The following is a 72,089-nucleotide window of genomic DNA, read 5'->3' as shown; positions in this document are numbered from 1 at the left end:
AGTATATTTTCACACTTCATAAATTCAATTGTTACAGTTATCACATGTTCACATCTCTGTTTAATCTGTGCTCTGTGACATTATGTTCCATAAGCCATCTGTTCATTTTACACCCCTGTTGTGTTTAAAGGGAAATTGATTTACGTATTCCAAATTCAACCTTCTTTAAGAGCTCTTGATGAAGTGGAATACGAACTTTATAAATACCCGTTCGTACTGTTATGTTTCAATAATTCATGCATTTAGAATGATCTGATTGCACATTACATTTTATCAGGCCTCAAACCTCTACCAAATCTGCCCACCAATTCAGGATACCTCAAGTTTCTTTTATACACTGGTGACCATCTCTTTAAACTCTTCATCTCTACTAACTCCACCTTATCTTCAACTGCACATGAGGATCTCACAGCCATTCGGAAATCTATGTCACACCATGACTGCCTCAGATGCATATCTTTCAACCCCAGCTTCACCTGGTGACCTAACATTAGTCTGACATCTTTAAGTAATTTATCTTATCTTTCCTCATGCAGCCAGAGCATATCTAACAATGCCTTCTCTTGCTACTGCATAGCAACCCTATCCTTGGCAATATAAGGTCCTCTTATTCATCTTCATCAGGAAAATGGGGAGGGTCAGGTTGGAGCTTTAGTCTGGGATGTGGTGTCGAAGGGAAGTCATGATTGGCTGCTAAGTGTTTGGAATAGGGATTGGGATCAGGTGGTGTTGGGAGCTGGGCAGAGGGAGCTTATGTTATAATCAAGTCAGGATATAATGGTGAGCATCTTGACGGAAACCTATGATATGGAATATGTGGAGAACATAAATGGAACTGCCATCAGTTGGTTCAGATGCTGGCCCATGATCTGGGACCTGGTTAGATCAAGTTACAAAGTTAGGGCTCAAATATGTTGCACTGGTCTGTTTCTATTAGAGTGGCCCATCCTGGTGATAGATCATTGAATCGAAATGCTAAATATGCCTCTGCACAGATGCCGCTGATGCATTTTCAATAATTCCTTTATATCCTAATTTTTCAAATTTCTGGCATCTGCACTGTTTTGCTTTTGTTTAGAATAAAGATACATTGATGCAAAAGGAAGCCCCACAATGATCACTGCTGGGACAACATAAAAAAATTTAGACTTTGGAATCAAAAACATAATTTCTGAATTTGAAGATGAGATTATATTAGCAGGGTTAGTCAATGCTGAGAAGGGCTGAAACTTGTAGAATGGGCACATTGGTAAGTTATTTCAGTGTAGGTAAGTATGAGCAACTAAATTTTGGTTAGAAAAGTAAGGATTAGTTGAAAAATTGCCATCTAAAGTGGAACAAAGGGCAACATGCATATTAAAGGAAAGGTCATAAATGAAGAAACTGATACTGGTGGAGGAAATATTGCAGCAATGTTCCAGAGTTAAGCTAATTTCACTAGGGGTTCTTAATGCTACACCTAGACAATGTTTGGAACTGAATTGACCTATTGGAACCAGTCAAATGGCACCTACTCTTCAGGTTACTGCTGAGGAATTTTCTATTTTGTTGGGTAGATGCACGCAGTGTAGCTGTACTGGAGCAACTTGGGTAGAGGCTCAGCTATTTCTGGAGCACAAGTCTTGAGCATTACAACCAAAATGTTATAAAGGCCCGAGGTTTTTGTACACTTCCCTGTCTCTTGATAGCAGGTGGAATGAATGATATTGGCTGAACTGTGATAGTAATAGTCAGGGCCTTGAATAGATCATCTACTTGGAACTTTTAGCTGAAGGTGACAATGATAATTCGGACATTATTTTCATATATGTGCTTGTCTCCACAATCATTAATTGTGGAGATGTCCTCCTATTTGTGACTGGCATGGCAGTGCATATAGCCTAGACTGGCTTTATTATTGAAGAAATTCTTTAACTGTGCCAGTATTATTTTTTTTATTGTGATTCAGCATGCACGTAATCCTATGTTGTAACTTCATGAAGTTTTCATTTTTTCCCATTTCTTCTCCTGCTTTGTTCCTCTACGTCAGTCTATAACAGTCGAGTTTATTGTCATAGGTTAGTCATGTGAATTGATATTGATAAAAGGCAGAGGGATATAGCAGATCATGAGGTTATGGATTGTGTAAATACAGTTCTATTACAATTGGCCCACCTTACCTCATGCATGCGCAATTTTAAGTTGGTTAGCCTTTTAGTGTATTCCATTATGGCACACTTTGTTATCCAGTGTTATCTATGAAGACTGAGTTATCTTGATTTTCACAAAATGCTTTGGTATTGGGTAAGTTAGTAAAGACAAGTATGTTATTCCCAAGTGGCAGTTGTCTACCAATCTGTCAGAAGCCTAGTTTGGCAAATACATTCTTCATGACTTGATCAGTTATGGTACTACTAGTTAGTTTTGTCATGGAATTTGGAGTCGTCTAACCAAAATATGAAGGAGTGCCTTCCAAGAAGACCTTGCATTTTGAATCCTAAGAAATGTGCAATGAGATCGATATAGAACTTTTCAAGTACTAGTATTTTTTTCTTGCAAAGTAACAAAAGAGTCACTGTTTAAAAGATGAAATTTATCTTAGGGAAAATGTGCGATGTAAGATAAAATGTAGCTTTATCAAGCATGTTGCTAAATGCCAGTAGAAAGGTAACCATTTAGAGTTCTTTTTCCTTGTTTTTATTCCAAGAATGTTGGATGATAATATCTGGAAGTAAATTTCAAATGTCTGGAAAATGAGAATTCTGCCCTTTTAAAGCAAATAAATTGGGTCACAGCGTTCTCAGAATTTGCATTTCAATTAAAACCCAATAACAACACATTGTATTAATACTGCAATCATTCTTACACATGGGAAGATGATACCTTGTGTTACGCTGTAAATGAAAAGCTCCTTCTTTCAAATAGGCCACCCATCAAGGTCAGTAAATCTCCTCTACTATTCTTCTTCAAAATTAATGGTATTTAGTATCCTTAATCTGAACTGGTCTGGGTTATGTATGTAATCGGAGACAAGTGCATAGTTTATAATAAAATCTCTATAGTTTACTGCTTACCATGAAATAGTTCAGGCATAGGTATGCAAAACAAAATATAACTAATTAAGGACACTTTCCACTTTTACCTTTCATGCCAATTCAGCAAAAATTTCAGTCTTGGGGCTACACATTTAATTTTTGTGTTGATTAAATTACAGGAAAGAGAAGGTACACATTTTTTCAGCTTTTAGGTCTGTCTTGCCACCAACTGATTTTTTATTATCTTCCTCATCTGAAAAAGCAAAAGACCTTCTCTGAAATTAAGGGGTAAAGGAAGCCAACTTTTAAACCTCAGTCATTCTTGGCATTTCTTGAGTGAAAGGCATTTCTGATGAGTTCTAATGAAAATAATTTCCATTAATCCAATTTTAAATTTTGGCATTTGCTAATATTAATTATGAAAGACCTTGGGCCTAGAAATTCTCCTGAGGGTGCAACTTTTTTATGTGCTATGTGAAAGAATTTTATTAAAGCCAAAGCACTAAATGCAATCAGGGATATTGTGCACGTGAAGTACAATTTCACATCTTTGATCCAGATCTTTTGTACATTCAGATGCACAGTGGTATTTAGTCATGCGCATTGATGTTTACTACTTAGAAATACTAGATTGACATCATTTGCATAGAAATCTACCACGTACTTGAGGCCTGTGAATAGCACAGGCCTCAAACACTGGAATCAAATTTAACCATGCCTGCTTTGATATTAGAGCATGACCTGGGCAGCTATAGGGAGTCTAAAACATCAATGTCCTTCATGGTATCCTTCTTCAACTTTTCATCCTGAGTGATTACCCCCGCTCTCACCTGATGATGTTCCCATTGCACCTCAGTTAACTCCCCAAACTTCTAGGCTCTCTCCATCCCACTCCCCACACCAGCCTTGCTGATGTGGTTGTATGTGTAATGCTGTTCCACCATGCATGACACCCAACACCTCATGTACAGTCAAGTATCAGTGCCTCGTGGCCTCATCCACTTCACTAGTGTTTCCAGGGAAGACTGGCCATTTCATAAATTGGACCTACTAACGTGGTTGATTCTTAACTGCCTTCTGAAATGGCCTAGCAAGCCAGTCAACTCAAAGGCAATTACTGATGGACAATATACAAATGTCTAGATAGTGAAGGTCACATTCCATTAACAAATAAAAATGAAAAAACACTCTAGTCTTTGTGTGCTTGTATAATCTTTTCCCTGGACAATGTCTGCTTCCTGTACTGCTCAGGAGACTGCTCACAAACTTTCAAAAGTAGTCTAGTGATAACTGTCCTTTCAATTATTTGCATCTTCCTCTGAGGGGGCACCCAGTCTCCATTAGCAAGAACTATTGTTGGACTACCCTCTCCTTGGTTTCTATTTGTTGCTCTTGAAATTATTTTTAATAAGTGTCATATTTACTCCAGGGGCCCCCTGGATTGCGAATGACCTCATGTAAATCCAACTTTGCGCAAATTCTCCCTGACATTTTTAAACCATTTTTCAAGTTAGTAGTAATAATAATAAAATGTTTCATGTTTGACTGGATACAGTACATATTCCATTAGTATAATTATGGATAGTGTTAGGGTGATTATTCAATGAAATGAAAGAATTATCGCAAGTGTATGTAGAGCAATATGATGTGGATAGTTTTGAAAAACAGATTTTCCTGACTAATGGAGAAATCGGCTTATGGACAGTTCTCAGGAAATGAACCCTTTCGTAATACGGGGACTGCCTGTATTTTTAGAAAATTCTTCTGCTTTATTCAGATTTGTTAATACAAAGTAGGCGAGAACTCATTGAAGCAGTAATTAACTGATGAAGATCTAATCCTTTGCCATTCTTAAGGATATTGGTAGCAATGGAGAGCTATCTCCTACTGGTTTAACTTGGTTAAAGAGAAAGGATTGGTGAAGTTATAACAAGTAGTTAGTTTTGTTGATAAGAATTTTAATGATCATGAAAAAGGTTTTATTCATTTGAAAACAAAATATTCTAATTCCTCTGTCTTATTTCAGTCAAGATGTAATTTGAAACCTTGGAAATACACTTGCTTAACTGAGATGGTTCACCATGGCCTAGAAATCTAGATGCATAGTTCATTTTCTTTTCAATGTTACACATCTGTAAATAGATTTTTTTCACTGGAGTGCAATATGATTGGGACCTTTTCTGGGTCAAATCACACCATTTCAGAAACTTGATTCACCCTTGCGGACTTGTAGCAATTTCCTTGTCAGTTGTATACAGGATGACACCATTTCCTATGGAACGTTTCTTTAAGAGCATTACAGGGAAAATCAGTCCAAGTTATCCTGGGAGTAACTATCTTTGGCTTTTCCTGGGACTACAAGGTCTTCACAACACTGAATTGGTTTGGGATCCCTCTAAGACCCCATTGTTAATTTTGATTCCTTAGTGTGCCCCCACTCACACGGAATATTGACCCTATGATCTCGCGCCCAACCCCTAATCCTGCTCCTGCCCACTTCAACCTCACTCCTGACTCACCAGTTGGCTGTGGCCAATGACAGAGACATTCCTTCCCTCAGCAGTCACCGGGGGCCACCACCTGCATTCCTTTTGAACTCAGTCTTGTTTGTAGATATATAAATAAGTTTAGTGCATGTTAAAGCAGAAGCCTAGCAGCTAGTGATTAAGTTCCTTAAAAAGTGAATTAGCCATTTTTTTTCAATGTTCCGGAATGGCAAATCTATTTGTTGTAAATAAGTTTGAGAATGTAAAGAAGAAATCTTTCTTCCATGTCATTGTCCATTGTAGTTTTTGAAATAAAATTTAGCTGGTTAAATCTTAGCTAATTATAATACTGCTTTTTTTTTTACTTTGAAATACTTGCAGATACTACATTTTATGGCATGTATCTGGTATTTAGACTTGCAAGGTTTTACCTGTTTTTTTTAGCCAGCTAATAAATTTGTAGCATGTCTTTTAATATGTCCACTAAATTCAGTCTCAACAATTTGGTGTTTTAAGAATTCGGATCCTTTCACATTACATTTAAAAGTAAACCACACAGTATTTACTAAAGGAAATTTGGTGCACAATGGAATTGTAATCACCTGTGTTTAAAGGTAATGGGGTTAAAATAAGCTACAGGTTTCCTCTTTCATGAGAGTTAACTTAATGAAAAAGCCCTTTTGCTTCAAATTGCATGACAACATTTTCAGATTACATTCCTGAAACAGAGAATTCACTTATTCCAAGTAATTGGATGCTGACTTAGGTTAATATGTACAATGTCCTAAAATGAAAATGTTCTATTGTAAGTAGAACTGTATGATACCTGAGGCAGACTCAATAGATTTGGTTGAGCTCTGAGTTAATTATACTGCAGCCTATTTTTTGAATGAATTCAAGCATGAATTCTACACAGTTAAGATTGGGATAATTATATTCAATTCTATTTGGTACCCTGCTGAATGAATTGACCTTTCAGATAAAACTACTCACTTGAACAGAAAACCTGGAAAAAGAATAGACAAAACAAGTAGAAGTAGAATAAGTACTTTCAAATATAAGATAAGAATTCAGAAAGCTGGCACCATTGTGGATTATTAAGTTCTATGAAACAAGAGTTCAACTCTTTTAAAATAAATTGTATTTAGATTATTTCTTCTGAAAAAAATTATTAGTTGCCAATCTACAGATGATAAGTCAATGCCCTGCATTTTTTTGACATCTTGAGCACATAGCAATTTCCAACTAGACTCATAAATGATCTTGGGAAGGCTTGCTCATTTGACTAATCTTTCATCCTGGAATAGTTTTAGATTGCATTGATTGAGAAATGTTTTGACAACAGTTTAGTAATTTATGTATGCCTTTGGAAATTGAAGCAGTGCTATTAATGTCCTAATCAGGTTAAAAGCTTTACTTGCACTAACACCTTTACTGTTGTTCAGAATGTGGGTAATAAAAGTTGTTTTATTTAAGATCAGGTTGTGGGTTCAAATCTAATGCAAAAGCAACCAGTGTGATTTGTTATGAAAGTTTGGAAAGATTACTTGGGATCCCTACAAGCATATTATTCATTGGTCAAGCGGTGGATAACCCTATGAGCTGTGTACTGTCATTTTTCATTTACCTTAACCTCCCTCCTGAGGTGAAATGTTTATCTGGTTGGTTCAGTGCATGGTTTGATATTGCAAGTCTTAAGAGATTTTGTGCCCTTCCTATGAGAAGGTTGATTGCATAAGTTAATTTATATTTGTTAAAATAAATTGATTAAATTTGAATGCAAACAATTTAATTTTGGAGATATTGCACTTGTACATTTTTATTCATTTAAAATAGAAACGTAATTATGCATGAATAAATGTTCCCACTAAATGCTGAGACCTGTTGTTTAAAATTCTGCACGCACGAGTCTTACATATTGCTCAGTGACTTGAATGATTTTTCTTGTCTTAAAATGTCAAAAGCAAATATCATTTCAAGTTTCAGAGTAGTAGGTTAAAAAAAAGGGTTAACACAACACATTGAGCAAAATTATTTGATCTTGTATTAAAAACAGTAATAAGAACAAATATGGAAATAATGCAGTGAGAGTCAGAGTCACACCAATATATTTAAATACAGAGGAAAATTTATTAAATGAAACATGGTTTAAAGAAGAATCTTTACAGTAACTTGTATAGCTTGGTTCCCTATTTGTTCTTTTCACTGGAGCTTGTCAAGGGTACAATAAAATAAATAGGAAAAGAGAATGTCTCATTGCAGGTTTCAGTGAGGCTGACATTAAAGGAATAAAAGCAAGAAACTGAGAAAGTAAAAGTTTTCTACCGGTTTATAGTTGATTTAAATGGACAGTCAGCTCAGTATAACAGTTTGTGTTGCAAATCACTTTCTCCCCCCAATTATTTTCACAAATGCTTCTGTTTAATCATATGGGGGGTTGGGAAGGTGGGTGTGTGTAAACTTTACTGGCATTTATCAGCTATATACCCCCCACATACACAGCTCTCCCAAATCTAGTATTTTGTAATATAATTGGGATAGTTTGGGCTTATTCCTGATGATTTATTTATAAATGAAACTAATTCATATTTGGTTATAGATGCAGCATACGAAGATGTGGCTGAACTTTATTAAGCTCTACCGAAGATGTACAGATATCCAAATCAGGGTGCAATCAGGTGGTCTTTAATGAACAGTCAGAAGTGTTTGGAAGAGACACTTTTTAAGCTCAAGGCAGAATAAGGTAACCATCCATAAAACAGTACTAAAATATCTACCTTACAGTTAAATAAAAAAAACATATTTACTGTTGATTCTACTTTTGATTAGCATTGTTCTTTGTTTAAAAATTGATGAACACTTTGCAGAAAATATGTTTTGAATCTTGAAACACATGTTAATAACTGCAAAGGCAATCAGATAGGGTAAATGAATCCACTTAATATAAAACATGGCACTCGTGTTCAAATATTGGTGGATTTTTGAAGACTTAAAGATCATCAGGGTACTCCCCTAACAACTGAATATATTTGAAGCTTTGGTTATTTGTTCAGCTTTCTGAATCCAATAGAATAAAGTGCTGTGACTATGTCAGCAAGCTTTTACAATGTTCAGTAGAGAAAGTGTCACACCTCACTGCACAAACTCCCTGATAGTTTTATTTCTCTATTCAGATAGTGCAGCTGGCAAAGCATTTGTTCTTCACTGGACAGATTTTCCTTTTTGATCTGTGTACTGTGAAGGACTCATTCAAATTAGGTGATATGTGCAACATTACAACACATGGCCTGAATTCACAAGACTCCACTGGAGATGCACCGGACATTCATTTGAAGGTGCTGCAGGCAGATCTTTAATGAACAGCCAAAAGATGCATGAGAAGGCTGTTAAATTGTTTAATGAAGAATTTGGAAAAAAATATAACCAGCACTTATGTGTATATAGTATTTGTGAGAATCAGACTGAGCTCTTGATTCTTCTTTCAATTACATTTTTTCAGAATTTTCAACAAAATAGTTTTTAACTGGATATGTGATTTACATTTTGCCTTCTATACCTGGTGTTGAACTGAAGTTCTTTTAACTATGCAGTTACAGATGAAATAAATTGGTAGAGTGACCACATACAGAGATTAATGGCCTGTATCTGATATGAAGCTGCACTTGTTATCTAAGGAAACAAATGTCAATGCTCAAAGGTCAAAGCTACACAATTTTTCATTCCTATTGGAAGCAATCTAAAATACTACACAACTTGAAAGATCTGCTTTTTCATTTAGTCATAATAAAACTATTGGATTCATGAGCAATGTAAATGCTACAATAAATCTATGTGAAGCTTTATAATGCTTATGTCATAGATACTTTACAAGAAAGATGACATTTTAAAATTTATTGTACATCTTAGTATCTTGTCAGCTTTAGTCTTTTCAGCCTCAGCAGCTTTTTTGAGCTTGAAAACTAAGTGCCTTAATCAATACAAAGCATCAACAAAACACCGTGGGTGATTTTTGCTTTGAGCTATGCAATTACTTCCTGCTATTAGGTCAAACATAATACAGGGACTCAAAGGACAGACGTATTGTTCACCACCAGCTTAATCTTAAAGATCAAACCATGACATTCTTATTAAAGGTTTGACAAATGATAACATGTAATGAAGTTTCTTTGTTGTTTTTCTTTTCCACATTGAAAAAAACTTATTGATCTAATTTGGTTCTTTTTGAGATCTATGGATATTAATCATTGTGACCAATTAATGTTCTGTATCCTGAAAGATGAAACACAACAGGGACTTCAGATTTTTAGTTTTAATTATTTATGTTTGCTATGATCTTAAATTCTTCAAGGGACCAAGATATCTACTTTTCTTTGAATGTTTTAATTTTGAGAAAAATAAACAAATTTGTCACAAATTGCTTTCTACTTCCCTCTGGTTTGCTAAAGAAGACTTTATCAAAAGTACGATTACATGTATCCTTTTTTTAACCCCAGTGTCCAAGCTGAATTAAGCCCTTCACAGTAGCCCAATTGCTTCTATCAAGTAAATTGGCATGATCCAGGGATGAAAAGGTTTTAGAGTTTGATATTGCAAAATATTAATGTTGATGGGGACGAAGCAAAAAGAGGTGTGACAACGACCAACACTGAATTGTATTCAGTTGATAGATCCAGGGAAAGGGAGCCAGTGGAAGTAGATCAAAGGGAAAAGCTTGCACAGCCTAGAGGGAATGTTTTATTTTGAAATAAGGGGGGTGGTGGCAGGCAGGATAAACAGTAATAGAGAATGCATGGAGGGAAAGTCTGGTTGCAACATATAAAATTGGCAAAAGTACGTTAACAGGAATGTAATCTCTGGATCTCCTGCATGTCCTTTAAACTTTCTTTAAAACCCATTTCTTTTAAAAGCTTTTGTGACTCTTAATATCTCATTGGATTCAGCATCCGTTTTTTTCAAATTAATCTTCTGTGAAGATGTTTGTAGTATTTCTCTACATTAAAATTTATGAATGCAAGTTCTTATTGTTGAAATAATAGACAAAGTCTTTTGTCGCTGATTTAGGTCTCTTATTTACTGTGAAACGTGGGTGGTTTACACTATGGGTTTATGGTAGGGAGAAGGATATTGCATATGCCAGGTGACAATTTTAAAATAAAGCTGTGATACACATGTGAGTATGTATATGTCTATATACGTATAAGTGTATACATAGAGAAAGAAAGTGCTAGCATTTCAGAGAAGATGGTGGAAGGACTATTTGGGGGATAGAATTGAATTAGAGGTGTAGAGTTGGGGAAAGTTAAAACCAGGGGTAGATAGCAGATGGATTTGAAGAATTATATAAGGGAGAGGAGAATAATTCAAATAAAATAAGGTAGAATTTAGAGTGATAAAGTTTCAGCTGAATCAGGAGAGAACAGTTTTAAGTGGTAGTATGCATTTGCAGAGGAAGGAAAATGTTAAAAATTTTTCAAAATAAGAAAGTCGAGGAAGGTCAGGGGAAAAATAAATACACATTTTATGTTATAGTGTAAAGTACTTTGAGGTCTAACTTGCAATAAAATGGCTGGCAAACTCTTCCAGTATCAGTGGTGGCAAGACTGCCACAACAGCACCACGCAATTAGAAATTTCACATTATGTTAAAGTGTTGTCATGCCTGCAATGCTACTACAAATGTTTATGTAGGAAGTTTCCAAAAGAAATGTTGCTGTAAGTAGTATTCATCAAAAATCATGACAATAGGAAATAAGGGTTGTGGACAGGAAGTGTGCACCATATGTACCACTTTTAAATATATATGGGTATCATTGCAGGCAAAATGAGGCAAAGTTCAAAAGGTCCCAAGGCAATTAATCAGACCACCTGGGAACATTTTAAACTGTTTTTTAAATCTTTTTATTGGCAAGGGGCTGACTCTCCTGTCAGCTATTTGTTAACATTAAAGTGCAGCTAGCATCTGGATGCTGGTGACAAGAGCTCCACTTTTACTGGCCAGACAATGATGCAGGGTTGGTTGATAATGGGTCTGCTGGCCCCATGTGGCTCTGAGGAGAACTAGAGTAACTGCCATAAATAAGTCTCTTTGCCTTTTAAAGGCAAAAGTAGAAAATGTTGAGAAAGTTTACATCTTGTAGGTTGATTTGTCTCATCTTCACAGACACTGATCTGCCTGTTGTGTTTTCAAACTATTTTCTATATTGTTTCAAATGTCTGCATTTCCAGATAGTTGCTTTTCATTTTGTTTTTTTCATTTCATCTTTACTCCAGCTGATATATTTTATATTTAAAATCTAACTCCTAATAAGTGTTCTCTGGTATATGAGAAAGATTAATGTTCTGCTCCCATTCAGTATGAATGAATACTAAGTAATACTAAGCTGGGGAGTCCTAGAGGTCACTCTTGTTACTGATTAAACTCTCATTCAGATGGCTTTTGAGGCAAGTTTTTGTGCTCTAAGGGTTTTGTGAGATAGAATGGGAGGATGCCCATGCAGACAATAAAAAATCTCCTTAAGTCAGTTATCTGATTTCCTGCTGTAATTCCAGTGTAATTATTGTTATTGATGAGATTATATTTGGCAGTGCAACATGTTGATGGTAAATCATGTATACCAGTCGTGTGCTTTGCTGAATGGCTGTACTTGGGAATGATTCTGAGAAATTATTCCAGTACATACTGCTACCCTGTGGATATTCCAGGGCCTAGTACACTTTTGTTATGTCAGCCATGTTTTTATTTTGGTGCATGGTGTACGCTGTAAGTGTATGCTGTATGAGTTGTGTGCTTTGATTACTGACATAGTGGCCAACGTTAGTAATGGGCCAGGAGTAATCCATCAATTTCAGACAAGTGCTTCCTGGTTCAGTGTCCCTGGATTAAAATTTGCATAGACACATATAGTGCCTGAATCTACCTTTGTGGAAGTCTCATTCTACAGCCATCTCAATGTACCAAAAATGAAGGGGAAGGAGGAAGTGATGGTGAATGTTCTTGCACTGTGTGGGGCAGGGTGTGGATGGAGAATGCAGGAAGGGGATAAAGGATTGGGTATGTTTGGTGGAGAAGCAGTGGTCAAGAGATCAGCTGTGTGAAGGATTGCGGGGCCAGGGGAGGGATGCAACTCATATGAGTGGAGGCAGAGGGTGGTGGGTTGGCATGAGGTTGCAGAGGGGTCTCTTCGACATCTCAAGGATATTGGGGAATGGGGTGCTAGGATTTAGGCGCTGGTTCACTTACCTACAGGCATCTCATCTGGTGCTGTGCTGGTAAGACCTTGATGTCTGGGGAGTGCCAACAGCAGGCAAAGTGGCAAGTCTGTGTGGGTCTGATGTGAAAATTGCAGTTTCATCTCAAAGGTGACTTAAGAACTGTCTATTGAATATTATGAATGATACAAAATACCCTGGAAATAGCTGTTACCGTATTTCAGTGAGGGAAAAGAAATTATCATTTTTCATTGGCATCTTGCTGTAAAAAAGCAGCGTTTTACAATTTAATTTCCAGGGATTTGTGCAGAGTCTTAGTTATTGTGGTATATAGTGTTTCTTACATGTGGCATGGCATCCTTTTCTGGTAGGTTTACTTTGAGGTATCACTTCAAAGTACGAAAGAAAGTGCGTGACCATCACAGGTACTGCAGTTGGTCTGTTCTGACTGAGTGATTCACCTTAGATGTTTGGTGTGTTTGATTGTCATTTTTAATTTGTTCTTTTAACTTAAAGCCAGCTTGAGATTTGCTGCACTTTTCTGCAGTTGGAATCTGAATTATGGCTAGCTTGGGTAGGCTCTGGGTTATTTTTGTTGTATTTGTGCTATTACCACAGAGAAATAAAAGTTTTGCATAATAAAAATAGCAGGTCAGGAAGTATCTGTGAATGGAGAAGCAGAGTGAACTTGTGATCCTATGGTCTTCCGTTAGAAATTCAATGACAATTCTTATCCTCCCACTGATGCTGCTCGACCCACTGAGTTACTCCAGCAGATTGTTTGTTAGTCTAAATCCATACCTGAAAGAATTTATGTTTTGAGAGATTGAAAAGACTATGAAATGGTTTAGGATTATTTTTTTACCACCATGAATATAATTTTCATCTGTGCAATGATCTGTTACATAAAAACATAAGAAAATAGGAGCAGGATATAGCCTGCCCCCATATTCAATAGGATCATGGTTGATCTGACCCTGGTCTCATCTCCTCTTCTGTGCCAGTTCTTCATTGCCCTCAGTTCCTTGATTTTAGCCTCCCCAACCCTCCAGGGCATCTGTTACATACATATGATTTTGTCAGTTCTCCTAGAGTCTTGCCATCTAATAACAGATAGCATAGTTTCATTGGAGGAACAACTCTTCATTTGTCCTTCTCTTAGTGTGCTGCTGATAAAGATTTACGAAGAACAGACACACATGAAATTAGTTATCCTAAGCTATCCTTTATAATCTTTACAAATTTCTGGTTCCTCTGTGTTTATTGGTTAACTTTGGACAACCATATTGCTCTTTTTGATGAAATCAGGAGGCAGAATATCTGGGCTGTGAAGGCATATAGTTTATATATCCATGCAGTTATTTTTAATTAATGTCACTCCTATATTTCACTACTTGAGGCAAAATGAAAGCATTACATTAAATTAATGGATACACAAACAAAACTAAACTGGAAAAGAATGACAAGAAAATTCTTGTTTGAGTAGAGATTATAGATTTTTTAAGACATCCTTTGAAAATCAGTCAGAAATTAACATTGTTAAAATTAATTAGAAATAAATTCAGCAAAAATATTTGTGTAATGGAAACAGAACATTAGGGTGCATGACAACATGGCAATGTAAAAAAAAAACTCTTGTAATGTGAGAGAAAGCTCATTTGCTCAGATGCTCCTAATTTTTACTTTGTATCAGTCTTTAGCAGAGTCTTTTAAGGAACCTTATTGAGAAAAAGGAAATTTTACGTGAGGGTCATGAAGGAGGGAAGCAATTAGTTTGCAATCTGTGGGGAATTATGGTGAATTTTACTCCATAGACAAAAATGTGGGATTATGAGTAAGGATACAGATGCAGTCCAATTGGTTGAAAACTGTTGTAACCATCCCTTCATTTCCATTCAGTCTTAGACAACCTCATTGTTCTAGACTGTTCCACATTGATAATGCTGCTGCAAAGTTGACTGTCTTTAAAACACCAACTGGAAATAAATTTAGAAATCAAAAGTAAACTTTATAGTCTACCAAAGTGCATTTGCCACCGTTTTCTATTCTTGCAGAAAGATTCCCAACACGTTCAAAGCCATAATAAACAAATACTTTCTAGATGTTGCCTAAATACTGCACGCAGGAGCATTATTGCTAATTAATTTGCACAGTGGAGAATTCTGTGATTTTATAATCCTACAGAATTACCAAAATATTTTCTTTGGAAATTTACATATTTTTGAGCAAAATTTCCTTAACCTTCATTGTTACTGTATTTGTAATGTGCCAGTCCACTGGAACAGTAATAGATACTGTCATTGCTAGATATTGAATTGCACATTGCTGTCGTATTGACTCTGCACTGAGAATGTCTACAACAATAATTGCTGGCAATGGACATGCCACGAATTAAAGAGTTAACTTTGTGACACAGGATCTTCATGTATTTGTTTATCAAGAGCAGCAAAATAAATCTGTGGTCTTGATAAGTTACTTCCATTTTGGGTAGCCCATTTACTCACTGACTATAAACTGCAGCTCTGTCACACCAGTGGACTCTGTTGTTTGCACAGTGTCCTTTAAACTGAATTGGCCTTTACGTCAGTGTGAATCAATTGATATCCTGAAAATGAAGGAACAGAGCCAAGATGGATTAAAGGATAGCCCTCATTTTGGCATACATTTTTGAGAAACAAGCAGAAATCATGATTATATTGCTAAAAACAGCTTTCTTTAAATTCTGAACATAATATTAATCTCACTTATCCTATAGTACTTGATCTATTTAGGACAATAAACTGGGAAGAATATTCATCTCACCCAGGGTGCCCATTTATCCTCTTAGTATTATGATAGTTGGAATGTCAAAATGAGGAAACAATTTCTTTATAGTGATAGAAAGCATCGTAGTGGCAACAGGGTGTCACTATTTAATGAGGGTAAAATTGCATTAACACTACAGATACTGGTCTGGGACAGAATATATCAAAACTTGCATTATGCTGCTTAAATGTTCTCACTTAAAAAAAAGTGTCCTTAGTTACTTGATTATTCATGTGACACTAAATCTTTCACAAATAAATGACAAAAGCATTACCAATGTATTACAGAATAGTTATGATACCAAAAGTTGGCTCAGAGGCTTTGTATTGTTTTCATATTTATTTCATTGTGGAGTTGCACATTCTGCCTAAAGTGGATTGACAATGCTACAAAGTCAATTCCATCGAGGCACTTTCTAACTTGTACTGCCTGGCTCCAGCTAGAATGTTTCTACCTAAGTGTGCATCCATATATGATTCTCTTCACATTTAAAATTTAAATTTTTTCAAAGAATATGGAGTAGGAATATCTGTTGCATTCAAAAATTTAACCAATTCTTAAAACTTTAAAGTGCCTTAGCGGTCCCAGTAATGATATAGCAGTGGAATTATAGTTCAGCCAATGACAGACCTAAATGATGTGAAAGTGCCTCCTCCTGGATGCTTCCCTTAACTGAGTTTCAAGTTTTCCGGAACGTCTATGTCTTTGTGAACTAAAGGAACTCTAGAAGAGCTAAAGTTACAGTATAAAAACTCTCTAAATATTCAGTTCATAAGAGGTACCCATGTGACAGAATCATTAATTATTTTCTTTGGCGAGAAATAAACCCTGTTGTGCAATACAGCCAATATTCGTGATTATTCTACACTGCAGAACCGTTTCAGTAGTTTTGACAAACTCAGTAGTTTGAAGAATTGTGCTTAGATTTATTTTGTTTTGAAAGAGTCATTGGAATGATATTTCTACACATAACATCTTTATTTATGTTAATGGAAAAATCAAAATGGAGACACTAGCAATGATAGATGCATCCAAAATATTATTTATCTTCGATTAGTTCCAATGGTAGAAGTGTAATTTATTTGCATGATCATGCAGAAATGTATGTGTTCTATACATTAGAAACTATTACAATAAATACAAAAGTCAAGTGACTTCATTAACTTGAAATTTATTTTGATATTGTGCAAACATTTTGAAATGAACAAACCAAAGTATCTACTTATTGTTATTTATAATATTGGTACAAAAGTTACTGCAAACATCATTATTTAAAGCAGGTTTGGATTTAGTCTTGTCCTTTTTACATAATGACACTTGGAGTTTGAATAATAGTGTCCATTAATATGTTCATTGAGGGTCACTACATTCATTCATTGCCCATATCATGTGTCCTTTCAATGAGATCAGTTCCATCAGCTGTCACATTCGATTAAAAATATCCCATAGTCCCACTGACCACCTGACAGTAGAGAAACTTAAAACCGTACACCCACAATTAGCATTATAAAATGGGCAATCAACTGGAATGAATGACGGTGTAAGAGAACAGAAAATGGATGGAAATTTGAAAAGACCCTGATGAAGTCTCCTTGGAAATTGCAGCAATAGACCAGAAAACAAATGCATAGATATTATGGGAAAGCAAACTTGTCAATAGTACGTCGTTTCTGTGTAATTATAACCAGAATGTGATTTGATATAACTATACCAAATATCCTACTCAACTACACATCTGAAGGGAATTTTTCTTGCAATGGTTAAAAATGGAGCATTTTGATAATCTAGTTCAATAAAAATCTTTCACAATACCACATTGGATAAAGGGTAAGACATTTTCATTTCCCCATATGAAGGTATGGAGCTAAATTTTCTGCATAAAAGTATTATGTTTCCTTCCTTTGGTTAAAAGCTGCCTTACTTCTCTGCTATGGATTGGTTGAAATGATTTTCTTTTTTAACATCACTTTATACTTGAAATCTTATAAATAAGTAACAACTGAGTTGTCAAATGTTTAAATCATAGGCAAAGTAAATATTGTATTAAATGTATTTGAGGAGTATCTTCCCCTGATACAATAGGAATTAAAGAATCTCCAACGTAGCCAAGATAAGGTCTTGAGCTGCAAACCCTGGTTAGGCCACCTTAGCAAAAGGTGCCATATTATAAAAGAATGTAAGCATGCGATGGGATCAGTCATCCAGAAGATGATTAAGGCTATGATGAGCGGTTAGATTGGAACCTAACGCATGTTGGAGAAGCTGAATGATGTTTTGGTGGCTAATGATGCAACTATGCAATTCATGGCTCTGCGAACCATTAAGTTTAATAGAAGTAAATACGTCATTGGTGAGGATAGTGATCACTTGAAAGCATGCTCAGCTTTCGCTATTCACATTGAACAATTGACAAAATTGTATTTGTAGAGGACTTCTGATAGTCAGGAGATGTTCTGCAACACACTGTGAAGATGTCAGCAATACAATCAACATTTATTCCAGAAAACCCCCAAAGAAAGCACCCGAAGAGAGTGTGTACTGTTGTACCACATTATAGAAGTCACTGGGAGAGAGGTTCTGGTTGGTCAAGGGGATTCTGCTGGGCTCTCTCTTTCCTAAGGGAGATGAAAACAGGAAGAGCAGCACCATTTATTGAAGATGAAAGGGAGGAGTGCTGTAAATTTACAGTGAATTATTGCACGCTCCATAATCAGACAGTCATGATAGAACAAAAACAGAAATGCTGGAAGAACTCAGTCACATAAACAGTAGCTGTGGAAAGAGAAACCAGTCAATGTTTTGGGTCAGCGAACCTTCCTCAGGACCAACTCTAAAACTTGCAATTGTCTCAGAGGAATACAGTCAGATGCCACTTAAAGAGAAGGACAACCAAGAGACCAGAGGCTTCCAGAGTCGGTCCTCACCCTGGGACAGACACTCACCACCATCTGATTGAAGACCTATTGGCAAATAAAATTGGTAAATTGGTTTATTATTGTCACATGTACCGAGGTACAGTGAAAAAGTTTGTTTTGCATGCCATCCATTCAGATCATTTCATTACAGCAGTGCATTGAAGTAGTAAAAAGGGAAAACAATAACAGAATGCAGAATAAAGTGTTACAGTTACAGAGAAAGTGCAGTGCATGCCGACAATAAGGTGGAAGGCCAAAACAAGGTAGATTGTGAGGTTAAGAGACCATCTTATTGTACTGAGGGACCGTTCAGTAGTCTTACAACAGTGGGATAGTAGCTGTCCTTGAGCCTGGTGGTGCATGCTTTCAGGCTTTTGTATCTTCTGCCCGATTGGAGGGGGGGAGAAGAGAGAATGTTGGCACAGGTGGGTTTAAATTCCTCAGTCATCACATTTTGGAGCAAGATTGCCTTCCTTCCATGACTCGGAATCTGACTCAGAATTCAGTCCTTCAATCCTTCCCCAATGAGGATTAAACAGGGTTATTTCTTGCAGAACTTCCTTATTACTATTATTATATTACCTTAATTTAGAGTATTAAAAAAACACTTAAAATGGGGATCAGATGACTACAAAAATTTAACTGTTCACCTGTGTTCTTGACCTCTATGGCTATCCTTTCAGTGGCTTTGTCTACTCTGGTCCATCCTATGTGGTCAACAGGATATATGAAGGAATGCTTCTGATACTGTAAAGAGGGAGGTCCATATATCCTCCTATAATTCTGTTGAGTGGCTGTGGGTTGTCGTGGCCCCACTGCTCTTGCAGAAGTGGAGGAAGCAGGAATGCTGACATCTGGAGAGAGGCTGGTAAGTTCCTGCTCCCCATTTCTCACCCAGGTCCTTCAGGGAAGGGGAATTGATGTGGTAGATGTTGATCATGGGAACCTTCTGTATAAAGTTGCAAGGATTAGGGTGTAGCATACACGGCCACTGTTAAAAGATATGAATGATGGGAACATTTGGAGTTTGGGAATCAGGGATATTCGTGGACGGGTAACGATGTGGAGAGTGGGAGGGGTTGCTGCTGGGTGGTGCACAAATTCTAGCAATACACACCCTGCTTGTTCTCTGGCTACAGATCGCTGCTGAGATTGCTACTTCACTGTGAATGTTCCCTTGCAGTTATGCTACACCCCTCCCTTCTGCTGTTAACTGTTACATGCTGTCTTGTCCTGGAACAGCAAGCTTGGTGATTGTGTGTAAGATTATTGGCAGGTGTGTTTGTGCCCATGTGATAATTCATATGACTTGAGAGCTGTGGGTTATGGCAGTTGTGTGTGCAGTGCCTATGAAGGATGTAATAGTAAGGGGAATGTGAATATCAGTGAATAGTTAGAAGTGGGAAAATGTGTTGAGGTTGGGATGCTGGTTGTGGTGATGCAGTTATTAAGAAATGTGTTTGGAAGATGAGAGGTTGGGGTACAATCTGATGTCTAAGAGCCCAGGAGCCGTTTCCCTGAATGCTTGATCCATCCTGATTCATGCCATAGTCTGCTGGTGACGGGACTCCACACCTTCAGTAACTGTGTATGCAAGGAAGCTGAATATGCACCTCCACAAAAATTGCTCCCAGTTGGCACTTAAGTTCCAAAGTATAGATGCCCATTTTAGCAAATCCAGGGGCATCTCAATTTCACATATGTGGGCTAAAAGCACACTGATAAACAGAAATGTCTTATTAACACAGCAGCCATCTAGTGCCTGTTTTCACCCTTCCCTATAATTACCCCAAAAAGAATTTGTACTGTAGATATCACTACACATACCTACTCAATAAATTTAAGATCAAACTGATTAGTTCCTCATGATTAGCCTCAAAAGCTTGTGGTTGCATTTATCTTGTGAAAATCCATGACACATTGTAATAATTAATACCATATTACTAAGCATTCCTTTTTTCCCTTTGTGAAATGAACAGTGAGGTGAAGTGGATGCTTTTTAGCAGGTCATTAAATATGGAATTTATCTTTTAAGTATGAAAGGCTGGTATAAATGAAGCAATGCTAATAACAGAATATCATTTGGATCTCACATGATTGTGTAATTTTGCACCTTAACTTTCTATTAAGTATCCTGTTTATATCTTCAGTACTTAAAAACTAGAATTCAACCAGATACTTTTTATGTAGTTCTGCAAATGACTGGTCAGTGAATGGTACTTAGAATATAAGAAATATACTCTTAAATCTCTAGATTCAACAATGCAAATGTAATATTTAACTCTGGATTATTCTATTGCAATGAATTTAGGATAGCAGAATTCACACAATGGGCTGGATTTTATGGTAAGGCCAACATCAGCCATAAAATTGGATAGTACATGCAAAGTCATAAAGGGAATCAAGACATTGCTGCCTGAAGTGCCATGTTCCTTCATAATTTGTGGGAATATAGTGTATTGCTATCTGACTAACCATTCAAATACATAGAGCAGAGTGAAGTTTACTTACCTACCTCAAAACTACAGACTAAATTAACACAAAAAATATTTTGATGGAATGCTGTCTTAATTATTGCTGACAACCTCTCTGGTATTGAAAATTTACTTTTACAATTGTGAAGTCCTGTTACTTTGGAGTTTAATTACTTTTCAGAATTTAAAACCTTATACATTTTACTTTTTCTTTTTAAAATCACTGTCCTTCTCTATTTTGTATTTTGCTTTCTGTACATGATTTAGCATTGAATCACATGTTCTGGATAATGCTTCCTGGTTCGACACTGCATTTGCTCATTAAAGCTTCTTTAATTTGGTTGTTCAATGATATCTGCGGTTGCTCTCTCTGCTCACCAACGTTTCAATGCTTCTTAGAGGGAGTGGCACGATTTGAGTTGGTTGAATGGAAGTTGAACTGCAATAGGCCATAGAAAATCTGTGATAAACTGCAAGTACAACACAAGGCTGATGCTGTTTGTTTGTTGAATGTTGTAGAATCTGGCTCATTGTATTTGATTAAATGCTGCCAAGAAATGGTATACCTGGCCGGGGTACTGAAAACCTGTGCCAGCCAACTCATTGAGGTGTTCAAGGACATCTTCAACCTCTCACTGCTGCAGTCTGAGGTTCCCACCTGCTTCAAAAGGGCAGTAATCATATTGGTTCCCAAGAAGAGCAGAGTGAGCTGCCTCAATGATTATCTATCCAGATAAAGAGAAACTGCCAAGATGTAAAATAAATTGTACAAAACTACAGAAAATGTAAATTATATAAGTATGACCAATTTAAAAAGGACTGATATGAAGAGACTGCAATTTCAATGATTTCCATGACAATTTTGTGAATAATATATAGGAAGCCTATCTGAATAAACGGTAGTGATGCTTCACTCCCGGTGAGTTCAATGCCTTTTATTCACTCTTTAAAAGGGAGAATAACATTACACCTGTGCGAATCCCCACAGCATCCGGTGACCCTGTGATCTCTGTCTTGGAGGCCGATCCTTCAAGAGGGTGAACCCTCGCAAGGCATCAAGCACCAATGGTATAGCTGGCCGGGGTACTGAAAACCTGTGCCAACCAACTCATTGAGGTGTTCAAGGACATCTTCAACCTCTCACTGCTGCAGTCTGAGGTTCCCACCTGCTTCAAAAGGGCAGTAGTCATATCGGTTCCCAAGAAGAGCAGAGTGAGCTGCCTCAATGATTATCGTCCGGTGGCACTCACATCTACTGTGAGGAAGTGTTTTAAGAGGTTGGTTATGGCTAGAATTAACTCCTGCTTGAGCAATGACCTGGACCCGCTGCAATTTGCCTACTGCCACAACAAGTCCACGACGGATGCAATCTCACTGGCTCTACACTTGGCCTTGGAGCACTAGACAACAGCAAAATGTACATCAGACTGCTGTTTATTAATTACAGTTCGGCATTCAACACCACCATCGGTATTAATCACCAAGCTTCAAAACCTGGGTTTCTGTAACTGGATTATTGGCTTCCTTATAGGGAGACCACAGTCAGTGCAGATCGGAAACAACATCTCCTCCTCGCTGACAATCAACACAGGCACACTTCAAGGATGCGTGCTTAGCCCTCTGCTCCAATCTCTCTCTACACTCATGACTCTGTGGCTAAGCACAGCCCAAATGCCATCTATAAATTTGCCAATGACACTACTGTTGGCAGAATCTCAGATGGTGACAAAGAGGCATACAGGAGTGAGATAGATCGACTGATTGAGCGGTGTCACAACAACAACCTTGCACTCAACGTCAACAAGATCAAGAAATTGATTGTGGACTTCAGGAAGGGGAAGTTGGGAGAACACACACCAGTCCTCATTGATGGCTCAGTGGTGGAAAGGGTGAGCAACTTCAAGTTCTTGGTCGTCAACATCTCAGAGGATCTATTCTGGTCTCAACACATTGATGGTATCACGAAGAAAGCATGCCAGCGGCTCTACTTCGTTAGAAGTTCGAGGAGATTTGGTATGTTACCAAGGACTCTTGCAAATTTCTATAGATATTTGATGGAGAGCATTCTGACTGGTTGCATCACAGCCTGGTATGGAGGCTGCAATGAGCAGGATCGCAAGAGGCTGCAGATGGTTGTAGACTCAGCCAGCTCCATCACAGGCACAACTCTGCCCACCATCGAGGACATCTTCAAGAGGTGGTGCCTCAAGAATGCGGCACCCATCACTAAGGACCCTCACCGTCTGGGACATGCCTTCTTCTTGTTACTACCATTGGGGAGGAGGTACAGGAGCCTGAAGACCCACACTCAATGATTTAAGAACAGCTTCTTCCCCTCCACCATCAGATTTCTGAACCGTCCATGAACTTCATTATTCCTTTTTTTGCACTATTTATTTATAGTAATTTTATGTCTTTGTACTATACTGCTACCGCTGAGCAACAAATTTCATGACATGTAAGTCAGTGATAATAAACCTGATTCTGATTCTGAATGTACATATGGAAACCCTACTTTTTAAATGTTTTTATGCCAGTTAAATATATATATTGTAGAAGAATGGCAGATTAGGTATTTAACTCATCTGCATAATGCATGCATCAGAAACCTTCAGGTAATCAATACCACATTAACACACACTCACGCAATATTTAGTCATTGATTTTTTTTTTGTTGTTGTTGTTGCTTTGCTTCCTGACATTTGAAGCACGGGGTAAAATCACGGCATAAAAAATTAATGAAAACTGATGTGCCAGAAAAGCACTGTTTTAAAATATTTTGGAGATAGAATCATTTAGTCAATTGAAATGATTAGATGTTAGCTACTGCTGGTATTAGTTAGATGCACCTAGATTTTACAAGGTAAAAGGTTATAGGTCATTTTACTTGAGGTGAATTTTTTTTCTTATTCTGTTTAATTTGAATGGTTCTGTTGGTTAATTTTATGCCCTCCATTTATTTCTGGTTTCCTTATTTTAAAAAGTGGCATTAGGTGTTACCTTGTACATCATATAGTGAGCCATTGTTCATAGTTAAGCCAATACATTGGGTGTTGGCTTTTCAACCATAGATGGCAGCAGCTGTTTAATTTGGCTTTACCTTAGTTTTTTCAACATGAATCAGAGTAGCCTCAGAAGCTGGGTTTCTGACTAGTCTATCCTTTCCTAGCTTCTAAGCATTAAGGTAAATTACTCTGAATTTCCCTAGAGCATTAAATAGTAACTGGGATAATTCTACTTCTCAGGTAACATTCACAGTGTTGCTGAAGGTGAAAGATAAAGTGGACAAGATTAGATAAATTGCAGAGGAAGGTGAAATTTCAAATGTATCACATGAAATAGACTTAGACATTTGTTCTCCTCAAGCAAAGCTTTTGAGTTTTTGACAGCATCAAAATGCAAGAGTATATAATACTATTTTCTGTATAGGTAATCGTTTGGAATTAAAGTAGAAGCAAAATACTATAGGTGTTGAAAATATGAATTAAAATAGAAAATGCTAAAAATGATCAGTTGACTAGGCTGCATCTGTGGAGAGGGAAGAAGAATTGATGTCTAACGTCAATAGCTTTGCATCAGAACTTGTGATTATGATTGTGCAACCCTCTGTTGAAAACTCACTGAAATATTCCATCTTTCTCTCTGTCCAGAGATGCTGTTTCATCTGCTGATGTTTACTGTATTTTCTGTTTTAATTGAGAAAATGGTCAGAGATAGCATTAATTTCAGAATTCTGCAACAAAAATGTCATGGAAGTGACAAGGGAAACCATAAATAATAATAAACTAATATCTTATAAATTTAATATGAAGGATTTCACAGCCTCAAAGGAGATAACTTTAAAAAAGATAAAAGATCATCTCTATTTTACTGAGGGTCATAACTAGCACCTTAAGAATACCTTATCACCTTTTAAATATTTAGTAATTGTCTAATGTAATCAGAATTATTGAAATTCTATGGAATGATTTATTATGTTTGCAAACTAAACAAATGCAGGCTACTGTTGTTGGTTTTGAACCAGATTATTGGATTGTGGAAAGATGATTAAATATGGGTAATATATGCAACAATCAGCCTGTTATCCTAGTTCCTGCAATTCAATTGAGTAGGAGGTGTTTATCCGCTTGTCATTTACCAGCAGTGACTACTTTTCCATCCTTCAGTTAAAGCTGACACTTTACCTGCTCCACTGCTCAATTTGGAACTCTTTACCCCCTTCTCTTTTACACGAGTCGATTCAATTCCATTAGCAGCAGGACATTACGATTTTAGATTGTTGAAAGTTACAAGGTTTTCATTTACTTCTTGTCAAACCTACCACAATCAAATTCAAAACAGCCTGAGGCCTTTCCTCTGATATTATTCAAGGTCCCAGGTACTTGCAACACTACAACCCACTACCTAATCACACTGGAAGTTACCCTTTCCCTGCTAAATCCTAATTTCATTAGACTTTGCCTGAAATTCACCTCCTGACATCTCCTCTGTACTCGTACATTCAATTCATCATCTCTACCTGGGTTGGCCAATAGCAGAGCATCGCTTGGGTGGCAGCAGATACTGTTAGCTTTGGTCGTATTTTACAGTGAGCAAGAGTTTTTTTGTTTTTGTTTGTAAGACTTCCATGATTCTATTGTCAAATAATAAATTTCCCAGTTTACTCTTGTAGCATCACTCCTGCTCCAAGTCCCCACTTTAGTTTGTTTACTCCCACATTTTCTCTCCTCCATAAGATACTGTAAAGACTGTTAGTATTGTTTAGAATGTTCCAAATATAAATAGGGTGTAGCTGTTCAAAGTGTGGTTCTTGCATTGGGCTTCCTCTTCGTTTCTGAGATAATGAATCAAATTTTCTTTGCACTTCCTCAAAAATACTTTCTTCTTTTGAATTGCTGACCAGAGCTTCACTCACTGTCCAGATGAGTGCTATTTTCAATTCCTTGTGCACCAAAAATAGTTTTTAAATTGATATTGCTATCTCTCTGCTTTGGAAATCGAATATCTTATTGTGCTTTTAACTCAACTAGGCATCAAGCTGAAAGTTTCATTGCTTTATCTCTTGCAATCCTTGTCAACGTGCATCATCACTTCAAGTTATGCATTGCTCGTATTCTTTGTTCTACATTAATTATTTGAACTTGACCAAATTGGACTGAATATGCCATCTAACATAGCTGGCAGAATGGGATATAGTGAGTGAACCAATGAAGGATAAAGCTACCTGACCTTATCATCGTTATTTTACCTTTGCAAATGTATTTGTCCATGATGGTATTGGTGAGGATGATCACTGCACAGTTCTTTTGGAGGGAAATTTCCATCTTCATACTGAGGTCACCCTCCATTGTGTTTAACCTCATTACGATGGTGTTAAATAGAATAAACTTGGAACAGATCTAGAAGCTCAAAGCTGGGTATGCATGGGATCAGTGTGAATGAATGTGGCATCAAGGACTGCTAATAAGACCTTGAGTGTTTTCCGTTTGAAGCTTGTTAACCTTAGTGTGTGGCGTTATAAACTCAACCAAAGAAACGCAGTTATGGTTGTTGGAGAACAATTATCCCTGCTCCAGGACATAAGTGCATAAGTTCATCAAGGCAGTATCCTCAGCCCAACCATCTTCATTAATGACCTCCCTTCCATCATTATATCAGAAGTTTGCTGACGATTGCAGAAATTTTAGTTCCATTTGCAGCTCTTCAGGATATGAAGCTGTCCATGTCTGCATGTTGCTGGACCCAGACAATTTTCAGGCATAAGCTGAAAAATGGCAAATAACATTGTACCACCAAAATACCAGGCAATGACCATCTCTAAAAAGATGGTCTAACCATCTTTCCCTTGCACTCAAGTACGTTACTGACAGCATTTAAGGAGTGTCTAGATGAGCATTTGAATTGCCTAGGCATAGAGGAAGAAGGACCAAGTGCTAGAAAATAGGATTAGTACAGAAGGGTGCCACTGGTTGGCATGGTTGAGTTGGGCTGAATGGCCCGTTTCCATGCTGTACAGTTCTATGAGTTACCATCAACATTCTGTAAGTCATGATTGAGCAGAAACTCAACTGGACCAGCCACATAAAAAATTACCATAAAAGGTCAGAGACTGGGTATCCTATGGCGAGCCTTTCCACCACTGACGAGACAGAAGTCAAGACAGTGATGGAATTCTGTGCACTTACCTGAATGAGTGCAGCTCGAACAGCATTCAAAGATCTCGTCACCATCCAGTACAAAGCCGTCCACTTGTTTGGCATTCAATCTACCACCCTGAAGATTCATTCCCTCCACCATCAGTACATTATGGCTGCGATGCACACTGCAGTTGCTCATCCAGGCCACTCCAACAGCACCTCCTACAAGCCAAGTCAAACAATTTGATATTGCACCTGCACTCTTCATCCAAGCCAGACAAGACAGGTCACCTTACATAGTGCCTGGGTAGAGCAACCTCGGATTGGTGGTTCTTTTGGCAGCCTACCTCTTACCTACATGTCCTCCTTCATCCCATAGGGCTTCTATAAGTCTTTTTTGTTTAGGGGAGCCGGCTTTTTCTGATATTTTTCTTACATTGCAATGTGCATGTGCAGTGCTTGACCCAAGCAAAGGCTTCTAAATCAGTTCTGATGAAAGGTCATCAGACTGAAACATTAACTTCGTTTTTCTCTTTCTGCAAATTCTATCTGGTATGCTTTGTATTTTCCAGCTTTCTACTTTTATTTTAGCTCCAAATTTTCCTCTCCAATTTTGGAGAAAGCAAAATAAATGTCACCTCTTTAGCTAGGACTGACTGGGATATCGGCAGACACAAGAGACTGCAGATGCTGGAATCTGGAGCAACACACAAGATGCTGGAGGAACTCAGCAGGTCAGACAGCACCTGTGGAGGGAGATGGACAGTCAACGTTTCTGGTTGAGACCCGTCATCTGTCCAGATGAAGGTTCTCGACTGAAATGTTGACTCTCCATTTACCTCCATTGATGCTGCCTGACCCGCTGAGTTCCTTCAGCATCTTGTGTTTTGGGTTATTGGCAGTATTCCACTGAGGATGAATAATTTGGTTAAGAATCTTGGTAATTGTTGGATGAATGGGTGTGGTTCTATTAGAATTTCCAAGAAGTTGAATATGTGTTCCCAAAACATGGTAGAGACAGAGCTATTACTTACCTTGACTGGTGGAAATCCTGTTAATAACCTTTCCCCAAGCTCAGCAAGTGTCCAGATGCCCTGTTTTAACAAAACACCATTATTGCAAGGTCTCCTTTTTATCCTGGGGTGAGAGATTTATTCTACAAATATTGTGTCTACCAGAGCCCAGCTCGGACTGATGTTACCAAAATACAAGAGCAATCCCTGCTTCTTCCCATGGTCCTGCATTTTCTTTCCCTTTCAGATACATATTCAGCTCCCTTTTGAATGCCACAATTGAAGCTACCTCCATTGCAACCCTTGGTGGTGTTTTCTAGACTCTAACCACTTAGTTATAAAGCACAGAAACAGGCCCTTTGGCCCAACTAGCCCATACTGACCAAGGTGCTTTCCTGAGCTAGTCCCATTTGCCTGTCTTTGACCCATGTCTCTCTAAATATTTCCTGTCCATGTACCTGTCCAAGTGTATTTAAGTGTTGTAATTGTACCTCTCCTCGACCACTTCCTCTGGCAGCTCATTCCATATATCCTCCACCCTCTGTGTGGTTAAAAATTGCCATTCACGTCCCCTTTTAAATCTTTCCCTTCACACCATAAACCTATGTCCTCTAGTTTTAGACTCTCCTACCCTGGGAAAAAGACCATGACCATCCATTTTATCTATTCTTAATTGCTCCAGGGAAAACAATCCCAGTCTATTCAATCTCTCCACATAACTCAAGCCCTTTATTCCCAGCAACATCCTTGTGAATCTTTTCTGCACCCTCTCAAGATTAATCACATGCTTTCTGTAGTATGGCAACCAGAATTGCACATAATATTCCAGGTGTGGTCTCTTAAACATATGTACAGCTGTAATATGACCACCAGCCTCCCAACTCTTATCTTGATGCCCCATCTATTGAATGCAAACCAGCCATACATCCTCTTCACCACCTTGTCTACCTGTGTTGCCACTTCCAGAGAATGATGTACTTGTACCCCTCGGTCTGTCTGTTCTGCAACGCTCCCCAGAGTCCTGACATTCATTGTGTATGTCCTGGCCTGATTTAACTTCTCAAAATGCATCACTGCACTTGTGTGAGTTAAATTCCATCTGCCATTCCTTTGCTCACTTTCTCAGTTGATCTAGATCCTGTTGTACCCTTAGACAACCTTCTTCACTGCCCACCACACCACCAATTTTGGTGTCATCTGCAAACACTAATCATGCTACTTACGTTGTCATCCAAATCGTTAATATATATTTCAATAGGGGGACCCAGTACTAATCTCTGCAGTACACTACTGGTCTCAGGCCTCCAAACTGAGAAACAACTCTCCCTATCACCCTCTGCCTCCTTCCACCAAAGAAAAGAATCCTCATGTCACTTTTTTGGTTCTTTTGCTAATTGATTTGATTCTGTATCTCCTACTTGAGCTCTTTGCTGACAGGAACAGTTTCGCTCTGTCTATTCTGTCTATATGCTTCATAGTTTTAAATTACTTCCGTCATTTGCAACCTCCTCTGTTGCAGGGAGAATAATCCCAGTTTCTCCAATCTATCCCTGCAATCATTTTGATAAATCCCTTCTACACCCTCTCTGAAACCTTTGTATCTTTCCTAAAATGTGATGCCCTGAACTGACAATAATATTACTGATGAAAAACATGATGCTGGAGGAACTCAGCAGGCCAGGCAGCATCTGTGGAGAAAAGCAGGCAGTCAGCATTTCGGGTCCTGATGTTCTTCAGGACTAAAGATAGGAAAAGGGGAAGCCGTATATTTAGGAGAGAAAAGCAGAGCAGTGATAGGTGGACAAAAGAGGGGAGGTGGGGTGGGCACCGGGTGGTGACAGGTAGATGCAAGTAAGAGATAGTGATAGGCAGGTGCGGGGGAGGAGGGGAGAGCAGATCCACTGGGGGATGGGTCAAAGGTAAGGAGGAAGGGAAGGAAAAAAAGGAGGCTAGGAAAGGGAAAAAAAGAAGCATGGTGGGGGGGGGGGGGTGGGGGTGGGGATTACTTAAAGTGGGAGAATTCAATGTTCATGCCATTAGGCTGCAAGGTTCCAAGATGGAAAATGAGGTGCTGTTCCTCCAGTTTGTGCTTGGAATTCTTCTGGCAGTGGAGGAGGCCGAGGACTGTCATTTTAGTGATATGGAGTTGAAGTGACTGGCAACGGGGAGATGCAGGTCACGGTTACAGACAGAGCGCAGGTGTTCTGCGAAACAGTCACCTAGTCTGCGTTTGGTCTCACCAATGTAGAGGAGGCCACACTTGGAGCATCGAATGCAGTAGATGATATTAAGGGAGGTGCAGGTGAATCTCTGTCTCACCTGAAAGGACTGTTTGGGTCCCTGGATGGAAGTGGTGTAGGGGTAGGTGTTGCACCTATGGCGGGGGCAGTGGAAAGTTCCCAGGTTGGGAGCGGAATGAGTGGGGGTGGGGGCAGGAGTGAACGAGGGAGTTGCAGAGAGAGCAGTCCCTGTGAAAGGCAGAAAGGGGTGGGGAGGGGAAGATATGCTTGGCAGTGGGTCCCATTGGAGATGGCGGAAGGGGCGGAGAATGATGTGTTGGATACGTAGGCTGGTGGGATGAAATGTGAGGACGAGGGGGACTCAATCCCTGTTGGGTCTGGGAAGGGTGGGGGTGAGAGCAGAGGTGCGGAAAATGGCAGAGATACGGGTGCGAGGTCTCTCGACCACAGTTGGGGGTTGGGGGGAGGGTGAAGCCCCGGTTAGAAAAGAAGTTGGACATCTCAGATGTCCTGGAGTGGAAAGCCTCATCATGGGAGCAGATGCAGTGGAGGCAGAGAAATTGAGAAAAAGGAATAGCATCCTTGCAAGAGACGGTGGGAGGAGCTGTAATCGAGGTAGCTGTGGGCGTCAGTGGGTTTCTAGAAAATGTCAGTGGATAAGGAATCTCCTGAGATGGAGACAGAAAGATCGAGGAAGGAGAGAGAGGTGTCAGAGACGGGTGTGCACGGGTACAAGAGGTGGCACCAATGCAGTTGTCGATACAGCGGAGAAAGAGTTGAGGAATGGGGCCGGAGTAGGCTTGGAACAGAGACTGTTCAACGTAGCCAATGAAAAGGCAGGCATAGCTGGGGCCCATGCGAGTGCCCATAGCTATGCCCTTGGTCTGTAGAAAGTGAGAGGAATCGAAAGTATAGTTATTAAGGGTGAGGACAAGTTCAGCCAGGCAGAGGAGAGCGTTAGTGAAAGGGGACTGGGTCTGTCTCTGGTCAAGAAGGTAGCGGATGGCAGTGAGGCTGTCATGATGGGGAATGGAGGTACATAGGGAATGGACATCCATGGTGAAGATGAGGTTGTGTGTGCTTTTCTCCACGGATGCTGCCTGGCCTGCTGAGTTCCTCCACCATCATCGTGTTTTTCATCTAGATTCCAGCATCTGCAGTCCTTTGTTTCTCTAATAATATTACTGACATGACTGAACCATTTTTTTGTACAGATTCATCATGACCTACCACTGTACTCCCTGCTGCAGTCTGTAAAAATCATAACCACAAATACTTTATAACCACTTTTTTCAACCTGCTGAGTCATTTTCAATGAACTCTGACTGTATACTACAGATCTCTCTGTTCATGTACGCCTTTTAGAGTTGTGCCTTCTATTTTAGATTGCTTCTTCTCATTCTTCTACCAAAATTTAATGCTCCATATTTCTTAGCATTAAATTTCATCTTCCACCAATTTGCTCATTCTATCAGCCTGTCTATATCTCATTGAAGTCTTTGGCTTTCCCCCTTACAGTTTATTATGCATACAGATTTTATACCATCTACATATTTGAAAATTGATTGCTGTACAACCAAGTCCAAATCATTAATACATTATTAAGAAAAACAGTGGTCTTTGTGCAAATGCTTGGGGGACTCCATTGAGTACTTCCCTCCAGTCCAAGACATATCTTTCATTCCTGGTTTCTGTTAATTATCCAATTTTCTATCCATACTACTGCAACACCTCTTGTTCCACATCTTTCAATCTGTTATGTGGTAACTTATCAAATTCTTTTTGGAAGAATATCTATACTCTGATAATCCAATATCAGATTTCTTTTGAAATCCCAGTAGTTTGCCACCTGGTTCATCAGGTGCTGGTTCCCACATTAATTCACCGGGGACCTGCTTCCAAGTTCACTTGAAACTCACCAGAGCTCCATTTCCAGCACTCCCTTTAAACTTGTCAGCTTTGTTCGAAAATTTATTATAATACTGCGTAACATCTTTAAAAAGAGTAAATTAAAGGCATGTATTATGTATTAGGAAGTATTATATATTAGGAAATATTAATTGGAACAACATCCAATAATCCAGAAAATCTGCCAGTCCAGCACCACCAAAGTTCTGAGCATGGCAGATTAACTGAGTATAACACATCAAACTGCATTTTTCTCATCAACCCTTTCTGTTACTTCATCAGAAAACTCTACCAAGTTAATTAGACATGTTTTGCTTTCAACATATCTTGCTGGCTTCCTTAAATCAATCCACTCTTGTCCAAGCGACAGCCAGTTCTGTCCCTGATTATTGATTCTGGAACTTACCACACCACTGGGGGTAAAGTTACTGAGTGTATTCCTACATTCTTTTTTGAAAAGAAGTGTAACATTTGCATTTTTTCTGCCCTCAGGCACCACCCTGAATCTGTAGATGTTTGGTAGATTATGGACAGGGCCTCTGAAGTTTCCTCAGCTACCCAGGCTGTATTCATCTGGACGAGACAATTTATCCACCTTTAGCTATTTACCCTTTCTGGTCCCCGTCTTTGTCAATTTTTAGCCTGTCCAGCATTTCAGTTATGTACTCCAGCAGAATCACCTTCTCTGGTAAAGACTGATGTAAAGTACTCATTAAGTCCCCAATCGGCCCTCCCTTCTTACAACTTTTCTATGTTCACGTGCCTGTAGGAAGTATTTTTGGATTTCCTCTTGTGTTCGCTGCCAGTCTGTTATGATGCTCCCTCTTTGCCTTCCTTATTTCATTTCTTACTACCCTACTGAACTTTTTGTAACCACCCTGGTTCTCACTTGGAATAACATCTGTCATAGGTGTTTTTTTTTCTGTTTTGTTTTACTTTCTATCTTTTTTTTGGTCTTCTGTGGAGCTCTGGTTTTAGTTGCCCTATCTGACTCTGTCCTGGGAATGTACCAGGAATGCATACCTGTATAAGGCCTTCTATCTTTATTTACAGTTTTGCCTGCCAAGCCGTAAGGCAGGACCACATCATCACCCTAATGATTTTATCCAGTCTTTCTCATCACCCATCTCTAGCAAACACCCTGCTGGCGTTCAGACTGTGTCACCCCCACTCTAGAACCAAGGCCAGCCCATTCTCAGCAGATGAGCTGCAATGCGCACACGAACTCCAAGTCATCGTCAATTCATTCAGTGACACAAATGTGAGGATGTGTCTTACACTAAGCATATGCAAGGCAAAGGTCCACTACCAACATGCACCCATTGTAAAACACCACCATCTGACAATAAAGGTCCATAGGCAAGACTCTTGAAAATGGAGATCACTTCCCATATCTCAATGAAGGCAAACATAAGTGATGAAATTCATAGCCTTCATGCACCATCTGAGCAAAAGTGTTTTAAATATCAGTACCTTAAACTTGGTATGTAGCTTGCAGCCTGCTAGGTTACAGCCCTTCTATCTGCTTCTGAGACTTAGATTGCTAACAGGAGACAGCTCAAAGCATTGGAGAGATACCACCAATGATTTTTCTCAAAATTCTCCAAGTCCAGTGGCAGGATAAGCGAACCAACATCTGCATCCTCTTCCAGGTCAGTATCGCCAGTATTGTGGCCTTAATTACACTTGGTCAGCTCTGATAGACAAGAGTTCATCGTACACATGCCTGGCACCAGACTCCTGAAACAGATCCTCCATTCCACACTCCGTCATGGCAAGAAGTTGCTAAGTGCAGAAAGGAAAAGATTCAAGGATGTTCTCAAAGTTTTGTTGAGAAAATGTAACATTCTCACTGACTCCTGGGAATTTGTGATGCATGAGCTCTCAAAGTGAAGAAGAAGCATTCCACTTTGCACTGAGAACTACTCCATGGATCAGGAGCACATAAAAACCCTGAAGAAATGGCAGAAGGAGTACACCACCTCCTAAATTATGTACCCATCCAAACTCCACCTCATCACCCCCTGTCCTATCTGTGGCAAATTCTGTGGATTTGGCATTGGCCTCATCATCCACCTCAGAACCCACAGAACTGGAGACAAAGCAAGACATCCTCAATCCAAAGGAGATGCCTATGAAGAAGACTGATGAATATAAAATTTCAGAATTGGTTCAAGAGTGGAGTAAAATTTCTGCAGATTTTTAATCTTGAACACAATGTTCATATCAGTTCATTTTCATGAAGAATTTTAAGTTAAGATTTCTTTTCATTCAACTCTTCCCTTCCTTATGCTTCGGTTCAGAAATGTTGTGCAAAGTATTCAAAGTTCATTCTGCAGTGGAGGTTTGTAAAGCTGCTGTTGGAAGCATTGTTTTTTGCATGACTGCAAATTAGATTTGTGTCCAAATATATCATTTGTCATTGGATGATCAACAGCAAGGAACTCATAATTGTTTATGGCCGCATCTTCTGAATGAATGAAACATAATTGCTTTTAAATTAATTGAGTACAGTAAATTTATGTTCACAGACATAAAACCCATATTGGCTGAATCAGTGAGCATATCATAATGTGGAATTAGTATGGTTGCATCATGCTGCTAAATGGTGAATAAGGGGAAAAGTGCTGAGAGTTGTAGTGCTCTCTGAGAGGAAACTATTCCACAGGCCAGCAAATACCCACATTGATTTTAATTAGATCATCTGCTGGAACAATAGGTTGAACAGTGAAACTGATTTTATATCTTTGGGTCATATTTACAGTATGTAGCTATTCCCTTTTAAAAGGAAAATGAAGGCACAGCCATTTAGAAGCAAAGGAGAAGGTTTAAAGTAAGGACTGTTCTGGATGTTCAATTAATGAGATGCAAAGAGTGAATAAGTGAGCTGAAATATATATTTTCTGGGGGGAAAAAAAACTGAGTGGTGGGTGTATTGTAAGCAGATGTCTGACCCGAGTTTCTAAGATCTTGAAGTTATCTACATATGGAGAATTATTATTTAGAATTTGGAGAAAAGAATATGATGCACTGAATACAATTTATAAAATAAGCACTTCACACTTTGAGTTGTTAACTTGTGAAAGAGGCTGGCACCTAGCTGCACAGATGCAGGATCTACTATAAGATGTAGGAAAGAAATGAAGTGATTCCTAATTCTAAAAAGAATGGTTAGATGTGGACTTGATTCACATTTGCTCACTGTGACTGTTTCAAGGGCTGAGTCTGTGTGTGAATGTTTGTTGATAAAAAATAAAAGTGAGTCCATCTCTCTAACTGCCACTTCTTTATTAATCCTGCTTTGATGGTAATAATTTTGGCTGGTGAAACCTGCAGGCAAGAATTCTTGCAAAGAACTTCATATTTAAGGCTATAGTGGCCAATGTATTTTCCAATAGCAGCTTGGTGGGAAAGTCATTTGAAGAAATAACAGGCGTTAGGTAGGTCTATAAGGGGTATTTGGGGAGAGAAATCAGAGAGGTAAGGGACGGAAAAGAATGGGCAAAGTAAAAGGGCGAGAAGGAGTTGGATAGGATGAAGATTAAAGGGAATTAATGAGTATGAAAGCAAAGGGGGAAGAAGCTGGGTGGATGCTGGTGAAACGGAGGGAAGAGAGAGGATGGAAACTGTTTTGCAATAGAAGAGGAAGAAAATATCAGCAGTAAATGAAAGGGGGTGGGAAGAGCACGTGCCAGGATAAAATGAAGAAAGAACTTGAAAATTAGCAAGGTGTGTCAGGATGGGGATAGTGGAAAGGGTTGCACTATCTCGAACTGAGGTGAAGAGAGGCAAAAGTACCAGATGTATTTGATTGAGAAGGGGGAGGATGGAGTAGAAAAGAGGACCAAACTGAACAGATGATGAAAACTAGTGACGGTCATGTGAGGAAGTAGGTTGGAAGTAAAAAAGGAGAGAAGATTCTTTGTTAAAGGGTGGAAGATCGGTTGAGTTGTAATAGCCCAGAATTTACTGGGAGTTGCAAGCTGCCCACGCTCACCCCATTCCCACCTGGAAGATCCATGCTTTCCTACAACGGATCTTCCAGTGGCAGCATCCTGAGAAGACTCAGCTCTGTCCTGTCAACTGTAGTCTAAACAGAAATGCTTAGATAGCTGGTTTAGCCTCACACCTAGGCTAATCAAGCTGTCAACCATCTTGTTAAAGACTAAGCATACTATTAAAATACTTCATAGATTAGTAACTGGTAATTTATTTAAATCAAGCTTTTATAAATTAAAAAAAAATGCATTTAAATTCACTTAATTAAAAATTGTAAATTACTTGAAACTTGCCTGGCTCCATAGCAGTTGATCTTCTCCATTGAACATATGGCACGATTGTACCTGCACTACGTCAGACAGATTTACTAGTGTAACTGCTAGGAACCTGGAGGTAACTGGCAATCTAACACTGGACTTATGAGCAGTTCTTCATCAGAGTACATTTGGGAAGTCACTGATGTAAAGGGGTTTAGGATTCCATTTCCCAAAATTCTGAGGAGTATGGGATGAAATATCAGCAGTTACAGTACATGTGCGCCGGCCAACATTTCTCAAGAAAATCCCGTCCTTAATCTTTGTAAGTAGGTTCAAAAAAACATGAAGTATGTATGCATTAGACTGGGAATTGTGTTAGATTTGTGTAATCGATTGTTGGAGTATCATTGAGGAAGTGACAGTTCAGTTGTCCTTTTGAAATCAAAATGCAGTTTTGATTTCTATTTTACGTCAGTTGTAAAGTTTTAAGTGCTCAAGGTTAACCAGAATGCATCATTATTAATCTGAAAATTGATTAAAGCTCTCTATTTCTTGAAAAAAACATGATGCCAACTATATGCTTTCCATATAGTGTACCCTTACATTAGGGCTGTTCGTGTAATGGAAATTCGCCCCTATGGAATTCACAAATCATGATCAACAAATTTGAGATACGGAAAAAAATTCATGCTTACAGAATTTATGTGAGCCAAAAAAACTAAATAAGCACCAAATGTGAATGAAACAAAAAAGTTTTGCCAATTTTTGTCAAGGGTTCGTGTTATGGAAAATTCGTGATACAGATGGTTTTCTAGGAACACATCCGCTCTGTAACGTGGGGGGTGTACTGTATTTATATTTCTAGTCAAGGTATATTTTTTCTCTTCGGTATAAATAAATGAATATGGAATATGAATGGGCTATTCATCCCCTTGATTCTGATCTGCCATTCAAGAAATCAAAGCTCACCTGTGACACACTCCCATATATGTGCCTGTTCCCTTTCTCCAACATTTGAGTTGTCATCAATTGCCAGTTGTGAAAGACATTTCTAAACTCCTATCACTCCCTGCACAGAGAAATCTTTCCTAACTTAAGGCCTGATGGACCCAATGCTAGTTTCCCCAACCAGAGGAAATAGTTCCTCCCTATCCAACCAACAGCTCCCCATAACATCTTGAAAATTTCAGTCATGTCACCCCTTTAACCTTTTAAATTCTAAGAAATGCAGCTGCGGTTTCTGTACTTTCTTCTTAACATCTAACCCTTGAAGTCTGGCTATTATTTTGGTAAATCTAGGCTGCATTATATCTAAGGTAAATACATCTTTTCTGTGGTGTGGTGTGGTGTGGTGCCCATAGAAATCCTGGTGTGTCAACATGCCAACAGCTTAATTTATAAAATCTCAGCGAATCTTGGACTTTTATAATCACATTCATTCTTTTAGTTTTTCTCCATTCTTTAAGAGAAACATTAGCTTAGGTGAATCTTTGGTCAGGTCTAGTTCGATTTCCATGCTGCCATCATTGGGAGATGGGGTGATCTACAAGATCTCAGTGTGGACTTAAAAGCAAGAAGACTTGACAATCTTTAATGGAGTTTACACTTATAGTTTACGAATTCTAAATGAACAGAAAATCTACATAATATTGATTTTTTACTTTATTGAAGCCAAAGGAGGCTGTACTGCTACCTCAAGGCAATATCTAGACAGGTCAAATGTCCAGCTGCAATTTGGACACATCTTTGGACATCTGTACTTAATTTAGCATTCCAACTGGTTCTTCTTGTGATCATTAATTATAAAACTATAGAAAAACAAAAACCTAATATTTTCTGCTAGCTTGGAACAATTTCTGCTCCCCACTGACGTGCATATTAAATGCACATTTAATTTTAAATGACCTCCCCTCCCAGCATCAATTTCTTGTGAGGTAGGGCCAAACCTCCATGGTGAATCGGCATGAACTGGCAGAAACTTGTGGGCCATTATGTGGGTGAGAAGGAGGTGGAAGAGGAACAGAGAAAGCACTGCTCACAAGGAGCTGAGAAAACTTTTGCAGCTGGCTAAGCCAAGCCCACTGGCTAAGTCTGCTGTCTAACTTGTAAGAAGCTTTGCACACTTCTGGATATATCTGAATGCAAGGTATTAAAAACTAAAAAAGCTGACACATAAAATGATTAAAAATATTTAACTAAACTCAATTCATTAAAAAAAAATACATTGACTGAATGTAAAGTTGTTCTCTCTCCAATTAAATCAGATTTCATTTGCGTTGGTGTGATCTGGACAGCAGCAAAGGCCTGCCTTCAGTACTACCTGGTGTGATAGGTAATTTAGAATTTTTGAACATCACTGATACTCCAAGAGATTTAAAAACGGAATTAAGCAATTAAAATAGTCACATTTTTCAATGAAATGTTAACCAAAACCATCTAAAGGTGCTTACAGATAATTAAAACAATTGTTTTTAAAAAAATAACTTACCTGCTTCCTTATCCACAGCTGTATAATATCCATGCAAATTAATGAGTCTCAGATAAATGCTGGGGAATCTCAACAAAATGAAAGGAGATCCAGCTGTGGACTCAATGTGAACTATGGTAGCACAGTGAACTAATGCATTTAACATTTCAATCTGTCAGTATGTCCATGACTTCCAGATTTGATGATGCACGTGTGGAGGTCCTGGACATATTGCCATTTAATTGGCTAATTGTTGGTAGTTGCATTCAGAATTACTGGCATTAGTCAGCGAGTTCTGGCACAGGAACTTTTAGATTGCAATCATACTGATGCAGGCGCGGTTCATGTTTGAATTCACAGAAGCTGCAGAGACTACACAATTTTTCTGAAAGTGTCCGCATACACAAATCTAGACCAAAGCACAGGGAATGGAGAAACATCAACTATGGGTGTGTTGCATCAAGCATATCAAAAACTAATATTACTACGCTTACTTTGAGCATAGGAAGCTCTAAGTTTTAGAAAAGGTAAGATATTCAGTATGCTTTGTGGCTGAACTACAATATTGATCAGAATCAAAGAGACTAAAGTGGTTCAACAATCCACAAACAAAAAGCTGAATTTGATGACCTTCAACAATGGGATATTTTGTTTTCCTACTTGATTATGCTGTAGAATCAGATTGTCTCACCAGAGTTGCCCTAGTTATTTTTAAATGAAATCTGCTTTCTCTGGCTTTGTCTCCTATCATTGGGTTGAACAAGGCTGGTCCCATTCAAAGCTGTTACCTATATTGCCACTCAATGCACAGTGTCAGTCCCTTATTATTGTTGCCACCCAGGTCAGGGATTGAATCCCTCCTCAAGGATGATCATGTTAATAAGTTGATTCTGGTGCCATCTTTTACTTCACTCTGCAAAATGTGAGAGTAACCAGAACAAAAAGCATACCATTAGAAATTCCTTCCCCTTTAAAAAGCTAATAAAAAAAATTCTGCGACTGAACAGTAATTACAGAATTATTAAGTTTCCATCTGAGACTAGTTTTGCATTTTGAGAGTGAAATCTAATATAAATGTTCTGCAGCTAACCAGTGCGTAGACTGAGATAAAACAGACTGCAGGTGATAACCATAGTTTGTGGAGTCAGCACATTTTTCTGCCTGGCTATACAAAATTTCACAACTACATTATCTTTTGGCTGAAAAGTTTGTGTGAGGCTGATGAAGCTGTTAATACAATGTTAAAGGTCAATAAACAAAACTAGCATTCAAAGTGAAAGATGAATATTTTAATAGGTTTTGGAATGTTGTCCACATAAGGAGTAAATATAGCATGGATTTCCACATTTATCCTTCTTTGAAAATTATTTTATTTGTGGAAAAAGAGGGGAAAGTTCACCAATTAAACCAACACACCAACATTTTCATATAAACAATCAACAAATTAATACGCTTTTAAAAATAATTTTGAGGAATTAAAAATGTTATTAGGCAAAATAATGAATCAGTTTGGAGAATAAACCAAACATAATGCTCTCAATTTGAAATGGAGTTCCAAAGATATGTTTATTCCCCAAGTTAAAACATCACAGATATTACTTTGGACTGCTGATTAAGTTTTCTAATTGCAAGTCAGCATCTTCTTTGAATTTTTAAAATACTGATCATTGTGCTTTTGTTGTAGTAACAAAGGAAATATTCAGTGACAGAAGAATAGAATTTGCCAGGTCTGTGTTGGAACCAAACAGATCACAAACCCAGCTGTGCTAATCTTCTTTAGTTTTCATGCTCTAATAGATAAACACAGAAAACATGAATGCTGCTATTGTCAGGATCCATGTTTTACCAGAATTTTAATCAGTGGAATTTTTAAAGCTTTTACTGGTTGTGTTATTTGTCAATGAGTGAAATAAGGTTGAAGAAAATGAACTGCTACCTGTGCCACTAGTTCGATTTTTTTAAATGGGCCTTGAGGAAAGAGCAGAGGAGTGGGACTAATTGGAAAGATCTTTCAAAAGAGTCAGTATAGGCACGATGGGCTGAATGAGCTACTTCTGTGCTGTGTGATTCTATGCATTATAATAGTTTCCCTAATGCACAGATTTGAATTCATGTGTAAAAAAAAATCATTCAACTGAATACATTAGCTAAGATATAAAAGGCTTCTATTAGTTTCCTGTGAAGGTTGAAAGAGAAGCACTTAAACCTTCACTGCCTCAGCTAGAACCAAGACCACCCCGCCTCAATCATTGATCTTACAGTATGCAGATGACACTTGCGTGAATATGTGCGTACTCAGAGGCTGAGTTCCAAATTATTGTTGGTTTCTTCACCTGAGTGTACGAGAGGATGGGCCTTGCACTGAATATCTTAAGAAGTTGTTTATCAATTGGCACTGCCCTCCAACAATCCAGATCCATGGTGAGATTCTGAAAAATATGGATCTTTTTTCATATTTCAGGAATCGCATATTGATGATATTCTTTACTGCCTCCAATGTGTCAGCACAAACTTTGACCGTCTGATGCAAAAAGTGATCTAAGGCCAGGATCTCAAACCCAGCATTATGTCTGTGGTCTGTTGAGCAAAAGTGATGCCTGCCCTCTTGTATGCTTTGGAGACACCACAAAGCATTGGAGTAAAATTCAACCCTATATCATCTTGACAGAATCCTCCCATCTCTTTGCCAGCATAAGGAAATCAATGTCAGCATCTTCACCCAGGCCATGTTCCGCAATTTCAAGATTCTGATCACATGTCAATGAGAAAGCCACATCATTTGCATGCCTGACATCAGTCTCCCAAAAGAAGTACCCTGCACTGAACTCCCGCATGACAAGACATTTCTAGGATGAAAGAGGAAACACTTCAAGGATGTTCTCAAAGTCTCTTTGAAAATCTGTAATATCCTTGTGTGACTCTTAAGCCTACAACCAGTCAAAATTGAGAAGGAACATCTTGAAGGCATTGAGCACCTCAGACTTTTACGATTGAAGCATGTAGAGGCCAAGTGCAAGCCACGGAGTGCATGGCATCCCAAACAACTCACTCGCCCATCAAGCACCACCTACCTCATCTTTAGAATAGTTTACAGATCCTACATAGGACTCATCAGCCAAGCCAGAACCCATGGAACTGGAGTGGATGCAAGTCACCATTGATCCCAAGGGATTGCCTAAGAAAGGTTTTCACTATACACTGTACGTTTGATAGAAAAAAAAGGATTTTTGTTGGCATTATTTCTACATACCTAATTAGAACTGTAAGCTTTGTTAATTTGCAATCAAATGTTCAAATAGAAGTTACTTTTTTAAATTGTCTCTATGATAATTCCTAGGTGTTGAAAGAAACAGGAAATGTTATTGCTTTAAAAAGAGAATCAGAATCAGGTTTATTATCACTGACTTCTATGTCGTGAAATTTGTTGTCTCGTGACAGCAGTACAGTGCAATGACATAAAAATTACTATAAATTACAAAATAAATAAATAGTGCAATCAAAAAAGGAATAGTGAGGTAGTGTTCATGGACGGTTCAGAAATCTGATGGCGGAGGGGAAGAAGCTGTTCCTAAATCGTTGAGTATGGGTCTTCAGGCTCAGTACCTCCTCTCTGATGGTAGTAATGAGCAGAGGGCATGTCCCAGATGGTGAGGGTCCTTAATGATGGATGCTGCCTTCTTGAGGCACCGCCTCTTGAAGATGTCCTCGATGGTGGGGAGGGTTGTGCCCGTGATGGAGCTGGCTGAGTCTACAACCCTCTGCAGCCTCTTGGGATCCTGTGCATTGAAGCCTTAATACCAGGCAGTGATGCAACAAGTCAGAATGCTCTCCACTGTACATCTATAAATATTTGCAAGAGTCTTTGGTGACATACCAAACTCCTGCCATGCCTTCTTCATGATTGCATCAATGTGTTGGGCCCAGGACAGATCCTCTGAGATGTTGATGCGCAGGAACTTGAAGCTGCTCATCCTTTCCACCACTAGCCCCTCAATGAGGACTGGTGCATGTTCTCCTGACTTCCCCTTCCTGAAGTCCACAATCAATTCCTTGGTCTTGCTGACGTTGAGTGTGAGGTTGTTGTTGCATCACCACTCAACCAGCTGATCTATCTCACTCCTGTACACCTCCTCGTCACCATCTGAGGTTCTATCAATAACAGTGTGTCATCAGAGAATTTATAGATGGTGATTGAGCTGTGCTTAGCCACACAGTCTGAGTGTAGAGAGAGTAGAGCAGCGAGGAGGAGATGTTATTACAGATCTACGCTGACTGTGGTCTCCCAATAAGGAAGTCAAGGATCCAGTTGCAGAGGGAGGTACAGAGGCCCAGGTTTTGAAGCTTGGTGATTAATACTGAGGGGGTGATGGTGTTGAATGCTGAGCTATTAAGTATAAGCAATTCATCTTTAAAACAAAGCTAGTTATTCAATTATGCGGCCATTAACAACTTGTAAAATATAATCAATAGTGATGACCGATTTCCTCCAATATTTTATTAATTTGATGGTCTATCAATTAGAACCTGGCAAATTTGCAATGAAATTTGAAAGCTTAAACTATGTAGTGTCATCCAGATTTTAACCTATGTTATGAGAGTATTTTAATCATCTGTCATACCTGCCATTAACAATTTGATGCAAAATGGAGATTAATCTATAGTAATGTGCACTGTGAAAATGAGGCAAGAAAACTTTACTGAAATATGCAGCCAAAGCATAGCAAATAAACTAAGTTCTGATGCAGAGTTTTGAGCTGAAACATCGACAATTCTTTTCCTCTCACAAATGCTGCTTGACCCACTGCATTCCTCCAGCAAATTGTTTATTGCTTCAGATTCCAGCATCTGCATCTCTTGTGTCTCCAAGAAAATAAGTTTAACTGGCAAGTCCAGGAGATATTTCATATTTCTCTATTTCTGTGTCTAACAAATTTTGAAAAAGTATTCACTGAACTATTCTTCACTTATCTTTTTTAAAGAATGCCTTCTCCTTCCTTTGTAATTCCCTATCCAAGAGACTTGTGGAAGCTCAGTCACTTAGTGTGATCAGGTTAGAGATCACTGGATGTTTGTAGTCAAAGGAAATAGGATTAGTGCAGGAAAGTGGTGCTGAGGTAAAGGTAAACCATAATCTTATTGAATGGTGGATCAGGCATCAGGGGCTGAGTGACAACCTTTTGCTTCTAGTTCTTATATGCTTATGTCCTTTATGATTAACTTAAAAGTAATAAGAGATGTAGAGGCAGTGAGGTTTTGGGAGAGTTTTGGTTTTAACACCTTGGATGCCTTTGGTGTCAACAATGGAACAATTAATTTGGAGTGTGTAAGAAATGAGAAATGAAGGAGCACGGACATCTCCGAGGATTGTTAGACTGAAGGAGGTTATAAAGACGTAGTCGACAGGAAGAGAGGTGTTTCCATGAAGGCATTGAAGAATTTGAAAACAAAGCTGAGAATTTAATAAGAATTAAGCAGAAGTTAAGATAATGTGTTTTTAGGATTCACTAAGCTATAAAGTGAAATAATCACTAAGACTGGATATTTGGAATGCTGTTGCATACAATCGAGGAAGCACTTGGATACTAAGAATACATGAAATATGCAGAAACAGAGCTGTTATTTATCACTTTATTCAATAAGTAGTTCAGTGAATGTAATATGATGATTTCATATTGTTGTACAGCACAGAAATAAGCTGTTTGGGTAACTAAAATTGCAAATTATTCTTTCAATCCAATTATAATCTTTTATTCAAAAAGACTGTTTTTGACCAGTTTCATACTAGGTGAGGTCTGTGGTGAGTAGCTCACTATTCGGATGCCCAAGCACCCTTTACCATTTTCAAAGTACCTTTTTGTTAGACAATTGCATCAAATGAATAAAAAAGAATCAAAGGACATCAAGTGAAAAGGTAAGCAGTGAAGATCAGTAATAATATAAATGAGTATCAGAACAAGCCTGGGAGGCCAGCTGGTCTTCTGCTGTTCTAACAATGAATCTTAAAACCCCAGAATTTAAAAGGTAAATTCAGAATTTTTGCCTCAATTTGTTAAGGGGTGGAAATTCCTAGGTCTTCATTATTAGTGGGCTATATTCCATGCAGGAAACTCATTAAAGTGAAATTTAATACAAAAATATTTAAATATCATTATTTTTTTTGATAAATTTTGGTTTATTGTGGCATGTACTGAGGTACAGTGAAAAGCTTTGTTTTGCATGCCATCCATACAGATCATTTCATCACATCAGTGAATTAGCAGTTATCATTGAGCAGAAAGCAAGTTCTATCAATGCAGAAAGTTTGCATAGAATTTGTAAAAGTTATTTTGGTTGAAGTATTTCAGTAGAGTGATCTGGTGAGATACAGTTTCCATACTTCTGAAATTCTAATGGAAATATTAAATTTGGGGAAAGTGTATGAACTTTAATCATATAAAGTGCATTTACTTTTGAAGTGACTCATTTTCATGAATGGTGAAAGAGGATATGCCAGGGAAAAGTGCACACACTAAACTATTCCACAATCCATGGCATAGCAATGTGCAATTTGTTACTAAGAATATCATTATACTCAATTGTTACGAGTATAATGGCTATTGATAAACTGGCTATTGATAAATTGGTCAGCCCGTTTATGTTTTCCCTCACTGAGCATCAGCATATATATTCCCAAATCCACCATGTTGTTTGTTTCCCAAAGTACAATTGTTCCTGATTGTTGCCACAAGAGATTCTGACATTATTTAAAGATACAGTTGTGGCAAGATTTTTACTACAGGTCATGTTATTTTTACCATGAATTCTGTGTGATATGAGTGTACATATGTTGCAACTAACGTGAATATTGTTATGAAGGTGTGGCATGGGTGAGTGGTAAATGTGAAATATGACACACTTTACGATATTTATCATCAATCCAGTTCACAGCACTGTTAATTGGACTCACTTTGCTAAATGTTTTAAATGTCCCATATGTAAACATTATTCAGTCTGGTTCCCACCTATTGCTAGGCAAAATACATGCCGTCATTTACATAGTCTGCCCTGTAGTGCAAACTGGGGAAAGTCACCACTCACCCACCTCATACACCAGTATGTTTCCTTTGGCAGCAGGAATGAGATAATCAGGAGTTAATGCTCCGTAACTCTCATTTTGTATCTGAACTTATGCTCACTGTCAGCCAAGTCTTCTCATCATCACATCACATAAAATAATTGGAAACATTGGCAAACATTTAATCTTTCCAAAGGCCAAAATGATTTGTTCCCTTACCCTCCTCCCACCTGCTTCATGTGACTCAAAGATGGCTGTATGGTTTTAACTTATGTGTTGAGAGGACAAGCTCCAATCCACCATTGACCTGTTCACTGAAAGCATACGAGAGGATGCGCCTTACATTCAGCATCTGTGAGACAGAAATCCTCTACCAACCTGCTCCTCTCTGCACCACGCTGTCATCTAACAATATAGGTTCATGGTGAAAAACATGGATCACTTCTCAATCCCCAGAAACTACATCTTGATGAAGGTAGACATTGATGATGAAATTTATTCTTGCTTTCATTGTGCCAGCATAGCAGTTAGTCAATTGGGGAAAAGGGTTATTTGAAGATCAAGAACTCAGACTTGCCAAAGACTTTGTGGTACGCCAGGTAGCTGTGATCCCTGCCCTCCTATATACCTCTGAATTTTGGGCTACCTGCAGAAGATGCTACCAAAGATGTCTCCACAAAATGCTCCAAATTCATGGAAAGATAAATGAACCAACATAAGTGTCCTCTCCCAGGCCAGCATCCCCAACATCCTAGTTGCATTTATTCAGCCATGTTGGGCAGGCCACATAGTTTGCAGCAGATTCCCAAGATGGATGCTCAATTCCAACTATGTCATAGGAAAGACTACCAGGTTGACAAAGGAAAAGATTCAAAGATGTACTCAAAACTTTCTTGAACTTTTCTTATTTTTCTGTTTTTGTACCACCATCTGTAAACTTACTTCCAAGATGTACTCAAAGCTTTCTTGATGAATCGCAATGTCCATAAGTTAGATCAAATGGGATCAAGGGTGACCTAACCGATTGGATACAAAATTGACTTGGTGGAAGGAGTCAGAGGGTTGTAGTGGAGGGTTGTTTTTCAGATTGGAGGCCTGTGACCAGTGATGTGCCACAGGGATCAGTGCTGGGTCCACTGTTGTTTGTCATAAATATATATATGATTTGGATGAGAATGTAGGTGGCATGATTAGTAAGCGGATGATACCAAAATTGGTGATATAGTGGACAGTGAAGAAGGTTGTCTAAGGTTACAACAGGATCTAGATCAACTTGGAAAGTGGGCAAAGCAATGGCAGATGGAATTTAACTCAGACAAGTGCGAAATGATGGATTTTGGGAAGTTAAACCAGGGCAGGACATACACATTGAATAGCAAGGCCCTGGAGAGTGTTGTAGAACAGAAGAACATAGAGAATGTACAAGTACATAGCTCCCTGAAAGTGGCAACACAGGTAGACAGGGTGGTGAAGAAGGTATATGGGATGCTTGATTTCATTGGATATGGCATTGAGTATAAGAGTTGGGATATCACGTTACAGCTGTACAAGACATTGGTGAGAACACATCTTGGGGTATTGTGTGCGGATCTAGTCGCCATACCATGGGAAGGATGTGATTAAGCAAGGGAGGGTGCAGAAAAGATTCACAAGGATGTTGTTTGGACTGGAGGGCTTGAGTTATGAGAAGATATTGGATAGGTTGGGACTGTTTGCCTGGGAGCACAGGAGGCTGAAGGGTGATCTTATAGAGGTTTATAAACTCATAAAGGCAATGATAAGGTGAATGGTCACACTCTTTATCCCTGGGGTAGGGGAGCCTAAAACTAGAGGACATAGACCCAAGGTGAGAGGGGAAGAACTTAAAGGGGGCACGAGCCTGCAGATGCTGGAAATCTGGAGCAACACACAAAGGCGCCAGAGGAACTCAGCGGGTCAGGCAGCGTCTATGGAGGGAAATGGACAGTCAACGTCTCAGATCGAGAACCTTCATCTGAACTGGAAAGAAGGAAGGGGCCAGTATAAAAGGTGGAGGGAAGGGGTGGATGGATCCAGGTGAGGGGGATGATTGGCAGATGAGGGAGTGGGGAGAGTGGGAATGATGTCAGAAGCTGGGAGTGATTGGTGGAAGTGTCAAAGGGCTGAATATGATGGAATCTGATAGGAGAGGGCAGTGGACCATGGAATAAAGGGAGGGAGGTGGGGAGGAGAACTAGTGAGAGGAGTGTGTGGCTGATGAGCAGATGGAGAGGAAAGAGATAAGGTGATGAGGGCCAAGTGGATCAGGAGAAGAGAGAAACGGGATCTGAGGAGCAAGTTTTTCAGACAGAGGGTGGTGTGTATGCGGAATAAGGAACCAGAGGAAGTGGTGTAATTACAATGTTTAAACGACATTTGGACAGGTACATGGATAAAAAAGGCTTAGAGGGATGTGGGCCAAAGGCAGGCAAATTGGACTAGCTCAGGGAGGCACTTTGGTCAGCATGGATGAGTTGGGCCGAAGGGCCTGTTTCCATGCTGTATAACTCTATGGCTAACCCCACTGACTCCCTAAAAATCTCTGGCACGTCTCCTCAAAGAGGAACAGAGGAATACTTGGGGTAGTATTGCAAACCTCAAGTCCATGCACTGGGAACACATGGAGGCTCTGTGTAAGTGGTGGAAGGAGTGGACCGACTCACCAATCGCCCACTCAGCCACCCTTTACTCATTATCTGCTGAATCTGTTGAAGAGTCTGTGGTTCCCACATTGAACCCACATCCACGACCCTAAGGTACTGCCAAAGAAGAAGAAGAAAATCAAGGGGTGTGGAGTTAGTGCAGGAAAGTGTTTTTAGGTTAAAAGATAGGCCATGATCTTATTCCATGGCAGAGCAGGCAGAATGGCCTACTTCTGCTTCTATTTTTTTATTTTCTTATGTAGAAAATGCAATAAGATGGTAATAAAACATTAAACTAATGGCCTGAATCATGTTAACAGCCAAAGGTTTCAAAGGAAGCCAGCTGGCCATCAGACATTCATCTCTTAGGATAATTTGTATTTCTACACATAGGTCAGATGGGGAAGTCCAAGATGTACTGAAAGTCAGGTGCCAGCACATTTTACTGTCCTCTTCCCTCTGGACTTACCATTAACTCAGCACCAAAGAGAGGCACCAGTTGTACTTCACATCCAACCCCTCCACTTTACAGCAGGAAGGACAAGCATAAAAACAGTGTAGGGTTGCAATCATGTGGAAAAGAGCAAGTGCTCTACTTATTTTGTTTTATTTTTAAATTGTGACATTTTAAATTATCTGAATAGTTCTTCATATGTGCCTATGAGGGATGTTAACAGACATAGTTAGAAAGCCTTTGGCAGACAATGAGACTTCAAAGGCTGTTGAGCATTCAGGGATGTGGCTTCAGGCTGTACCACTGGAGTCCCATTGGATGCTGGGGTCAACTTGTCTCGTCCTCCAATAAAGTAAGGGCAGGTAGGCAGATGGTGAATCAGGCAGTAGGCCAGGTTCTGAATAATCCAGCCCCTTAGATGTTTAATGCTTTTATTGAGAAAATGTGACAATGATTATGTCAGTTCATAGTCTTTGTAAACTTAAGCTTTGATTTTTTATTTAAATAGTATTAGTAATGGTGCAGTTTAATGATTGATACAGGTTCACAGTTACTGACAGGTACATATTTCATGATATGAAAATTCACAACTCTGATAATTGGACTGGTGTAAAATATTAATAGCATCAGTTGGGACTGAAATATAAAGCCATTATTATCCAGGACAGATTTTGTTCATAAGCATAAGGTACTGCAGGGTAAATGTGCTCATGATCTACAATCATTTGACAGATATTGCTTCATTGGAGAACTGAATGGATATTAAAGTAGCTCCATTGGAATCATCACCACCACCAAAAGCCATGGGATGCAGCAAATTACTCCTTGAATACCAGCTTATAAATCTTTTGTTGGCCACGATATTGCAATTATCAGATGCCCTTTGTCTAAAGGTTTATCATAATTAAGAACATAGGCATAGGGTTAGCATGTTATTTAGCATTAATATGGTGAAAGATGCAGTGATATAGTCTGATTAAAAAGTCTGTCTCTATGTCTTTGCCATGTGTCACTATGGGTCAATGAAATGCCTTGCCCTCAGCAATAAAAATTAGCCTCTCTCCACTAATCTTGCACCAAAGGCCCATAGATGTCTCTTGCTGATAATGCACACATCTCTCACCAGCTTACAATATAAATTTTAGATAATGCAGACAATGTAGCTGCTGTGTGCTAAATACATCAGTTAGTCTTATTTGTAAAAAGAATCAAAACTGTAATAATTGCTTTTAGTGCATGTCATAAAGTTCTGAGTATGATTGAGAATAATTCTTAGAAAGTGTTTTTAACTTGCTAAAAGGCGCTCTTCATGTTGCATATTGAGCTATGTTACTTTCAGCACTGCAGGTCAATGGGGATGGTGTTTCAGCTAAGCATTTGGCCCAGTTAAAAGGCCAAATGCACATCGGTTTCAGCTTCACAGGAATACAAAACCAGTAGTGTAACTCTTTTGCTCAGGTTGATGTATTGGCTGCAATGTCTTGGCAAGAACTGTAGGTCTGCTTTCAGAGTAACTTACACAATGGCCAAGGTAATTTGAAATAGGATTTAATTTCTCACCTGAGTAGATTCATCTGATTAATTGGCTATAGCTCCACAGCAATGTGCAGATGTGATCGCAGGTGTAGTCAACAACCAGTTCAGTATCAACTACATGGGCTGAGATTTGTACTTGCACACCAAGCAACTCTATTTTCCATATGTTTCTGACTTTACTTCAAATATGACAAAAAAGAAAGTTTTCAACATTGGAAGTTGCTCATGGTGCTTGAGATTCCAGATTTGTATGCCCACTGCATTGTGAAGTTTGCTTAATTCAATTACTGTATACCCAGTGGAGTTTAGAAGAATGAGATGTGGTCTCATTAAGATACATAAGATTCTAAGGGGGATGAACAGGTTAGATGCTGAAAGGCAATTTCCTCAGGGTGGAAGGTCTAAGTCAGATAGGACAGGGATGAGAAATTTCTTTATTCTGGGGGTTGTATATCTTAGGAATTCATTAACCGCAGGGCTGTTGTTGAGTATTTTCAGGACTGTGATCAGTACATTTTTAGAAACATGAGGAATCAAGAGACACAGATTCAGGGCACAGCAGCAAACTTGTGATATAGGACCAGCTATGGTCTTATTGAGTGACAGAGCATGCTCACTCAAAGGACCATGTGGTCTGCTTCTGATTTTATTTCTTACATTCTTAAATGCACCTTTGTTTTTCTCCCTGTGGCAATATCAGTTGTGATTTGAAAAGAAATGTATCCCTTTATCAACTATGTAGAAAATTTAATAGAAATATAGAAAATAGGAGCCTACTCCTTTTGCATCAAAATCTAGCCACTTCAATTGCCTCCACCACCTTCAGTAGTAGAGAAATCCACAGATTCACTACCCTCTGAGGGAAGACATTTCTCCTCTTCTCAGTCCAAAATATCTTACCCTGTGAACCCTCATTTTTGAACTCCCAACCAAGGGGGATGTCCTCCCTGCACTTAGTAGATCTAGCCCTTTCAGAAATTTGGATGTTTCAGTAAGATGCCCTTTCATTCTTCTGAACTCTGGTGAATACATGGCTAGTCAACCTAATCAATCCTCCTATGGCAGTCATCCCAGAATTAGTCTGGTGAACCTTCCCTCCATATCTTTTCTTGAATAATGAAACTAAAACCACACACAATATTGCAGTGTCATCTCAACTGGGCCCTGTATCATTGTAGCAAGACATCCTAACCCCAAAACCTCCTGCAAAGAAGTTCAACATGCCATTTGCCTCCTTAACTTCCTACTGCACTGGTATGCTTGCCTTCCATGACTGGTATACAAAGACACTGGGGTCCCTTTGTACATCGATATTTCCCAATCCATTACCATTTTAGATAATACTCTGCTTTTCTGCTTCTTGTATTGAAGTGGATAACTTCACATTTATTCACATTATACTGCAATGACTACCGACCAGTGGCTCTGACATCCACCATCATGAAGTGCTTTGAGAGGTTGGTCATGGCACGCATCAATTCCAGCCTCCCAGACAACCTGGACCCACTGCAGTTCACCTATCGCCGAAACAGGTCTACAGCGGATGCCATCTCCCTGACCCTACACTCAGTTCTGGAGCATCTGGACAGTAAAGGCACCTACGTTAGACTTTTGTTTATTGACTACAGCTCTGCCTTCAGTACAATAATCCCAAGCAAGCTTGTCAGCAAACTCCAGACCTAGGACTCAACATCTCCCTCTGTAACTGGATCCTTGACTTTCTAACAAACAGACCGCAATCAGTGAGGATAGGCAGCAATACCTCCGACACGATTATTCTCAACACTGGTGCCCCACAAGGCTGCGTCCTCAGCCCTCTATGCTACTCCCTATACATTCATGACTGTGTGGCCAGATTCTACTCTAACCCCGTCTACAAGTTTGCAGATGATACCACCGTTGTAGGCCGTATCTCAAACAGCGATGAGTTGGAGTACAAGAAGGAGATAGAGAGCTTAGTGGAATGGTGTCATGATAACAACCCTTCCCTCAATGCCAACAAAACAGAAGAGCTGGTCATTGACTTCAGGAAAGGGGGCAGTGTACATGCACCTGTCTACATCAATGGTGCTGAGGTCGAGGAGGTTGAGAGCTTCAAGTTCCTGGGAGTGAACATCACCAACAGCCTGTCCTGGTCAAATCACGTAGACGCCACAGCCAAGAAAGCTCACCAGCGCCTCTACTTCCTCAGGAGGCTAAAGAAATTTGATTTGTCCCCTTTGACTCTCACCAACCTTTACTGATGCACCATAGAAAGCGTCCTATCTGGATGTATCATGGCTTGGTACGGCAACTGCTCTGCCTAGGACCGCAAGAAACTGCAGAGGGTTGTGGACACAGCCCAGCGCATCACGGATACCAGCCTTCCCTCCTTGGACTCTGCCTTTACCTCTCGTTGTTTTGGTGAAGCAGCCAGCATAATCAAAAACCCCACCCTCCCAGGACATCCTCTATTCTCCCCTCTTCCATCAGGTAGAAGATACAGGATCCTGAGGGCACATACCACCAGACTTAAGGACAGCTTCTACCCCACTGTGATAAGACTATTGAACGGTTCCCTGAAACAATGAGATGGACTATGACTTCACGATCTACCTTGTTGTGACCTTGCACCTTATTGCACTGCACTTTCTCTGTAGCTGTGACACTTTACTCTGTACTGTTATTGTTTTTACCTGTCCTACGTCAAAGCACTCTGTACTAACTCAATGTAACTGCACTGTGTAATGAATTGACCTGTATGATCGGTATGCAAGACAAACTTTTCACTGTACGTCAGTACAAGTGACAATAATAAACCAATACCAATCTACCATGTATTTGCCCATTCTTGTGTAATTTGTGTTGATATATTTTATTTTCTTATTTAGGCGTCATCACAACATTTTTATTAATGGGAATATTTTCAGTTTTTCATTTCTTCAGGGTGAAGGTATTAGTCCTGTGGAATGCAGGCAGACAACAGATGTGTTGTCAGTGACAACAGATCAGGTCTAATTTAGTAATAAACAGAGTACAACATTGTGCTGCTAAGCTGCAGTGTAGTTCACTTCCCATGCATGTGTGCACAATTCCTCGTCCCCACAGGGGCTTCCTTGTGTCAATGCACTAATTTTGACATCTCCTGCTCTGGCAACTGCTTGGAGACTGATACAATTCATTTCAGTTGTTGATAATACGTAGTGGACAAGTGTCTCAGGTTTTTCTGGAGACTTCTGTCATTATAATTGCAAGCCAAGAGCATTGAATGGAAGGGGAAACCGTGCAGGAAGGGAATTACACAATTTCATGATGTCTCACAACCTTTTATGTCTCATGCTGAAAGCAGTAAGAAGTTCTCCAGCTTACCTAACCCATTTCCAACTCCCCCCCCCCCACCACCACCATCGCATTAAATACAATGGTGATTGTTGTTTTCCAGGATTAATGTCAGTTTTCATGCTGCTGCCACTTAGTCTCAAAAGTAATGGCATCAGTGACCTTACCACTGGGTAATTTATAGTCTTAGGGGGTCCTCCAGCATTCAATTCACATGTATACAACTTCACGAAATGGATGTAACTTAAAGTGGAAGTATCTGTGGTATGGTGTTACAATTGAAATCGGTTAGATCTATAACATCAACTTAATCCTATTGTGTTAAAATAATTAAGGATATCTGTTAGAATGCAACAAAACAATGCAAATTCAGTGGTTTAAAAATATGAGTGAAAGGAATGATTTATTTACCCATGAAGTAATTATTAAATGATTTATATCTTGGTAGGGTCAGGGTGAGTTTTAAAAATCATACTGCAATGATCGTTTCTTTGGCTGTTTGCTACACTACAACTCCGTCTCAAAAGTCAGATTCTATGTGTAAGCTAAACATTTGGACAGGATCTCTGCGAGGATGTTCATTACCATGCGATCACATCAGCAAAAGGCTTAACTTTAGTGGAGAGTTAAGGCTGCCCATAGCTAGCTAGGGAGTCCACTTGCTTTATATCATGGATTAAAGATCAGAAAGATCATTGAGAAATAAATCAATATACCAGGAAATAGGCAGGTGCATCAGTCTGGAGTGCAGGCAGTAATGCACTGAAATTAGATCTGATGTGGGCAAGTACTCATAGATTAGTGATGTACCAATGAAAATTTTAGCTAAGATCTGGCAATTATTGCACAATTCAAAATCCAGGTCAGAATATCTGGGGAACAAAAAAAATTTTCAGAACAGATGTCCTCTGCTTTTCTGTCAATATGATTCTTCAAGAAGAATTAGCAACTGACCTTCTGTTTCCCATTCACCATTGTGCTTACTTATTTTCCCAATAAATTTTGGCAGAAATTCTTCTTGTTGGTTTGGTGCACACTGCAGTCTAACTTGTGACGTTAGCAGCAAGTATCCCCATTGCATGAAAATCCAATCCTCTTTTCCCCCGGCAATCAATACTTCAGGAAGCATTAGAGAAACTTCCAAACATCACATAGAAAGGACAAATTTAGCAAAAAACAGAACATATAATGGTTTTTAAAATGGGAGTGGTTAACGATTTGAAAAAGAAAAAAAATAGAAATTATGGCTTTGATGGGCAATAAATTAAGATCTGTCACAAATATTTATGCCAGATCAATGGTTTTACCAGTGTCGTTAAGTGCTGAGGTCATCTATTTCTTATGGAATTTGACACCAATAGCACTACGTAAAATAGTAAGACCCAGTATATAGCAATAAGTCTCGGTGTGTTCTGGACTTGGTTTCCATACTTTGTATATTTCTAGAGGTGGACTGAAATAACAGTGGGTGCAATGAAAGTCAGTTTAATTTGTAAACTACTTTATTTCATGGTAGGTAAAACCAGTGCTGAGATGCATGATGAAATTTGTATAACTTCAGTTTATGTACAATTACAAAAATGAAAATCTAACTCTATTTTTAAAAAGTAACAATTTGATGCAGGGGCTTTATAATAATCTTTCTGTATATAAAATGTGATCACCTAAATGCACTATAACTGAGGGCTTGCATACCATGAATGTCACTTGACTACATGCATTTCCAGATTTGGCAGTTCATTCCCCCACTGTAGCAAAATGTTCAGCAACCCATTTCTGAAGGCACGTGTAAGATTTCCTGGAACATGCCACGATGTTTACGTGCTGTGGCAATCCAACCTTTCAAGTCTCTCTGAACCTCGAAGCACATTTATCAGCTGGCTGCTCATAGATGAGGGATAACTTAACTAAAATGCATCTCATAATACCCATGAGGAACTACAGCAATTTGACCCAGGAGTAATGCAGTCAAAGCCATTTCAGAACCAGAAGCCTGATTCAGCTTATCTTGCTGATCTTGCTTTTCAGTTAGCTTAACAGATCTGGAGGTGCCTAACCAAATGCAGCAGACAGGTTCCACAGAATGGCCTACAAAAATAGAATGAAATAAAAATAGGAAGTGCTGGAAACACTCAGCAGGTTAGGAAACATCTGTGGAAACAGAAAAGTTAATGTTTCAGGTTAAAGACCTGCCGTCAAAACATTCACTGTTTCTCTTTCCATAGATCCTGCCTCTTCTGCTGAGTGTTGCTATCATTTTCTGTTTTTAGTCCAGTTAACACCTATTTGGATAACAGTGTGCAATTGCATATCTTTACTCTTCCTCTTCTGCATTGCAATCCCTGCAGTTTCAGCAGACGGGGAGGCAACTTACCCCCTTCCTTGCTCTGATAGCTGAAATGCTCTTGACCAACTTCCTTTGAGCTTTGAAACCTTGAAGTCCCTGCCGTTAATTGCCCCACTTAAAACCATTTGGGGGAGATGTGGCCATGGACTGAGCTGGGGTTAAAGATTGGGGTGAGGTGTTGGGGCAATAACTGAAGAGTGGAAATACTTTGGTCAGAGCCTCCCATATCCATGTTCCTTCTTACCTTCATTCCTCTCATGGCCCTCTTGGACTGCTCTGCTAGCAATGGACTGCTTATCATGTTGGTACAAGGGTCAGTCGGATAATGAATAGCCAAGGCTGGAACTGCATGTGTTCTATTCAAGTGCCATTCATGGTGTGCAAGCTCTTGGTGTGCTACTTCCTGCTTTTGATGCTCCATGCAGGTGACCACCCTTTCCATGGACAAAGACATTTTCCGAATCAGCAGGTTAAAACTCATCCACCTTTCTTTTTCAAATCCACCAAAATGTGATTGTTGTACTAACAGGCATGAGTCCAGTCATGAGGCACATTCTGTTTGACTGACCTCAGCTGAGGAGGAGATGCTGTCTCATTGCCTGCCTTCAAAATGGGTGAAGGCTCGCTGGAAATTTCAAGACATGAATTCAACTGTTAAGCGAAGAGTGATTAAGTCTTCCATTGTTCACTTGGAGATTTTTTTTTACTGGCTATGGGTTTGTGCGAGTGAGTGATGTATGCAACGTGGCTATGCAATGTGAGGTAAAATTCTGACTCCAAATTCCTGTGAGGTCCCCATCTTTTGACCTTTGATGATCTGGTTTTCGAACATGCCTGCTACTGCTAGCATGTTCACCTCTACAAGTGTGAGTGGTGATACCTGCAAAGGGCCACGTTCAGGTTTCCCTGGTGATTTGTGTACTTTCCTCCTTCAAAGAGGGCAAGTGACCCAAGAGCTAAAATGATGATAAGTGTTGAATGGATGAAAGAAAGTTGGTGAACTTTCATCAGAGTTAACCTGAACATAGCTGTAATCCTGGCTGTATGTGGAATGTGAAGGGTGAAATCTCAGCTGAGATCTCCATGGAATAAGTCAGAGCCAGGAAAGAGATGTGGCCGATGGAACTGAGTTTTGGTCAATGCCTTATCAAAAGCAGAACAAGGTAAAAGAGACAGATGGAAATCCTGGAGAGAGGAGCAGAGCTTCTTCAAGATGGGAGTTCCTGGAAGAGACGTGGCAGTGAATTCAGCAATAAGCAAAACAAAACTGCAGATGCTAGAAATCTAAAATTTAAACAGAAAATGATAAAAGCACTCACAGGGCAGGCAGAATCTGCAGGAGAGAAACAAAGTTGACATTTCAGGTTGATGACTTTTTATCAGGACTAATGAAAGGTCATCAAGCTGAAGTATTAATCCTGTTTCTCTCTCCAGCTAGGAAGTACTTCTACTGTAGAAGTGTCAGCTGATTGTATCAGTCAGCACTGGAAATGCTCCGTCCTGTCACATTCAAGGGCCGAGAAAATGAGTGTGCTGTATTAATATTCAGGATTTAAGAGGATGGTGTAAGGATAACTGTTAATTGTTCTGCAGTCCTCATTATATAATACCAGACAGTTATAGCAATGATGAATAGTCACGGTCCATAGTCAATCAGCGAGACTTGAATAGGGAACGAATTCAATCCCTATCCAAAGGAGTGAAATAAATGTGGGAGTCACCTGTTCTATGGCAGGCTTCAGTAAGCTCTTTAAGAATTGCTGTTTTTGACTGCTTTGAGGGTGAAGAAACCGACCACTACATGTGTATTGAGTTTCATCAGTTCTTCATTGGTTCTACCTCCATATCCAGTTCCTCTATTTGTACTTGGTAATTAAATGGTGAACCCCATCTAGACAACTGTGCTTACTTGTGTACACTCCTGAAATGTTTACTTTCCTTATATTGCTTAGTGGGAATTTAGTTGCCAGACAAACGTGAAAGCAGAGTCATCGACCAGACTGAATGTCTGTTTCATAAGTGTAAGGACTTTTTGACCATCCACCAATATGACTTGCTAGCTTGTATACTCAGTGCCCTGATTGATGAAGGCAAGCATGCCATATGCCTTCTTTACCAACATATCCACTTATGTTGCCTGTTTCAGGAAGCTATGGACTTGCTCCCCAAGATCTCTCTGTACATCAATGCTTCTTAGGGTCCTGCCATTTACTATGTCTTTTCCTCTTGCATTTAACCTCCCAAAATGCATCACCTCGCCCTTGTCCTGATTAAACTCTATCTGCCATTTCTCCGCACAGATTTCCAATGGGTCGATATCCTGCTGTATCCTTTGGCAACCTTCCTCACTATCCACAACTGCACCAATTTTCATTTCATCTACAGACTAACTCATCAGACCACCTACATTTTCATCCAAATCATTTATGTGTACATAATATATGTGTTCCATGTTTCTCCTCCCTAATTTTCCCTTGTTCTCTACTCCAGTAATTTAAGTGTAGAAGAAGGAACTCAGTCCCAAAATATGGTGGTGATCGTCAGCTTTCGTCAGGGTTCCAGAACTTGACAAAAGATTTAGCTGTAAGTATGTACTTGACAGCTCAGGGAAGGGAGACCATTATTATACCGGGTTTGTATATCAGTCTACCATTAAAAGTCTCTTTGATTATAATGATTTACTATCCACATATAGTTCAGTGGGAATTTAGATGCTCCACTAATATAAAAACAGCATGTTGACCTGTGTTCTGGTCCCATTATTGAATGGAAATGGAGTGGACTGATACTGTATCCATATCAAGAATTTCCTTTAATTACAGACTTCTGTTATGATGTACTTCATGTCTGTCTTTTGAAATAATTGTTATGGTGTACTGTATGTTTAGTTTATATGCAAGGTTTTTATTAATTATTTTCCAATTTTTCTTAATTAATGCTGAGTATGCAATTTAAACATCAGTTTTTTTTTATTTTTGTGCTCAATTCAGATCAGGCATCCTTTCAATATATTGTGACATTTGTTTACAGTATATTCTTCTTAGGTGCATAAATGTATTTGACAGCTTGATGTCGTGGATAACACTGTGAATGTTTATAGAAGCAGATGAGTGATGGAGCTTGTCATATCCTTGTCTGCTATGATCTGAAATGATAGAAATCAATGACTTAGCCACAATGAGCTCCAGGCACTCCATATCTATCATATTCAACTAGGTCATAATTACATTTGGATAAACCGTGCCATATACAGAATCTAATATAAATATCTGCAGGTTTAGTACATGACAAAACACATAAACATAACCTGCACCACTTCCGCTGACAGGTTCAATAGTAGGTGCAGAGGTTGCCTTAAATAGTATTATTTAGCTGATTGAGTTATGACAGCTGCAACCCGAGAGGGAAGTGAGCCAGTATAAAATAGCCTCGACCATAGACAAATGATGATAAAGCGATCACTTTAAAGAACAATCTCCATAATATTTCATGCTCACTCTGCAATGTAAAGTCAGCCATGACTCGAGGCTAACTGCTCTATCAATTGGGTTGATTCACTGCTGCAACTACTCTTGATCATAATATTTCAAATAAATGGCACAATGGATTGTAGTAATATCTGCATCAATATTAACCCTGAAAGAACTAATGGCTGTATGTTCTTTATGAATTGACAGTGCATTTCTACTACAGTTGAAGTATTTCTACTTTTCTTTGAGTGGATTAAATAATAAAATACATTCAACTTTAGACAAAATACTTTCAATGATACATGCTATCATCTTGTACACACTCAGGAAATGCAATAAGCAAATTAAAATATGATAAGGATTGCATCCTTATGCTTTGTGTAATATTTTAAAAATATTTTTAATTAAACTCCATCTCGATATTCAATGAAACTTTGTTATTTTATGTTATATTTCTCTTTATTTGCCTGCCCATTGATTGGGTTGGATTGGATTTGCCTTTCTTTAATTACAGCACAATAATTAACCGTGAAAATCTCAAACTTTCAAAATCTTTGTTATAAACAGAAGCAGATCAAATCGAGCATTAGAAAGAGTTTTTTTTGTGGAATGGGTGGAATATATTAAAATAAAATTAGTGATTAGTGGAAATCGAAAGTAGAAGGGGAAAGTATTGGTTATTCTGCATTAAAAGAAAAAGAATGTTTAATGCTATATGTGAGGCCTTTCATCGGCTTTTTTGTCCCAAGTGAGTAGATATTAAATTAAATATTCACTGTTCTGAGTACTGCAAATAAAAATCAATGCAGTCAAATTATTCCAAATTAATCATTCTGTTAATTCCATTCAGAAATATTAAATTGGTGGAATGGTAAATAGAAATAAAATTTCATAATTGTTAAGTTAGTTATTGTAGAAAAGTTAATTGTCACATCAAGTTTTTTATGAATTAAACCTGTAAGTGCACAGTATACTTTAATTAAATTGCTTGCTTTCTTCATTATTAGATATCTAATTATCTCACACCCTATTTAAAGAACAAATGCAAATTTTTATTTAACTCTGAAATAAAAAGATGTCCAATTAACGCTGAACGTAGAGGCAAATAGTAAAATGTCATCAAATTATTTTCTAGTATGTTTAGGAGAAATGCTTACAGACATGAGTAGTTACAGCAGCCACGAGGAAGGTATTCAGACAGCCAAAATCATCCTTTCCCATGAACGTGAGTTTTACTTTATATATAAAGTGGAGTGGAAACATGCTGGGTAGGTGGAGAACTAGTTGCTCGAGTAATGTATGGCACAAATAGCCTGTTTCTTTGTTAGAATTTCAATATATTACTACTACCATGTGTTAATGAAAAACTATCTTTCACCAACTAATTTACACTTCAATGGTAACAGTTAATAAGAATGAAGATGTGTTACAAATGGCAGCCATTTTCTTCACTTAGCACAATCCCAGGGGTACCTAACCTTAGCCATTAACCCTGAAGAGAGAGTCGCTGTGGGGCATGAACTTAGACAGGGGAAAAAAAATGACAAACAAAAAAAAACAAAGAATTCTCACTCATACAAGAAATCCTAGAGATTCCTGTTTAAGTAATATCTACAGACAGCTCATCAGACATATTTGTACCTAGGCAAAAAAAAAACATGGTCCATTTTATGCTGTTTCAGCTGACTTCAATTTTGAAAAGGTCTAAATTTCAATACGATGTAGACCAATGTAGACTTGAGCTACACATGATTCATAAGATGTGTTCAGGCTGAACACTGCGAGTGATCCAGAATTTACACATGTAATGACAATGAAATGGTGCACATTTCCTCTTCTTGCTTTGTAAACCTTTCAATAACATTTGGCATAGACAGTTGCAGCCAGAAATACAGAAGCTATTCCCTATTCTATCGGAAGGTGCCTGGATAGATTGAGAATACAGAATCAGTGATATGACAATACTTCAACTTCCTATGCACAATTCTCGATATTAAATCAATGAAGATGTCAAACCCTGTTGAAGTAGGTGTAAGTAAATCATACTTACTGCCAAACAATCTCTATCGCCCTGAAATACTAACTTTATGTGTGGAATATCATTCTATTTCTTTTTAAGTGGTCCCTCAGGACTGTGGCTGACTTGCTTCCTATCCAGTTCGGTGGGTTCTAATAAGGGCAATGTGGGATCCACGGATTTTGCCACAAGTGGGGCAGAAGCAAATTTGGTGAAGCAAATTGGTGAGATAGTTTGGAAGTCAGTGATCTTTTTTTGCCGTTTACATTGAGCTTCTGTGTCCTCCTGACACCAGGACTAGAGATGCTCAGTGCCATCCCAAATGGTCCAGTCCTTCTATCTGAAGATAAATGATTTTTAAAACACCTATTTTCAACAAACTTTTGGGATATTTCAGCTTCTACCACTATCCCACATGTGTGTTCCAATTTATATTTCTTCCTGTTTAAACTAAAAGTGAATTATAATTCTTTGTTTTTCATCTTCCTGGTTTCTGTGAGAATTCTTTAATCTGATTGGCCTCTCAACCAGCTTGATCACTTCCTTGTCCTTGAATGCCACAAAACCCTTCTCGCTAGAGATGAAAATGATGATGGGTCTCCAACCTGAAACATTAACTCTGTTTCTCTTCCCACAGGGGCATTGTGACCTGCTGAGTATTTCCTGTGTTTCTCTGTTTTTGTTTTCGATTTCCAGCATCTGCAGTTCTTTGATTTTCAAATACATGATGAAAGTCATGTTACGTTAGTTGTCTTGTAGATTTGCAGCAAACACAGACCCTTCACACTAAATGCAAAACCTGATATATGGTTTTAACAAAATCTGCAGTTGTCTGCTTTTTTTTTTGGTTTTTGAAACTTACTCTAACTTTTGTTAGTGTTACACCTGAACAAATGGAGTGCAATTCTAAAATCTGATAACTTTGAGATGTTCTTTTCTCTGACACTCAAATTTGAACCTTCATGCTCTGTAGACAATAAAAATTGTTTGATTTCTTGTGATGCCAATAGATTGAGTAGAACAAGGAAAGAGTGAGCATATACAGTGCAAAGACTCACATACAAGATGCAAGTTAAAGATTGCTGAGCCACAGTTTCTCATTGACTAATGCAAATTACAAAGTGAATCTTAACGAAATATCAGATTGGATTCTCCCAGGAAGGGTAAAGAAAACCGCAAGTGATAATATTGAGTAAAGCACCCAATGTAATGAGTTCATTTGAGAATAAACCAGTACCTTTTGTCGAGTAACTGACAAAGCTGGGTGATTTACTGCAAGATTACATCTCTTTTTTAAACATCAAATTGAGGTTATTGCATTATTAGTCAAATACCACATTAAATATTAACTATTGTTACACCAGGTACTGTATCAATTTTCAAATCTAAACATTATGAAGTATACTTTGTTATTTCCTTTTTATTCGCAAAATCCTTGGAGTTATTGCAGCAGCTCTAGAGGATTAGTATAAATATTTTATTTTTAATACATCTTAATCTGCAAATCTATCACTGCTCAGAAAATGTAAGAAATACTTGAAGTGCATGGTTGCTTCCATTAATTGCAAATTCCAAAATGTTGACATCTGAAGTGGTGAAGGATTTTTTTTCCAGAGGCTTGGTATTTTAGTTTTCTGTTTCCCTTGTAATGTTTTGGGGGGATTCATTTGATTCTATCTACAGAGAAGGATTTGGTGGAGACAAGATACATTTGAGAATTGAGACTAAAAATGTACTCGCAGAAGTTAAAAATGGAACTGTGATGAATGCTAAATGGCTACTTTTGATGTTATTCTCTCATAAGCTATAAATAAGAAGCAATTTTTTAGCTTCCATTAGCAGTCGACGCAAACCTAATTTGCAATCCTGGCTGCTTTATTAAAAGCAACGAGGAGTTGGTCTAACGGGCTTCCAGTCATTTTCCTCCTCCTTATCATACTGGATCTATCTTGCAGATGTTTAGCTGATTAAAATTAAATGTGTTAGTTCCAAAGGTATACTGCTTTATGAAAAGATATCGAAGACTTGATTTCATTTGTGAGCCATAAGCCCTGAAAAGCCACTGTATTTTCAAAATATCTGGGTACAATATAGTTGTCCACAAGAAAATTCTGTTGTGGATGCTGGTTCAGTCGAGTTTGCACCCTGTTTGTTTATTAACAGGCTTTCTTTGGGGCATGTGGTTGGTAATATGTGCAACCACTTATTAAAAACTAACATCACTGAAGGAAGTGTTCGTATCAACTGGAAGTCCCACCAATTCCTTTCATGAGTGTTTTGCCTGAGCTGTTAACTATGGTTTATGGTGGTGGCAAAATGCTTCTATTTCTAACACCTTCTCCTTCAAAAGGGTTTTCCGTTATGTTTCTGCTGGCTCAGGTGCTGGAAAATGCCTTTATCTGGAAATTGCAACTGGACATCAAGTGTATTCAGCTCTGGATAGTAGAGATATCTGTCCACGAAGAAAATAATGTGAGCCTTAAATAGATCATTGTGAAAATCCTAAATATTCATGCATCCAGCATTATCCACATTTACCTCTCTGTTTCTTACACATGCATGCTCTATTGCAAAAGATTGTGTAATAATATATGGAATATTTTTGACAGTATAAAATACATAGCTTCATTGTTTTTCTGAAAATTGATTACAAGTATTTTTAAGAACAAAGCAGATACTGTTTTCAGTAATCCAGCAGTTGGTAGTTGTTCTCATTTGTAAAATGACAGTGACAGTTGTTACAATCCATACATATTGAATCTATCTGATAAAAACAATTTGATTTCTCTTCGTCCACAACCATTCCAATGATTGCCACTACTGCAGAACTGTATGAGGGCATCAGCCATATATGGCAGGAGATCTCAAAATAAGAAATCCAAGTCTGATTAGGGCCCCAGTTCAGTGAATTGGACAAGACAGCAGCACAGTCAGGTTATTAACTCTCTCAGAAAATACTCTGGCTTCTCCCTTGGGCAAGCCTGAATATTCTGATATGGATCGATAAGCAATCTCCGGTATGTGCAAAATGCCTACGAGACTCATTTGTCTGTGCACACTCTACTTTGGCCGATAAAGCTCCTGTACTGCATCTTATCCCTCTTCTTTTAAGTAATGACCCAGAATGCAGGAAGAACTCACCAAATCTATTTCATCGTATTCACAGTTCTGTTTTAAGTGAGGATAATGCCTACCTCTCTACTTTTGAAAATTAATATCAATCTTTTTTCCTTCCTTAGAAATGTTTGTCCTGAAACTAGCAATCACTGTATAGATTTTTTTTCTTAACGGTATCAGGGCAACACATTTTGTATCCTATTTACTTACAAAGCAGAAAATTAAAAAAACAAAAGGTTTATTGGACTTGCTTTTGCACAGATTTACAATAATGCATTTTCTTTGTACTTCTGAGTCTCAGTTTTTAATCATGTTGCCCAGAAAATATTAGGATTAAAATAAAACATTGGAAATCTATATTTGCCTGCCTCCTGATTTCAGATATAAAAGAGAATTTTTTCCATGTTTGTATTCCCATGCAGAGCTGTATTCTTCAGAAGAGTATTTTGGGAACCCAAGCATATGCACCAACATATGCTGTCCATCAAATCATGGAGGCAGGTAGGGAGTGGACTGGCATGTCCATTCCATGGAACTGGTGGACAAGGCTCTCCTCTGTAAGCACAAACGTATCAAATCACCCATTTACATTTTATGGACAATGGTAAAATCAGTATTACAGAATTCTAAATTTTCAAGATTATTTTATAATGTTTTAGGCTTCAAGGTAAGTGTTCTTTTAAGTGCTTTTAAGTACTCACAAATTTAACTTTACTGACGTTTTTGTTATTTCTTTTGATTAAACCCATGCACCAATTTTTCATTTTCCAAATTAAAATAGAGATAATACATCATTAGCTTTTATAAGTGTTCTACCCACAACTCACATTGCCCTAGACATATGAAGAGAAAGTCGAATATGGTTTTCATACTAACTTATTAGTTTGCAGGACAAAGCTGACAGTTAAAATCTTTATACCTTCCAAGCACTAATCATTTAAAGCACACCAAATGTTTCTTTCTTGACAACCCAGTTGTTATTCATTCTTTGGAATCAAATCACCAACCCGCAAGAACAAAAAGTTGCTAAATTAACACTGAAAACTGGTAACAGGCAATTTTCCCAATAAGGTCATGACAAAAATTCATACGGTTTGGTGTTTTTCCCAATTTGAAGTAATACACTTGTAGACATCTGGTAACATTAGTAAGAGGCTTGGCTGTGTTGTTCTGTGAGGTTTATTAACTTGTGTATAATCAATGCATGAAGAATGTCTGCCTCTTGAGCAATTTTAGGTGCCTAGAATTAATGAAACCGTAAACAGCAAGAGTCCAGTACCTTAAGGAGAGGTGAATAGAGAGGAAAAAAAATCCACTATAAGGAAACATTTTATTGCCAAATCAAAATGTAAGCAGCTGAGCAAGATCTAGTATGTTTCTGTCAGTATGCCAACAGCAAACTAAACAATTAACTGTGCACAACAGGATACTTCTGCTGTAGATGGGATTATGGCAGAGGTAAATAGGTTTTGTATTCTCTTACAGCTGGGACAAAAGTCCAAGGATCACAGCTAGACCTTGGGAATGAGGTTTGCTGTATTCAGAATGAAAGAAACAATTTGCATTTATATAGCACCTTTCATGACCTTAGGATCTCCCAAAGTGCTTTACAACCAATGAAGTGCCTTTGAAGCATAGTCTATGTGTAGTGTAGGAAGCACAGCAGCTAATTAGCGCACAGCAAGATCCTACAAACTGCAATGAGCTAATAACTCGATAATTTGTTTCTTCGTATTGTTGGATTAGGGATAAATATTGGCCAGGGAAATGAGCTGCTGCCTTGCTGGATTTTATTTCTCCCAACTAAGTCTACTAATTGTGAAGCTCTCTGGGGAGAGGCCTTTTCATTGTCAATAAGCTAATGAAATTGGGAGAGAAAATACCATGAAAAACTTGTCACAGCATGTTCTCTGACGACTCCCCAGTCTTTTTCAAATAGTGCCAAGGGAATGTTCACGTCCACCTCAGAGAGCAACAGTTTAACACCTTGCTTGAAAGACAGCACCTCTGACAGTGTTGTGAACCTTCAGTATTACACTGAAGTGCCTGTCCAGATTATGTGCTAAACTGTCACACTAGCCTGAAAGGAGACAAAAGATTAACATGATTTATTGTTAACAGCTGAGGCATTTCAGTAATGTTATTGAAGCAATTTGAGACATCCTGCACGTTACCGATGATATTCTGATATATCCATCAAAGAGAACATTGCATTCATATCTGCAACGTCCTTTCCAAGTGACAACAATGTGGTTTTACACTCAAGTAAAACCTTGAGTCTAATATGGAACATATAAATATAACTTAGCCCAGTTTTTACCAACCTGACTTTACCGTAATGATTGCCAGATCCCCAGGAGCTCATTGGACTCCACAAAGCCACATTCTCAAGCGATTCATCAAAAATCCTCAGCCTTCAAAGTACCGATGCTTACTATTTTGGTATTGGTATTGGTTTATCATTGTCACTTGTACCGAGGTACAGTGAAAAACTTGTCTTGCAGACCAATCGTACATGTCAATTCATTACGCAGTGCAGTTTCATTGAGATAGTACAGAGTCCATTGATGTAGTACAGGTAAAAACAATAACAATACAGAGTAAAGTGTCACAGCTACAGAGAAAGTGCAGTGCAATTGTCTTTTTCATAATTTGACAATACCACTTTGCAAGTTAATAATTAAAAACTGCATTTTGAAATGGGAAAATTAAAAGATCACATCTTTATTCAGAGAAACCAAATATTACTGGATTGTACAGTTATAGCTTAGCTTAATATTAATGCACTAACAATGAAGAGATCTACATTCAATGTTTGCCTGATAGATTCAGGAGTGATCCTGATACAAAAAGATGATGTTGAAACCACTAATCACATTACCTATAGAGGTCATTCACCCAATTTTATGACAAACCATATGCCAAGGTTGAACATGACGCTTTATTAGTTCATAAGCTGTGCGATAATTATGCTTATACGATTATTGGTTGACAATTTATTATACTTGTAAATCGCTACATCCTCCAATGCAAGCTCTAAAACTTTCTCTGCAATCTAGCATCATTTGCTTCAAGTCCAGTTCTACAGTTTCGTTTATTACCCAGGCTAACGTGGTATTTTGAGTCATTTTTTGGACACAGGCAAAGTATTACTTTTCATTACTTTGTGAAGCCAACTGGGGCAATCATTCTGGCTAATATGTAGAAAATACACTGAAGCCTCCTGCATTACAAGCAACCGTACACTGTGTTTGAGAACAAACCAGCTGTGCATGTGAAAGACTGACCATGGACAGCTATTATCAGCTCAAAATTGTCCCTGAGGATAACAATCTATCCAGTGTATGTATAGTTAACCAGGTGGCATTAAACAGTCCATTAAGAAGGGATAGTCAAAATCATCCTCAGAATCACAGAGCAGTTTCTAAGCACTGACAATAAGGTAAAGGAAGCACTCGGAAGACTTTAGAGCGGCCAGGGATCAGCACTTACCTGATTTACCTGATTTTGTGTTGCAGAAATTTAGAGTACATTTCCTATCAAATGTTGTGATTAATTAATCTTTTTATTTCCACAGTTGTTGAAATAGTAAAATCTGCAGCTGCAGGAACCAGTTTTTCATGTTCAGGCAAAGTAATGAATCTACAATCCAGTGTTTAGATTTCCAGCAGTTTGTAGAACTCTTTGTATTTAGCAACCATCAAATCACAATGCAACAGCCACTCACAAGACTAAAACTGAAAGATTCAATAATAAAAAAGTGTATCCACTTTACCTTGCAATAATATAGCATTCCTGCATCATTACTGTAATTCTTGATTCTCGTACAAATGAAATAGCCATTGTTCTTATTATCAAAATGAATTCAAATCATAATACATTGAATCTGAATGATGAAATTATGAAGGAAATTCCCCACATTAAACCAGAAATAAATTAATACATTGGTTAAAAAATGCCATGTTCAATGTAGTGAAAGCTGAGCTGATCCTAATAAAGAGTAATGAGTGCACAACCTACTCATGTGCACAATAATTCACTAACTTAGTTCCTCTGTGACTGTTCAAAGAACCTTTTGTTGAAATACCAGAAGTTGTAGAATTCAAGCCATATATATGTAATGAAATTCACCACAGAAAAATGTTACATTTTAAACAGTAACATTTTCTGCAACCATTGGCTTAAGGGGCCAGGATGAGCAATCCTACTCCTTGTGATCCATTAGCAGCAGCATTAAATGTTGCTATCTAATGGAACTAGTTACTTCCCCTTTCCTTTAGTTCAGCTTCCTAAACCTTGAGAAACTCATTGGAGAGGTTAATTTCGAGTTGCTGCCAAAATTTGGGGAGTGAAGTTTCACTGAAATATTATTATAAGATAAGATCTCTTTATTAGTCACAAGTACATCGAAACACACAGTGAAATACATCTTTTACATAGTGATTTGGGGGGCAGCCCGCAAGTGTCACCACGCTTCTGGCGCCAGCACAGCATGCCCACAACTTCCTAACCCATACGTCCTTGGAATGTGGGAGGAAACCGGAGCACCCGGAGGAAACCCACACAGACACGGGGAGAACGTACAAACTCCTTACAAACAGTGGCCGGATTTGAACCCGGGTCGCTGGCGCTGTAAAGCATTATGCTAACCACAATGCTACCATGCCTGTTATCTCTGCAGAGTAAGTTGCTTGGACATCCCTGTATCCTCTCCTGTAAAACGGAAAACGGGATCAGATTTTGTGAATATGACCAATTGTGGATTGAGACAAGGGTTTAAACCACAACCCCCCCCCCCCCCCCCCCCCAAAGGAATGAGGATAAAGGATTGGATTAACTATGTGAACAAAAGAAAGGTGAGAGCTAACTAAAAAAAAATAAAATTTTGTAAAATCCTCTCGGAGGAACACATTTAGTTGCAAGAATGAGCCTCCAAAGTTCCATTTTTTTCCTTCCTGGTACACTACATTAAATGCTATTGAAAGAAAAATAAATCTTGCCATTAATGGCTCATCATAAAACATGAGCCATTACTTTCAGCCTTCACATTTACGATGCAAACACAGCAATTTCTTGAAACTTGTCAGGATGTTGATGATGAAATCTAGTTTTTTTTAAGCTAATGGCATACGTTTCTAATTGTTGAGCAATTTGCAACAATTGTTAGCTCCTGGCATACCTTTTCCTTGCCACAATTTGTTTTTAATGTGCTAATTGTGGCAAGTGCCATGCACTTATCTATTTTTAAGTTCATGTTTCGGGATGGGGACATTGCTGATAAGACCGGTATTTAATGACGATCCCAAAATCTCCTTGTGAAAGTAATAGCAAGCCACCTTTTTGAACCCCTGCGACCCCTCTGGTGGAGGATCTCTCTCAGTACTGTTGAATTCAATGTTCCAAGGTTTTTAGACCCAACAACCATGAAGAAATGGTGATGTATTTTCAGTTCTGAATTGTGTGTGACTCGGAGGGTTGCCTGCAGGTGGAGGTGTTTCTGTTTTCCTTTTTCTTCATAGTAAAAGTCTCATTTAGGAGGCACTGTAGAAGTAGCCTAGGTGAAGTAACCCAGCAATAACTATACTGCATTTTTCAGGCATGAACTATATCATTTTCTAGGGAGTTATGAATGTAACTGAATGTCACATAATGATCAGCAAACATTCACATTTGATCTTGTGATAGAAGGAAAGTCATTGTTGAAGCAGCTTTTACCCCAGAGACTTACCTGAGGAAACCTGCAGTGATGTCCTGGGGCTAGGATCATCCACCACCAGAAACCACAACCACCTTCCATTATAACCCTAGCCATTCCACAACCCTAGTCACTAGAGTATTTTCCCCTTGATGGTGTTTGACAGTTTTATCCAGGCTTTTTGATGTAAAGGGTAGCATAGCTAATAGAGCTGCTGCCCCATAGCTTCAGTGCTGATTAGTGCTCTCTGTGTGGAATTTGCATGTTCTTCTTGTGACCATATGGGTTTCCTCCAGGTGCTCTGGTTTCCTCCCACATCCCAAAGACATAGGTTAAGTTGGCTACTGTATATTGTCCCCAATGTGTTTTTGAGTGGTAGAACCTGGGGGCAGTTGATGTTTATGTGGAGAGAATAAAATGAGATTAGTGTAGGATTGGTGTAAATGGGAAATTGAAGGGCCTGTTGCCATGCTGTATCACTCCGACTGTCTGTGGCTTTATCCAATCACTTTCACCTCATTTCTGGAATTCAGTTCTTTGGTTTACATCTGGTCCAAGGTTGTAGTGACGTCTGGAGCTGAGTCATTCTGGCAAAACCTCATCGGGGCCATAAGGGAGCAGGTTATTGGTAAATGCCAGTTGATAGCACTGTCAATGACACCTTCAATCACTGATGATTGAGAGTACAGGGAGGGGTTATTAGCTGCATTGGATTTATCTTTTTTTTGATGTGGATACAACACACCTGGGCAATTTTCCCCATTGTTACAGGGATGCAATTGTTGTAATTGTGCTGGTGCAGCTTGGTTAGAGGCTGAGCTAGTTCTGGAGGGTAAGTCTTTGGTACTACATCCAGGATGTTGTTTGGTTCTATTTGCCTTTGCTGTTTTCAGTGCTGTCGGCTGTTTCTTGATATTATGTGGAGGACCTCAATTTGGCCGAAGTTTGGTTTCTATGTTAACGGGGAATCTCGGGAGGAGGTCAAGGTGCATGAGCTGCACAGCACTTCCGGATGAATGTTGTTGCAAATGCTTAAGTTTTGTCTTTGGAACTCGTATGCAGGGCCCAACCATTGTTGAAGGTGGGGATATTTATTCTTGGCCTCTCGTCTTATTGAATTGACTGCCACCATTTACAATTACATGTGGCTCAACTGCAGAGTGATGATCTGATCAGTTGGTTGTGGGATTGTTAAATTCAGTCTGTGTGCTGCTTTTGCTATTCAATATGTTCACAAAGAGTCTGAAGGATGGTGGGAGGAGGTCAGAGAACAGTGGGTGGGAGACGATGAAAAAACATGGTATTAAGAAAGAAATGAAAATATCATAATTAAGAGAAATAAAACCATTACATTTTCAAATTTCCGAATGAGACAGTCCATATAAATATAACATTTTTCAGGTCCATAGAGGTTGTTCAGCCATTCTTCTGACTTCATGTCATATTTTAAAAAGAAACAGTTGCACCTCATAGTTTGTTTTTTTTTCAGCAGAAATAG

This window comes from Pristis pectinata, chromosome 13 (assembly GCF_009764475.1).
Source record: "Pristis pectinata isolate sPriPec2 chromosome 13, sPriPec2.1.pri, whole genome shotgun sequence".
Classification (NCBI taxonomy): Eukaryota; Metazoa; Chordata; class Chondrichthyes; order Rhinopristiformes; family Pristidae; genus Pristis; species Pristis pectinata.
Note: the sequence above shows the minus strand (reverse complement) of the source record.